The 72089-nt window shown below is 39.2% G+C and overlaps 2 protein-coding genes across 2 annotated transcripts; one reads left to right on the forward strand and one right to left on the reverse strand.

Moving 5' to 3' along the window:
* Positions 1 to 28046: 28046 nt before the first annotated feature.
* Positions 28047 to 44295, forward strand: LOC104110419 (chloride channel protein CLC-d). Its single transcript, XM_009619913.4, has 23 exons — positions 28047 to 28534; positions 28990 to 29062; positions 31150 to 31371; positions 31452 to 31498; positions 31582 to 31680; positions 31953 to 32027; positions 34436 to 34524; positions 34976 to 35116; positions 35215 to 35285; positions 35368 to 35447; positions 35565 to 35714; positions 36652 to 36711; positions 36806 to 36880; positions 37458 to 37609; positions 40342 to 40477; positions 40559 to 40690; positions 41094 to 41171; positions 41254 to 41309; positions 41433 to 41519; positions 41607 to 41763; positions 41998 to 42099; positions 42336 to 42382; positions 43939 to 44295. The coding sequence occupies exons 1-23, from the start codon at positions 28343 to 28345 to the stop codon at positions 44012 to 44014; spliced, it is 2397 nt and encodes a 798-aa protein (XP_009618208.1). The 5' UTR covers positions 28047 to 28342; the 3' UTR covers positions 44015 to 44295.
* Positions 44296 to 51430: 7135 nt separating this feature from the next.
* LOC104091578 (mavicyanin) lies at positions 51431 to 54680 on the reverse strand. Its single transcript, XM_009596946.4, has 2 exons — positions 54278 to 54680; positions 51431 to 51956 (listed from the first exon to the last, which is right to left on the reverse strand). Exons 1-2 carry the CDS (start codon positions 54459 to 54461, stop codon positions 51592 to 51594), a joined length of 549 nt encoding a protein of 182 aa, XP_009595241.1. The 5' UTR covers positions 54462 to 54680; the 3' UTR covers positions 51431 to 51591.
* Between the last annotated feature and the right edge of the window lie 17409 nt (positions 54681 to 72089).

Consider the following 72089-nt stretch of genomic DNA (forward strand, 5'->3'; position numbering starts at 1 on the left):
CATTATGAATTGACGTTTCTGAATAAGTTTGGCGTCGGATGATGTATATATATGAATATGTTCAAAAATGTGTTCCGGAATGTTCTTATCATATTGTGCTATTCTTCGGAAGAGTATTTCAAGTATGAGTATGTATTAAAATGTTGTGACTTCAAGTCAAATCCAAATGAAAGTGATCACATCAAATTGTATAAGAGATCTTATGTGCCTAAGACCCTAATTTGCTGAAGTATGTGTTTAAAGTCTTAATTTGAAAGGTCGTGTTGTTGATTACCCATGATAATGATTGAAAGTGGAATGGTGAGCATGAATTATGAAGTACGGCCAATGTGACAAGAATGTTATTGTGTTATGGTCAATGATGCCAATAAAATGAATGACTTGTAAAAGAATATGAACTGAGTGGTAAATACTTTTGATAATAAATGCTTTGGGAGTATCTTCTAACCACCGAGGAAGGGTAGGTCGAAATAACATAACTCTGAAACTACATGTGCCGGTGTAGGAGTGATTGAGGGGTAAATTCTCGTGTTAATGTGATGAGACTGTTTCCCCTCATATAGGATGAGATTGGTGTGTTAAGATATTTACTGTTAAATGGGATGAGATTATTGCTAGCAAGATGTGATGTGATGTCGACCCACACGGCATTGAGGTAAGACGGCTTAGCCTATCGGGCTGAGATCGGACACCATGTCACGCACATAGTGGTATTGTAAGTGTACGTCTCGGGGTGAGATGGATTAGCCGGTCGAGCTGAGATCGGACTCCGTGCTAAAACACGGTGGTGTATCAGTGCTAAGATCTCCCAGCTTAAATTACTAAAACTTACTTGAAATTTATCTTTCCCCTAACTTGACACCTTGATACTTATTGAGTCTCTTATTGATTTCATGTTTTATTCTCTGTTTACTGTTGCTCATTCTATTGAGAGGGTGTTTAATTTTACATACTAGTACTATTCCATATGTACTAACGTCCCTTTTGTCGGGTGACCCGCATCATTAATGGATGGAGGTGGTTTCATAACAGGTAGCATTGACCAGTGATAGCAGTATACCCTCTCCTCTGCTGATTTTGTGAGCCTCACTTCATCTCGGGGTCCTATGTCTTTTTATCCTTTGTACATAGCATTTTGAGGTATAGTCGGGGCCTTGTTGCCGACACTGTCATAGCACTATTTTTTTCTTGTTAGAAGCTCCGTAGACATAGTGTGGGTTGTATCTATTTTTGGTAAGGTTAAACTAAAAATGTTGTAATTGTATCATCTGTCCCACTTTACCTATGATTGTACTATGTTCTGTTTCAAAGACTTGTTAATGATGTGACTAATGGAAAAAGGGACTCATGTTTTTCACATAACTTCTTATTGACTTATTAATGAAATATTTCTTCTCTTTATTCATGGGTGAGTTAGGTACAAGGTATTTTAAAGGCTTTCTTGAGTATCTCGGTTGAGCGCCGGTCACGCTCCTCGAGGTCGGGGCGTGACAAGTAGAGATTTGCTCGGATTAAGGTAATTTGCACTTCTAAACTTGGCTATGAGGGTTCGAAACCCTGAATTATGTGTTATATGATTGGAGTTGAGGTGTGTGGGCGTGACGGGTGTGTGGGCGTGCACCGTAAGAACTGTGACCTAGTCGATTCCATGGAACTGTATAGTGGATTTATCTTGTTGATATCCATGTTTTCATCATGTGATAAGTAATTAAGTTGTCAATCATGCTAGAAATCATGTTTAGGCTATTGCTGGTACTGTTGAGACCCATAGTGGTCGTTTCCTTGCTGTTGACTTATTGATTACATTGGCATTTCGTACTCAGTCATAATTATTGATTGCATATCATTTCTCAGTCTTTGTTGCTATTTATTGATATGTCATATTATCATTTTGGGCTAGTTTCACGACATTATGAGCCCGAGAGAGAGAGAGAGAGAGAGAGAGAGAGAGAGAGACTGAAGAGATTGATGACTGAGTGAGGCCGAGGGCCTGATTGAGAGTGACAATTATGGGATCGGGTTGCACGTCGAAGCATGTTTATTGATTTATGCCTGGATCTAGCTTATTATAGTGCTTGGGTTGAAGGAGCCCCTCTGGAGTCTGTACACACCCTAGTGAGCGCAGTTGATTATTTTGAGGAATGGATCTTCCCTGGACATGGATCTTGTCTGAATCATTTATATTCGGGGATGGATCTTCCTCTAGGCTGGATTGGCCTTACACAGTACTGCGTGATTGACTGTCAGTCGAGGTGTGTGTGTGTGTATGTATGTATATATATATATATATATATATATACATACACATATATGGGATGGATCTTCCCTGGGCTGGATTAGTCATATACTACTGAGCAATAGAGTATTCTGAGAGTGTGAGTAAAGAAGACTTTCAGTGTGGTGCATTGCATATAGCATGTGCATTGGCATGTAGATGTAGAGAGGACATACTCCTCATATCATTCGGAATTTGATCTATTTTACTTAAATTGAGTTTAACTGTTGAACTTGGAAACATGCCTACATTCCTGTACTATTATTTCTATGTTGAACTGTACCTACTGAGTTCGTCACTACCTTTCAGTCCAAAGGTTTAGATTTGTTACTCATTGAGTTGGTTGTACTCACACTACACCTACACCTTGTGTGCAGATCTAGGTGCTTTCGGTCACGACGGTTGCCGAGTTATGGAGTTCGAATTCTCGGAGACTATCGAGGTAGCTGCTTGGCGTTTCGCAGACCTTATCTCTCCTTCCCTATCTTTCTACTTATTGTATTTAGTTTCAGACTATCGTAGACAGTATTTACCAGACTTGTGATGTATAGATTCTCACGTACTCTGTGACACCCCGATAGTTGGAAACTTCTGCGTTGTGTTTTGGATTTCTATCCCGTTTATGAGAACTTTTATCGTTTAAAACTGTTTTAATTCATTTTTTGTTAAAAGTTTAGGAAATATTTTAAAATGTCGACTTGCCTAGTACCACGATAGGCGCCATCACGACTGGTTAAGATTTTGGGTTGTGACAAGTTGGTACCAGAGGCTAGGTTATAGGTCTCGTGAGTCATGAGCAGGTTTAGTAGAGTCTTGTGGATCTGTAGAGAGACGTCTGTACTTATCTTCGAGAGGCTACCAAACCCTTAGGAAATTTCATATTCTTGTATTCTTGCCGTGCGAAATTGTTGACTTCGATAACTAAATTATTATATTTTATTCTCTCACAGATGTTGGGGACATATGCTACTGGACAGGATGGACAGCCACCAGTACCACCAGCTAGGGCTACGAGAGGCTGAGGTCGTGGTAGGGGCAGAGGTGTAACTCGTACAACATCTAGAGCAACACCTGCAGATCCACTAGTTGCTCCATCTCGGGAGCAGGTCCCAGTTGTGGTTAAGCCAGTGGGGCCAGCTCAGGCCCCAGCTGTGCCCATTATGATTTCAGGCCTCCACGAGGCGTTGGCCTAGATATTGACAATTTGAAATGGCCTTGCTCAGGTGGTTTCGGCTCAGGCTGCACCAGCCACTTCTCAAGTAAGGGGAGGTACTCATACCCCTGCCACCCGTACTCTAGAGTAGGTGATGCAGGGACTTCAGACATTGGGGGTACTACCAGCCCAGCCATTTGCAGCTGCTCAGGCCCAGGTGGTCCCCGTTATGACTGATGATGAGCAGAGGAGACTTGAGAGAATCTGGAGGCTTCAGCCTCCATCATTTAGCGGGGCCGAGTTAGAGAATGCCCAGAGTTTCTTGGATAAATGCTAGCGGATTCTTCGCACTGTGAGTATTTTGGAGACCAGTGGAGTCTCGTTCACTATTTTTAGTTTACTGGGGCTGCCTTCAGATGGTGGGAGGCTTATGAGAGGCGTAGGCCGGTCGGTGCAGCACCACTTACATGGCAGGAGTTCTCCGTTCTCTTCTTGGAGAAGTTCGTGCTGCAGTCTCACAGGGAGTAGCTGCGCAGACAGTTTGAGCATTTATGTCAGGGGGCATGTCTGTGATGCAGTACGAGATGAGATTTTTTGAGTTGGCTCGTCACACAGTTTGGATGGTTCCCACTGATAGGGAGAGGATTAGGAGGTTCATAGATGGCCTCACGTATCAGCTGCGGTTGCTTATGACTAGGGAGAATGCATCTGGTACTACCTTCGACGAGGTGGTCGATGTTGCTCGGCAGATAGAGATGGTCCGCAAATAGGAGCACGGAGAGAGGGAGACCAAGAGGCCTCGTAGCTCGGGTGGTTTCAATCGTGTCCCTTCTGGGGGCCAGTTCTACCACGACAGGGGAGGTTCTTATAGGCATGCCCAGATGACTCGTCCGGTTCATCGTGGTGCATCATCCAGCCATGGTCCATACAGTATTCACCAGGGTCAGTCATCTCTCAGTGCCCTTCCAACTCAGAGTTTGTCCCATGCTTCTTCAATTCAGGGTTCGTCTGCATCGAGTGCTTCTAGCGGGTATTCTGGTTCTTGGGGCCCGCCTCAGTACTTGCCGCTATATTCAGAGAGAGGTTGTTTTTAGTATGGAAATTTGGGTCACATAAAGAGATATTGTCCCCGCCTTTCGAGAGGTCCAGCTCAGCAGAGAAGTCAGACTACGACTTCAGCACCAATTACTTCACCACCCGCCCGGCCAGCTCGGGGTGGGGCTTAGTCAGCTAGGGTTCGCTCAAGAGGAGGAGGCTGATCAGGTGGAGGTCAAGCTCGATTCTATTCTATTCCTGCTAGACCAGATGTTTTTGCTTCAAATGTAATGATTACAGGTATTGTCTTAGTATGCCACAGGGATGCCTCTATATTATTTGACCTTGGTTCCACTTATTCGTATGTATTATCGTATTTTGCTCATTATCTAGATATGCACCGTGAGTCCTTAGTTTCATCTGTTCATGTATCTACGCCGGTGGGCGACACCATTGTTGTGGACCGTGTATATCGGTCGTGTGTAGTAACTATTGGGGGATTGGAGACTAGAGTTGATCTCCTGCTACTTAGTATGATTGACTTCGACGTGATCTTGGGTATGGATTGGTTGTTTCCATGTCATGTTGTTCTGGAATGTCACACTAAGACCGTGACGCTAGCGATGACGGGGTTTCCAAGGATCGAGTGGAGAGGTTCTCTAGACTATGTTCCCAACAGAGTGATTTCATACTTGAAGGCCCAGCGGATGGTTGGGAAGGGTTGTTTATCTTATTTGTCCTTTATGAGGGATGTTAGCACTGATACTCCCTCTATTGATTATGTTCTGGTGGTGTGAAATATTCCGGATATATTTTCTGCAGATCTACCAGGCATACCGCCCAATAGGGATATTGACTTTGGTATTGACTTGGTGTCGGGCACTCAGCCCATTACTATTCCATTGTATCGTACGGCACCAGCTGAGTTGGAGGAATTGGAGTGCACCAGTCCTATTTGTGAAGAAGAAGGATAGTACTATGTGGATGTGCATTGATTACAAGTAGTTGAACAAAGTTACAATCAAGAACAAGTATCCTTTGTCGCGCATTGATGATCTATTTGATCAGCTTCAGGGAGCGAGGGTGTTCTCCAAGATTGATTTGAGGTCTGGGTATCACCAGTTGAAGATTTGAGACTCGGATATTCTAAAGACAACATTCAAGACCCGTTATGGTCATTATGAGTTCCTCGTGATGTCTTTTGGGCTAACCAACGCCCCAGCAGCATTCATGCATCTGATGAATAGTGTATTTCAGCCTTATCTTGACTCGTTTGTCATAGTGTTCATTGATGACATCCTGGTGTACTCTCATACCCAGGAGGAGCATGCCCAGCATTTGAGGATTGTGTTGCAGCAGTTGAGGGAGGAGAAGCTTTATGTGAAGTTCTCCAAATGTGAGTTTTGGCTTAGTTCAGTGGCGTTCATGGGGCACGTGGTGTCTAGTGAGGGGATTCAGGTAGATCCGTAGAAGATAGAGGCAGTTCAGAGTTGGCCCAGACCGTCCTCAGCTACGGAGATTCGGAGCTTTCTCGGCTTGGCCGGTTATTATCGTCGCTTCGTGGAAGGTTTCTCATCTATTGCATCGCCATTGACCAAATTAACCCAGAAGGATGCTATTCTCATGTGGTCGGGTGAGTGTGAGGAGAGCTTTCAGCAGCTCAAGACTGCCTTGACCACAGCTCTAGTTCTAGTTTTACCTTCAGTTTTAGGCTCTTATACAATGTATTGTGATGCTTCTCGGATCGGTATTAGGTGTGTCTTGATGCAGGGAGGTAGAGTGGTTGCTTATGCTACGCGTTTTAGGGGTAGTAGGTTGTATAAGAATAATATTGAATATGGTGTATTAGTAATGCTGGAATTATTTCTTATCCACTGTTTAGTTTGGTGTATTAAAAATAACGTGCATTGCATATGGATATATACATGCTTATCCATATATAAAAATTTATGGTATTACTAATGTCATTATTTGTTATATATTAGTTATACATAGGATAATACAAAATAAGGTGTATAACTAATATATATATTAGTTATACATAAATTAAAAAATACTACCAAACAAGGGATTAATAATACTAAAGCTAATATATGTATTACTTTTCCCTAACACATCCTACTAAACACCCCTTGTAGTGTTGGTGCACTGATTTGGAAAAGGCTTTTATTTAATGGAGCAAGCACTCGAACGCATCCTTTTAGCTTTTTCTCGTATATTCATTCCTTTACGCTACCACACTCCTTTTTCCTCTGTTTTCTTTTTTCTTTTCCTTTTTTCTCTTTAGCTTTTGTTTTTCTTTTTCCTTCTTTTGGGGTTGTCTTTCTTACTTCTGGGATATATAAAAGTTAATGTGCTATCTTATTTGCTTTTGTTTTATTACTACTCCAATTCTCCAAAGTTGTGATGGCTCTGTTAATTACCTTGGGTATTTTCCATTAATTTCTTTAACTTGACACTTAAAAATATAAATAAAATTTATTAAACCATATATGAAATATTGTAAAATTAGCTTTATATAGTATGGACGAACTGATAAAACGTAACCATCTATTATCAGTTTTATGACCAGTTTAAATTAAAGGTAATAGTGCATTCGGAAAGGTAATAGTACATCCGATTATTAAAGATTTCAATAAAATAAGTTGGCTAGAAGCAATTTCAACTCTGATTATTAAAGATTTCAATAAAATAAGGAACTTGTTAATTCTTATATGAATGTTTTTGGGATTATTAATAAGGGGACTAAATCAAGGATGTTTAGGAAGTTCCGTTTAAAAAGTAGATAGTAATCACGTAGGTAAATATTAAAAGTGCACCAATTTTGAAACATGGAGGACTATGTGCTCTATATGAAGGGAAAAAAAAAGGATTGCTTTGAATCGAAATCCAAAGAGAAGGGATAATTTTGAGCTTTTTGTGATGACATGCCACGTCATCATGCCGCATGGGTACCATTTGGCATAAATTAAAGCCATGTGGAAGCTTACATAGGAGGAAGGCTAGCATTTGTGAGAAGATTCTAAAAAGGTATGGACATTTCCTTTGGAAGACCCAAGATCCCTATGGATTTGCTAGGAAAGTCCTTGGAATCTTCTAGGCTTGTTGTATACGGTCGAAATGGATTTCAGCCTTGGCATGTCTGGTACGGTTCGAAGGGTGGTGTATCGAAGTAAGATCCCGAAGGGGGGCACGAACTATCCTAGAGCCCGGGGAGGTCGGTCCGTGTCGAGATCGATATCATAATCAAACTCAAATAAGAATCAAACCATGGCGCGGGTAGATCTACTGTGCTGATAACCCAAAAACCAACCTACATCGATCTGGAATCCATCCAAGGGCTCGAACCAGGATCGGGCTCGAACCAAGATCACGAGTTTGAGCCGAAATCAAGTTCGAACCAAAATAGAGGATTCTAAGCAAGATCGAGCTCGCAGACAAAAGCCGTTGTAATCCCACTAGAGGAAATCTTGGCAGAAATTATAGAAAAGCTGATTTATCATGAGTCTCCCACTAAATGTTAATTTTATTATACTTGGAGCCAAACCCTTTCACTATAAAAGGGCTTGTTTATCATTCTTGTAGGGCATTTTTGGGAGGACTTAGACTATCAAAAACTGTATTATTTCCTCTATAAGCAAGAAGGATCTTTCTAGTTTCTGAGATTGATTCTATTTTGTTGAATCCTAAATTCCCTGTTCATAATTGATTCGTCTGGATTACATTTTCTCCAACTTATATTTATCCTTTTATTTATCCTAGCATTTTGTATTAAGTTATATCACATATCTTCGGAACTGCGTATAAATTCAACTAAGTCCATTTTTTGGGTAAACAGTTTGGCGCCCACCGTGGGGCCGAGGATAACAGTGGTCACTTATTTCCGAAGACGTCTTCAATTCAGGTTCGGCTACGAATAGCCACCGACCGAATGGCTTCACCGACCGATTACGAAGCTGGCCTTCAAGATGAAACCAACAACTTGGCACTACCCGAGATTCGAGCCGAAATACCACTAGTTGTCAATTCACAAATTGCTTTGGAAGCAAACCAGCGTTCCGAACCGGAAAGAAGCATTCAGGGCGGTGCTCGATCCATAGCCCAAGACACCCAAAACCCGGAGGAGATCGGGGCCAGCTTACGCATGATCCTCGAGATGTTGCAAGCCCAGCAATTAGCGATAGCTCGGCTACAGAGCCAAACTCAACCACAAAGCAGGCCGGTTTCCAATCCACTTCGAGAGGTCCGGCAAGGGTTACTTCGAGAGGTCACCCCCAGAACAGAGCCTGCCATAGTAAAAACTAACGGGCAGGAATCAGGGACTACTTCCGGAATTACTAAATTGCTCGAGGAACTCACAAAATGAGTCGAAGCCAACGACAAGAGGGTGGAAACATATAATGCCAGGGTCGATCAAATCACGGGGGCTCCACCAATGGTAAAAGGGCTTGATTCGAAAAAATTCGTACAAAAGCCTTTTCCATAGAGTGCGGCACCGAAGCCAATTCCCAAAAGGTTTAGCATGCCCGAAATTCCCAAATATAACGGTACGACCGATCCTAACGAACATGTCACCTCTTACACGTGTGCCATAAAAGGCAACGATTTGGAAGATGATGAGATCGAATCCGTGCTATTGAAAAAGTTCGGGGAAACCCTCTCGAAAGGAGCTATGATCTGGTACCACAATTTACCACCAAATTCCATCGATTCTTTTGCCATGTTAGCAGATTCGTTCATAAAAGCGCATGCTGGAGCCATAAAGGTTGCAACGAGAAAATCAGACCTTTTCAAAGTAAAGCAAAGGCAGGGAGAGATGCTGGGGGAATTCGTATCCCGATTTCAAATGGAACGCATGGAATTACCCCCAGTCACCGACGACTGGGCCATACAAGCTTTCACCCAAGGGTTGAGCGAGCTAAGTTTGACAGCATCACATCGGCTGAAGCAAAATTTGATCGAGTATCCGGCGGTAACTTGGGCAGATGTGCACAACCGATATCAATCAAAAATTAGGGTCGAGGATGATCAGTCAGGGACCCCGTACGGACCTGTTCATCATAATAGGGCAGTTATTAATCAAAAGCAGATCGACAGAGAGAAAAGGTCAAACAGAGACCGATATCGACCGTACGTCACCGATCGAGTAAACAATGGTTTAACACGCAGCGCAGTTCGGAACAGTCGAAGAATCGATCGGGGACAAAATTCTCGGGGGCTTATAAGTAAGAGCGACTTTGACAAATATGCCGAGCCTATAGAAGCACCTTGATTATCAGAATATAACTTCAGCGTTGGCGCATCCGCTCTCGTGTCGTCCATCGGACGCATCGAAGACACTAAATGGCCTCGACAAATGCAAACCAATCCCGCCCAAAGAAATCCTAATCAAACGTGTGAATATCATGGTACCCATGGCCACAGGACGGAAGATTGCAAGCAACTAAGAGAGGAAATAGCTCGCCTATTTAACAAAGGGCATCTTTGGGAGTTTCTGAGTGATAGGGCAAAGAGCCATTTTAGAAGTAGGGATTTCAGCAAGCGGAACGAGCAAGAAGAACCACAGCACGTTATCCACATGATCGTTAGCGGCACCGATCCCCCCCGGGGACCGATGCTTAAGCGCACTAAAACATCGATGGTGAGGGAAAAGCGATCTCGGACTCAAGATTACGCACCCATGGGGACTTTGTCCTTCGGTGATGAAGATGCAGAGGGGGTCATCCAACCTCACAACGATGCACTGGTAATATCCGTACTCGTAAATAAAACTAAAATTAAGCGTGTGTTAATCGATCCAGGTAGCTCGGCCAACATCATCCGATTGAAGGTAGTAGAGCAGCTCGGCCTGCAGAATCGGATCGTACGTGCAACTCTGGTCCTAAACAGGTTTAATATGGCATGCGAAACCACCAAAGGGGAGATAGCCTTACCAATAAACATGGCCGGAACTGTCCAGGAAACAAAGTTTCACGTGATCGAAGGCGATATGAGGTATAACGCCCTTTTCGGAAGGCCATGGATCCACAACATGAGAGTCGTGCCTTCGACCCTACACCAGGTTCTCAAATTTCCAGCGTCGGGAGATGTCAAAACGGTATACGGAGAGCAACCAGCTGCAAAAGAAATATTCGCTGTCGACGAAGCCAAACCAATGTCCTCACTTTCACCGATAAAAGGACTGGGCCCGTAAGGAGGACGGGACACCAAATAGCAATCACAGACAGCATCTTCAACCCAGCCAGACAACCAGAAAGTCGAAGAGGATGGGGACCAAGGGGTCCCTAGATCTTTCATAATTCCCGATGACTCCGATGCCACAAAATCGACGATCGAGGAGCTAGAGCAAGTCATATTAATCAAGTGTCGGCCCGAGCAAAAGGTATACTTGGGAACGGGGTTGAGCCCCGAACTCAGGAAGAAACTCGTTCAATTTCTTATCAATAACATCGATTATTTTGCCTGGTCCCATTTAGATATAACAGGGATACCGCCGGACATAACGACGCATCAGCTAATTTTGGACCATAGGTTCAGACCGGTGAAGCAAAAGAGGAAACCCTAGTCCGATAGAAAGAACGCCTTCATAAAGGACGAGGTAACCAAACTTCTCAAAATAGGGTCCATTCGGGAGGTAAAATATCCCGAATGGTTAGCCAACGTAGTTGTAGTCCCTAAAAAAGGGGACAAACTTAGAATGTGCGTGGACTATAAGGATTTGAACAAAGCATGCCCCAAAGATTCTTTTCTGTTGCCCAACATCAATCGCATGATCGATGCCACGGCCGGCCACGAGATCCTCACCTTTCTCGATGCCTATTCTGGGTATAATCAAATACAGATGGACCCGAAAGACCAGGAAAAAACCTCATTTGTCAGCAAATATGGAACGTATTGTTATAATGTGATGCCCTTCGGGCTAAAAAACGCAAGGGCCACTTACCAACGCCTAGTGAATAAAATGTTCGAAGAACAAATAGGAAAATCAATGGAGGTTTATATTGATGACATGTTAGTCAAGTCCCTGCACGCAGAGGACTATTTAATTCATTTGCAGGAAACGTTCGAGATTCTGAGGAAAAACAAAATGAAGCTCAACCCCGAAAAATGTGCCTTCGTGGTCGGTTTGGGCAAGTTCCTCGGCTTCATGGTATCACATCGGGGAATAGAGATTAACCCCGATAAAATCAGGGTTGTCGAAGACATCACCGTCATAGACAGCGTGAAGGTCGTGCAAAGACTAATGGGTCAGATCGACACCCTAAGCCGATTCATATCGAGATCATCCAATCGAAGTCATAAATTTTTTTCTCTACTCAAAAAGAAGAACGATTTTTCTTGGACCCCGGAGTGCCAACAAGTATTAGAAGGACTAAAATGATATCTATCAAGCGCACCACTGCTTCACACTCCAAAAATCGATGAGAAACTTTGTTTGTACTTGGCAGTATCGGAAGTCGCCGTAAGCGGTGTCCTAGTTAGAGAAAAGCAAGGTACACAATTTCTCGTTTATTATACAAGTCGAACCTTAGGAGAGGCGGAAACTAGATATCCGCTCCTAGAAAGGTTGGCACTTGCACTGATAAGCGCCTCAAGGAAGTTAAGGCCATATTTCCAATGTCACCCCATATGCGTATTGTCTACTTACCCACTTCATAATATTTTGCACAAACCCGAGTTATCAGGCCGACTGGCCAAATGGGCCGTCGAACTCAGTGAGTACGATATAGAATATCGACCATGCACGGCCATCAAGTCTCAAGTCCTAGCAGACTTCGTGGCCGATTTCACACCAGCCCTCGTACCCGAAGCTAAAAAAGAACTGTTGAAATCAGGTACATCATTGGGGGTATGGATCCTTTTTATGGATGGGGCTTCAAACGTAAGGGGGTCCGAGCTGTGCATAGTTTTGAAACCACCCACGTGTGGCATTATTAGACAATCTATTAAAACTATCAGGTTGAGTAACAACGAGGCCGAGTACGAAGCCATGATCACAGGTCTCGAGCTAGCTAAAAATTTAGGAGCAGAAATCATTGAAGCCAACTGCGACTCCTTGCTGGTGGTAAGTCAAGTAAACAAAACTTTCGAAGTTCGAGAAGGTAGAATGCAGAGGTATTTAGATAAATTGCTTATCACTTTGCACCATTTCAAACAATGAACTTTACGACATGTGCCACGGGAACAGAATAATGAGGCCGACGCATTGGCAAATTTGGGGTCATCGGTCGAGGTAGATGATACGGGCTCGGGGAATGTAGTTCAACTTTCGAGATCGGTAATGGAAGAAGGACACGCCGAAATAAATTCTACAAGCTTAACCTGGAATTGGAGAAACAAGTATATCGAATATTTGAAAAATGAAAAACTTTCATTGGACCCTAAAGATTCCAGAACCCTACGGACCAATGTTGCTCGATTCACTCTGGCTTCAGATGGAACACTGTATCGAAGAACGTTTGATGGACCATTGGCGGTATGCTTGGGTCCGGGGGATGTCGATTATGTCCTACGGGAAGTGCATGAGGGTACTTGCGGGAATCACTCTGGAGCCGACACATTAGCCCAAAAAATAATCAGAGCAGGGTATTATTGGATCGATATGGGCAAAGATACGAAGGAATTCGTTCGTAAATGTGATAAATGTCAAAGGTTCGTACCAATGATCCACCAGCCTAGAAAATAACTGCACTCGGTCCTATCCCTGTGGCCTTTCATTAAATGGGGAATGGATATCGCCGGCCCTCTGCCATCGACCCCAGGTAAAGCCAAATTCATTTTGTTTATGACTGACTATTTTTCTAAATGGGTTGAAGCACAGGCGTTCGAGAAAATAAGAGAGAAAGAAGATATAGACTTTATTTGGGATCATATCATATGCCGGTTCGGGATACCCGCCGAAATAGTATGTGACAATGGAAAGCAATTCATCGGCGGCAAAGTAACAAGATTCCTCGAAGACCACAAGATAAGAAGGATAATGTCGATGACGTACCACCCCAGTGGGAACGGGCAGGCCGAATCAACAAACAAAACCGTCATTCAAAACTTAAAGAAGAGATTGAACGATGCTAAAGGGAGATGGAGAGAAATCCTGCCCGAAGTTCTTTGGGCACACCGGACAACATCAAAATCCAGTACGGGGGCGACCCCGTTCTCCTTAGTATATGGATCCGAAGCATTGATACCAGTCGAGGTTGGTGAACCCAATGCCAGATTTCAATTCTCGGCAGAAGAATCAAATAACGAGGCTATGAACACAAGCCTCGAACTATCGGACGAAAGGCGAGAAACTGCCCTCGTCCGAATGGCCGCCCAAAAGCAGCGGATCGAAAAGTATTATAATCGAAGAACCAAGCTCTGCCATTTCAGGCCTGGGGACTTAGTGTTGAGAAAAAATACCATCAATACCCGAAATCCGAATGAAGGGAAGCTAGGACCAAATTGGGAAGGACCATATCAGGTACTCGAGGACATCAGAAAGGGGTCGTACAGGATCGTCGTTATAAACGGCAAACAGTTATCAAGCAACTGGAATGTATCATATCTAAAATGGTACTACTATTAAGGTACAACGTTTCCATATTCGTTTATATCTCAAAACTGACCCCCGCAGAAGTCCGAACAAGGGACGGATCTCTCATCAAAAAGCACGCGTTGCACTCTTTTTTCCTTGTACCGGTTTTATCCCAAATGGGTTTTTTCGGCAAGGTTTTTAAAGAGGCAACCACTGGTCGTGTAGCATTTATAATGATATCCGAGGCCCCGTACGAGAGTTACTTCACAGCAACATGGTCCCAATAGGAAAACTGTAAAGAGCCAAATGGTCGAAGCGAGCCATGCTCGTATAAATTGGCCCTAACCCGGGCGTGTAATAACATGCGAAGAATTAAGATATAATGTGACCATTAATCCTACGGGATGCATCAATTCGAGTTCGAATCATTCACTCGACCAGGCCTACGGGCTATTTTTCATTTCGAGTTCGAGTAAATACTCACTCGGCCAATTAAGCCTACGGGCTACATCAATTCGAGTTCAAATCATTCACTCGACCAGGCCTACGGGCTATTCCTCATTTCGAGTTCGAGCAAACACTCACTTGACCAAATAGCCTACGGGTTGCATCAATTCGAGTTCGAATCATTCACTCGACTAGGCCTACGGGCTATTTCTCATTTCGAGTTTGAGCAAACACTCACTCGGCTAATTAAGCCTACGGGCTGCATCAATTCGAGTTTGAATCATTCACTCGACCAGGCCTACGGGCTATTTCTCATTTCGAGTTCGAGCAAACACTCACTCGACCAAATAGCCTACGGGCTGCATCAATTTGAGTTCAAATCATTCACTCGACCAGGCCTACGGGCTATTTCTCATTTCGAGTTCGAGCAAACACTCACTCGACCAAAAAGCCTATGGGTTGCATCAATTCGAGTTTGAATCATTCACTCGACCAGACCTACGGGCTATTTTTCATTTCGAGTTCGAGCAAACACTCACTCGACCAAATAGCCTACGAGCTGCATTAATTCCAGTTCGATTCATTCACTCGATCAAGCCTATGGTCTATTTTTTAATTCGAGTTCGAGCAAACTCTCATTTCGACCAAATAGCCTACGGGCCACATCAATTCGAGCACAAGCAAACACTCACTTGACTGTCACGCCCACGGGCTATATTCTCTTCAAAATCGAATCATTGACAATTAATAAGTCTAAAGGGCTACATCGCCCCAAGTTTGAATAAATGCTTGCTGGGTTGCAGAGACCACGAGTTTCAAGTTTGATTAAGTGGTTTAATATATAGAGATATGCCTATACACAAAATTTATCTACATAGGTGGCTACCAAAAAAATATTAAAGGGGAGCGGTCTCTTCTTTATCAGGTTCCCCCCGTTCTCGGATTCGCTTTTACTCCCATTGTCGTCGTCATCATCATCGGAAACCAGAGCTTCAGCATCAGCTTTGAGTTCTTTTGCCCTTTTTATCTCTTCCGTAAGATCGAAGCCACGAGCATGAATCTCCTCTAGAATCTCTCTCCTGGATCGGTACTTAGCAAGTTCGGCGACCCAATGCTCCCGACCATTGGCAGATTCGGCTGCCTCTCTTGTCTGAACTTAGGCAGCTTCAGCATCAGCCCGATAGACGGCCACAAGAGCATCTGCATAAGTCTTTGCCATTTCAGCATCGGATTCGGCCTTGGCGAGTACTGAGGCCAACCGAGCCTCGGGCTCCTCAACTTTTCTTGCTTGAACCAAGCCTTTCTCCTTTATTTTCTGAAGTTGGGTTTCAGACGATGATAACTGGGCTCGAGTAGTCTCTTTTTCTGCAGCAAAGCGATCCATACCTTCTTTCCACTGCAAGGATTCCATCCTTATCACATTGACCTCCTCACGCAGCTTCCCTGTCATCTCGATTTTTTGCTGCAGCTGTGAGACCGAAATGTTAGCTACCGTTCTGGTATCGAACCCATAGGTTTTCAAAAGCATTATTACCTGCTCAGACAAATCATCCTGGTCTCGATAAGCCTTGGCCAGCTCGGCCCGGAGATCTTTTATTTCCTCATCTCTCTGCCCTAAGGAAAGTTTGAGAGAGTTCCTCTCATCGGTAGCACATTTCAGGTCGGCCGCGTATCGATGCAGCTCATTTTGGGAACGAGAACATTGTTCTCGATGGACCATCGCAGCCTATGAAGGAACAAGAAGTGAAGTTAACGAAAGACGAACATAAGGGCAATACTAACAAAAAGATTTTTAAAAAGACTCACCTGGTTCAAAGCCTGTCGCAAACCGTGAAAAAGATCTGATTCATCACCAGCATCGGCAACATCCTTGATGCCAGTAAACAGGTCACGAAACGGATTCTCTTGATCGTGAGGCCTATCTAGATCGAGGGCCCCCAGAGCTTGAGATTCCCGAATCACCCCTGTGGAAAAAGCGAGAAAGGTAGGCGAGTCCTCAATCGCTGCCGCCCCATGTGACTCGCTCGGAGCATTCTCCTCGGCTTGGAGGGATTCGAAGGGCTCTTCGATTGTAACCCCTGCCGGTTGATTCCGATGAGAGGCGTCTTCGACATCCGATAGTTTGGGGACTCTACCAGAACCTCTCTCCGGTATATTTTCAGTTCGATATGGAGCCCCATAGGGCATCATCGATCCAGCCGGCATTGAAGCATCAGTGGCTCTCTTCGTCCAGACCGCCAGCATGGACTCATTATCCTCTTCCTCTTATTCTTCATCCCTTAGGCGCAAAACGGATTCTACGGTCAGAGGAATAACATTCTTGTTCGACTTACGAGCCGTCCTCTTCTTCGATTTTGGAGATTCGGGCAACGAAGCTCTCTTCCTTTTATTTTCTTTCACTGGCTTTGGAACGAAGGTCGAGACATCCTCCACAGAGGTATCAAGACTGCGTCCTTACCCAAACTTGTATATGGAAAACCTTATAAAAAATATCAAGAAATGCCTTATCAGAGTCAGAGAAATGAGCTTACCGTGATTTTTGGCCTCCCACCGACCCTTAGACAAATCACGCCATGAGCGTTCGGCGTATGTGGAAGTCGAAACAAGATCCCGTACCCAATTCTTGAGATTGGGAATCACTCCGAGCATCCAGGGAACCGCTACATCACGAACAAAGGAGTGTCGATAAGAGAACAAATGAAAGAACAAAATAGAAGCAATAGCAAAATCATACTTACGTTTCAAATTCCACTCCTCGGGAAAGGGCATCTTTTCAGTCGGGATCAGGTCCGAAGTCCTTACTCGTACGAACCTGCTCATCCAACCCCGGTCCCTGTCCTCGTCAATACTCGAGAACAAAGCCTTGGTAGCCTGACGCTAGAGTTTTATTAACCCTTCCCGAAAAAGTTGGGGACGGTACAGCCGGATAAGATGATTGAGGGTGAACGACATCCTCTTGATTTTGCTCACGAAATATCGGATCAGGATAACGATCCGCCACAAAGAAGGATGGACCTGGCCTAAGGTTACCTAATACTGTCGACAGAAGTCGATAACGATGGAATCGAGGGGACCCAAAGTGAAAGGGTAAGTATATACGTTCAAAAACCCTTTCACGTGAGAAGTGATGTCTTCGTCAGGGGTAGGTATTATCACTTCTTTTTCCCCCAATTGCATTCCTTCTTTAACAGATCGAGGTGCTTCTCAGTAATCGAACACATGTACCTCGATACCGGCTCCCACCGACCAGGGACCGATGAACCTTTATCAACTTTTAAATATGAAGTAAGGACGCACACCTCAGGGACACACTCCTCTAGCCGTGGCTCCGCCGGTGTCTCATCGGCGACACAATGTGAAGATGAAGCTTTCTCTTTCTGAGGAACGGTTTGCGATGTTTTCGCCATTTTTGAATTCAAAAATATGGAATAGAAGAAAGTAATAGAGATTTGGTAGAATTGATGGGGTCTTTTCAGAAATAAATCACAGATTTTTGGTAGGCTGGAAAGTATAAAGAAGAAATTGAGAAGTTTTAGAAGATAGAAGATGCAAAAACAGTAAAAGATAAAGGTGAGAGTTATTTATAGGTTCAAAGCGACGACGGTTCGTTATCAGCAGTGGCCGATCACCGCCTGACATGCATTAAATGCCTTGAAAGACTAAACCGACAGGACAACTATCACGTGCGTCATGGTTGAACATGATGGAATCGACAAGATATAATCCGATCGAGACGTTGAAAATCATCTCATTTCTCGCCATATTTCTTTCTGAGAAATGAGGAGACTATCTGTATACGGTCGAAATGGATTTCAGCCTTGGCATGTCCGGTACAGTTCGAAGGGTGGTGTATCGAAGTAAGATCCCGAAGGGGGGCACGAACTATCCTAGAGCCCGGGGAGGCCGTTCCGTGTCGAGATCGATATCATAATCAAACTCAAACAAGAATCGAACAATGGCGCGGGTAGATCTACCGTGCTGATAACCCAAAAACCAACCTATATCGACCTAGAATCCATCCAAGGGCTCGAACCAGGATGGGGCTCGAACCAAGATCACGAGTTCGAGCCGAAATCAAGTTCGAACCAAAATCGAGGATTCTAAGCAAGATCGAGCTCGCAGACAAAAGCTGATGTAATCCCACTAGAGGGAATCTTGGCAGAAATTATGGAAAAGCTGATTTATCATGAGTCTCCCACTAAATGTTTATTTTATTATACTTGGAGCCAAACTCTTTCCCTATAAAAGGGCTTGTTTATCATTCTTGTAGGGAATTTTTGGGAGGACTTAGACTATCAAAAACTGTATTATTTCCTCTATAAGCAAGAAGGATCTTTCTAGTTTCTGAGATTGATTCTATTTTGTTGAATCCTAAATTCACTGTTCATAATTGATTCGTCTAGATTACATTTTCATCAACTTATATTCATCCTTTTATTTATCCTAGCATTCTGTATTAAGTTATACCACATATCTTTGGAACTGCGTATAAATTCAACTATATCCATTTTTCGGGTAAACACTTGTAGAGAATTCTAGAGAAAGCCTTTATCTTCTAAATATTAAGGACTTGTGTAACAATTAATATTTACATACTAGCCCCTAGGAGACTAGTTTATAAAGGGGGCTATTCATTTGTAATTCACCAAGCAAACAATTCAAGTTCTCTCTAATACAAAGCTCCTTTAACAATTCTCTTGTGTTCTTTCTATCATTCTCTTAGCGATCTTGAGTGTAGTAAGGTTGACTTGTCATAACAAGAACGTGAGCAAGTTGCGTAAGATCGTGAGAGAGTTATCAAGTTTCGTACGTGTACTTAGTTAACAACTAAGGGCGTGACAACGTGGTATCAGAGCAAAGGTTGCAACTAAGGAAATGGCGAACGACGGAGAAATTAACGCTGCCAACACCCAAGCCAACGTCATCCAGGATGTTGCTGGTAAGAGCGATCGTAACAAAAAGAAAAATGCCACCAACAAGAGTCAGGAGGTGTCACCCGAGGTTGTGTCAAACGAAGGGCTTACATCCCAAGAACCATCTGCCATTGAGGCGAGCGAGGATGAAGTGGAGGTCCTGCCCGAGGACGTCTCGCTCGGTAAAGAGTAGGTGATAAAGATGAATGTAGGGATGGATGCCGTGGAGATCTTTGGCCAATGCTTAGGGAAGGTGGAAGGCACTCTTAGCGTTCTTGAGGGGCACACTCTTGAAGAGATTGAGAGTATCCGAAACAACTTGGAGGGACGTACACCGTGATGGAACTAAGGCAAACCATCACTGCCTTAGAGTGTAGACTCATGGAGGCTTTGAGTACTATCGATGTTATGAAGGTAAAGATAGAGTCACTCGAAGAGCATGTCAATGCTGGCGTGACCGAGGCAACCAACAATGTTGTAGTCATGAGAGAGGCCAAGATCGAGGCTCCCAAAACCCGGTGTTCAAAGGTGTTCGTGATGCACAAGAAGTAGAAAACTTCCTTTGGAACTTGGAGAACTACTTCAAGCATGGTAGAGTGAGGGACGATGATGCCATGATCAACACTGCAGTGTTGTACCTCTCAGAGACTGCCATGCTATGGTGGAGAAGGAAGATGGTCGACATGGATAAAGATCTATGTACTATTAGCACGTGGGATCAGTTCAAAGCAGTTTGAGCGACAGTTCTTTCCAAACAATGTCTTGTATGAGGCAAGGTGAAAGCTTAGGAAGTTGAAGCAAACAAGGAGCATACGTGTCTATGTCAAGGAGTTCACTACCCTAATGCTTCAAATGCCCAACCTAACTAATGATGACTTGTTGTTCCACTTCATGGACGGGTTACAAAATTGGGCTAAGTAGGAGTTGCAACACCGACAAGTCGCAGATATAGACCAAGCCATAGTGAATGTTGAATCATTGATGGATTTTAGGCATGACAAGCATGACAAAGGCAAAGGCAAAAAATCAAAGGTTAAAAATGTCAAAGGTGGGGGAGACCGTGGCAAAGGCAATGAGATACAACAACAACAATAATACTACAAGACTCAAGATTCCAAAAAATCGAGTGGCCATTAGGGCTACGCCGAGAAGAAGGGATGTTACATATGCAAAGGGCCGCACAACTTCAGGAATTATCCCAACCTAAAGAGCCTCAACGCCATGGTCCGTGAACGAAAGGAGCAACCGCAATGAGAGAGTTTGGGAACCGCACAGTTGGGTATGATAGGATTATGTGGTGCTGTCACGAAGCAAGCTATCCAACCTACCGAGAATAGAAATCAGTACATTGATCTCACCATCAACAACAAGCTTACTCGTACAATGGTCGATACTAGAGCAACTCATAATTTCATGACTGAGGCTGCCGTAAAGAGACTAGAATTGAAGCTTGCTCCAACCAACTCTCGCGTTAAGACTGTAAATGTCGAGGTACAGAATGCTCGTGGGGTAGCTAATGGAGTTGGTGTCAAATTGGGAACTTGGAAAGGTATGACAAACTTTACCGTAACCGCTATGGATATCTTTGACATCATATTGGGACAAGAGTTCTTTAGACATTGTCATACTTTGATCGACCCCTACCTCCAACATCTCTTGGTTATGGAGCGAGAAGGAGCTTACATAGTACCTACAATGACTATGCCACACAGATAGAGCCAAGCATAACTCTCAGCTATGCAGGTTGTCAAGGGGAGGAGCCGACGTTCGCGGCAACCATCGTAAGTATGGAGGAAGACAAGAGTTTTCAAGAGACAATGCCGCCTTGCATAGAGAAGTTGTTTGAGGAAAACAAAGATGTCATGCCCGAGGAGTTGTCTAAGCACTTGCTGCCTAGGCGAGAGGTGGATCACAAGATGGATTTAGAATTAGGGGCTAAGCCTCCCGCATTTGCCTCATATCGTATGGCGCCGCCCGAGCTAGAGGAGCTCAGGAAACAATTGAAAGAGCTGCTAGATGTTGGTCACATTTGCCCATTAAAGGCACCTTTCGGTGCACCAATATTATTCCAGAAGAAGAAGGATGGATCGTTGCACTTGTGCATAGACTACCGAGCACTTAATAAGGTCACAGTGAAGAATAAGTACCCGATCTCACTCATTGCTGACTTGTTCGATAGACTTGGGCAAACTAAGTACTTTACCAAGGTGGATCTTCGCAAGAGGTACTACCAGGTTCGCATTGCATAAGGGGATGAGCCGATGTGTGACAAAATATGGATCCTTTGAGTGGTTGGTGATGACCTTCGGCTTAACCAATGCACCGACCACATTTTGCACCCTTATGAACAAGATTTTACATCCCTACCTTGATCAGTTCGTGGTAGTCTACCTAGACGACATGGTCATTGATAGCAACACCTTGGAGGAGAACATGGAGCACTTAAGGAAGGTTTTCCAAGTCTTGCGGGAGAATGAGCTATACATCAAGATGGAGAAATGCGAGTTTGCACAATAAAAGGTGCACTTCTTAGTCCATGTCATTAGCAATGGCGAGCTACGCATGGACGAGGCTAAGGTACGTGCTATCCAGGAGTGGGAGACACCTATAAAGGTAACTGAGTTGAGATCCTTCCTTAGCCTTGTTAACTACTATCGTCGGTTCATCAGTGGCTACTCAGCAAAGGCCGCACCATTAACTGAGTTGCTAAAGAAAAACAAGCCATGGGTTTGGATGGAGCATTGTTAAAGTGCGTTTAAAGACCTCAAGGCAGCTATAACAGAGGAGCCAGTCTTGGCATTACCTGACTTTGCCAAGACATTTGAGGTGCATACATATTCCTCAGATTTTACCATTGGGGGCGTCTTGATGCAGGATAAGCATCCCATATCATTTGAGAGCCGCAATTTAAATGAGAAGGAGTGACATTACCCGGTGCAAGAAAAGATGATGACTGCCATTATGCATTGCCTCCGTACATGGCGACATTATTTGCTCGGGTCGAGGTTCGTGGTCAAGACCGACAATGTAGCTACTAGTTACTTTCAGTCGCAGAAGAAGCTCACACCAAAACAGTCTAGGTGGCATGATTTCTTGGCCGAATTTGATTATGTGCTGGAGTATAAGCTGAGCAAAGGTAACGTTGTAGCCGATGCCTTGACCTAGAAAGCCGAGCTTGCTGCAATCACTTCAACAAGATGGGACATTCGTGAGGCTATAAAAGAAGGCATGCAGCATGATCCAGCAGCCAAACAACTTATCAAGTTAGCCAACCAGGGCAATACGAGATGTTTTTGGGTCGAAGACAGTATACTGCTTACCACAGGTCGGCGGGTCTATGTGTCCAAGTTTGGAGACATTAGACGGCGCATCATAAAGGAGAGTCATGACACAATGTGGGTTGGCCATCCAGACCAACGTCGCACTAGGGCCTTGGTTGAGTCAGTCTACTATTGACCACACATGCGAGATGACATAGAGTGTTATGTGCAAACTTGTCTTGTCTATCAACAAGACAAGGTTGAGAAAAAAAAACCGGAGGACTTTTGGAGCCACTACCAGTTGCAAAACGTCCATGGGAGAGCACGAATATGGGCTTTATCACTTGCCTACCGAAGTCCGACTGTTATGGTACTATTATGGTGGTCGTGGATAGATTTTCCAAATTTGCCACCTCCATGCCCGCCTCACCAGGTTGCATTGCCAAGGAACCCGCCAAACTATTCTTTATGAAAATGGTGAAATATTGGAGCTTACCAAAGCATATTATCAGTGATCGAGACCCTCGTTTTACTGGAAAATTTTGGAGAGAGTTATTCGACATACTTGGTACGGAACTGCACATTTTCACTAGCTTCCACCCACAGACGGATGGACAAATGGAACGGGTCAATGCCTTACTAGAATGCTACTTGAGGCATTATGTAAGAGCGTATCAAAAAGATTGGGCAAGTCTCCTAGACATTGCCCAATTCTCTTATAACTTGCAGTGGAGTGAGTCCACGGGGCTGACACCATTTGAGCTAGCCATAGGCCAACAACCACAAACTCCACATTCATTACCAGTCGCGTTCGAGGGAAAGAGTTTGGGGGCTTATCATATGGCCAAAGGATGTGAGGATCAGCTTGACACTGCTAAGTCCTACTTGCATAGGGCAGCTAAGAAGATGAAAAAGTTTGCGGACCGTAAGCGGCGGTGTACGGACTATAGAGTTGGGGACATGGTCATGGTGAAGTTTAATCCAAGACAGTTCAAGGCACTACGGGGCATATATCAGAATCTGATTCGCAAGTATGAGGGGCCATTTAAGATCATCGCCAAGGTAGGCAAGATCTCATACAAGCTTGACATGGCATAATATCTTAAGATCTACCTTGTCTTCCATGTCAGCATGCTTAAGCCATATCATGAAGAAAAGGATGATCCGAGTAGGGGCCAATCAAGTCGAGCGCCTATGACTATCACCTCCTCGCATGATAGGGAGATTGAGGCTATCATGGATTACCAGGCCAGGCGAAAATAAGGGCAAAAAGCCACCGCTATGTTCCTCGTCCATTGGAAGGGACAATCACCGGAGGAGGCCACATGGGAACGATATGAAGACTTATGGAAATTCAAAGATAAGATCCGAGAGTTTATGCAGCAGCATTGCGCCGCGGTTGTCGCAACATTAGGTGGGGGAGAGTGTGATGACCCGTCATGTCATCATGCAACATAGGTGCCATTTGGCATAAATTAAAGCCGTGTGGAAGCATACATAGGAGGAAGACTAACATTTGTGAGAAGATTCTAGAAAAGTATGGACATTTTCTTTGAAAGACCCAAGATCCCTATGGATTTGTTAGGAAAGTCCTTGGAATCTTCTAGGCTTGTAGAGAATTCTAGAGAAAGCCTTTATCTTTTAAATATTAAGGACTTGTGTAACAATTAATATATACACACTAGCCCCTAGGAGACTAGTATATAAAGAAGGCTATTCATTTGTAATTCACCAAGCAAACAATTCAAGTTCTCTCTAATACAATGCTCCTTTAACAATTCTCTTGTGTTCTTTCTACCATTTTCTTAGCGATCTTGAGTGTAGTAAGGTTGACTTGGCATACCAAGAACGTGAGCAAGTTGTGCAAGATCGTGAACGAGTTGTCAAGTGTCGCACGTGTACTTAGTTAACAACTAAGGGTGTGTCATTTTTATCTATCCATGCTTTTTTCTTTTTCTTTGCTATAGCTGTATCACCTTTGTCATTTTCTTATATTTTCCTTTGGTCAGCAGGCTTCCTCTTTTCCTTTTTCTTATTTCCTTTTCATCTTTTCCTTTTTCTTCTTCTATTTTACTTCTTATGATAGTGACCTTGGAAAAAAGCAAAAGAAAAAAAAGAAAAGAAAAAAAGGAGGCCACCGAGAAAAGAACTCCAAACACTGAAAAATTCTTAAAATTAGACACAACTTTAACCAATTTGAGTTTCCATCTTTTAAGTTCAAAAAGCTTTAATCTTTTTGGAAACTTTGACTTGAGATCAAATTGACAATCTATTTCTAATTTCTTTAGTTTATTAGATTCAAAATTTTGTGATTTTTGATGTTCTATACGATTTTAAAATTGTTGTTTTTAAATCATAATAAGCATATTGTACCCATTAAATAACTTGAATTTAGTAAGATTTATTTTTCAAGAAATTCGATTATAATCATAATGTAATTGTTTGAATTTAATCGTATTTTGTTCCGGACAATCAAAAGCATTTGCAAACTTAATATTTCTCATATGAAGATACAATACTAATTATCTGAATAGATTATTCTATTTACTAAATAAAATACACGCACGCAATCGCTCCATTTTGAAACAAAAATGTGGCACAAATATGGGGTTAATTTCACCCATGGTCATCCAACTTATCATTTATTTCACAAAAGTTACTTATCTATTTTTCATCACTTAAAAGTCACTTAACTTTACATTTGTATCTTAAAAGTCATTCTAGTTCAAAACCTATAAAATATCCAATAAAAAATATGACATGGTATTACATTTAATTAAAAAATTTAACAATAATACCACATAAGCTTAAATAGACCATATCTAAGTTAGACCCATTTCTTCCTCAACCCGATTTCGGTCGATTTTTTGAATATTAGTTTTAATTTATTTTATATGAAAAACCGACCGATTTCGGTCGGTTTTTAAATAAATAAATTTTGCGGGATTCTAAAATAATTTCCCGCATTTTTGTGAAAATAGATTCTTATTAGCTTGTTGTTCTTGTCTGTAAGTGGTACATTTATATGTTATGTGAGATTGAGGTCTGTCGGTTTTCCAAACTATTTTAATTTTTAATTTTTTTTTACGAAACCGACCGACTTAGGTCGGTTTTTTTGGCGCAAATATGCAGGAAACTATTTTAGAATCCCTCAAGATTTATGTTTTAAGAAACCGACTGAAATCAGTCAGTTTTTCATATAAAATAAATTAAAACTAATATTCAAAAAATCGACCGAAATCGGGCTGAGGAAGAAATGGGTCTAGCTTAGATATGGTCTATTTAAGCTTATGTGGCATTATTTTTAGATTTTTTAATTAAATATATCGCTATGTCATATTTTTTATTGGATATTTTATAGGTTTTGAAGTAGAATGACTTTTAAGTTGCAAACGTAAACTTGAGTGACTTTTAAGTGATGAAAAATAGATAAATGACTTTTGTGAAATAAATGATAAGTTGGATCACCTCCGGTGAAATTAACCCCACAAATATGTTCCTTTTAGGATGAATTTTTCACCTGGAGCGCGCTATGTGATAGAATACCTACATATGAGAAAGTTTTCAGGTTTGGCTATAATTTAGAAGCAAAGTGCTATTGTTGCCCTTCACCTTCAGCAAAACATGCTTCTGTGAGGGCCTTCCTAATTTTAGTTCGGGGTGTTCATGATTCGGTTTTGGTAGGTTTTTCCCTAAAAAAAAATCAAATCAAGTAAGTTGATTTTTCAAATATTGGAACCAAACCAAATCAAACCAATTAAGTCGGTTTTTTATCGATTTGGTTTTTGTCGGTTTTTCGATTTTTTCGATTATTTATCATTTTTTTTCTTAAATATGAGACACACTACCAAATGCATATTCCGGTGACCACATTTTCAACGTAACACTATCAAATCAATTGCTCTTTGAGAAATTTATCATTTACCAAGATATATTGATGATAATTGAATCAAATAGTGATGAATAATTTAAGTACTCAATTAAAAATTGATTATTTTTAACATGAAATAAATTTTTGTACTTAGCAAAAAAAAACTATCAATCAAACTAGAATGTAAAGGCAAAGAACTAGATTAATATAATAGCAAAGAACTAGACTAAAAATACAAATGACTAATATGTATCATAAAATTTTATAAACTTTATATATATATATATATATATATATATATGTGTGTGTGTGTGTGTGTGTGTGTGTGTAATAATATGATGTAGTGGATAAGCTCTCCGTGTTGGGATAGGCATTCGGATTTTCACAGCTATTCTAAGAGCAAATAACTACTTTTATAGTCGGTTTGGTTTAGTTTTTTTCCGGTTATTTTTTGATTAAAACCAAACCAAATTTGATCGATTTTTAAAATTCAAAACCAAAACCAAACCACACCCAAAAAGTATCGATTTTTTTGGTCGATTTGGTTTGATTTTTCGGATTTTTATGAACACCCCTATCTAGAAGAAACTAATTTACAGTTAATAATGCCAGTTTTTGATAATCTTATGAGTTAGGCAGTTAAGACAAACGTGTATTTAATGTCAGTTTGTGGTGTTATGTACATGTCAATAGTTAAGAAGGTTTCCTCCATTCTCTGGTTCAAAATATATTGAGCAATTGTGCATTTAGGTTGGATGATGCCACAAAGGATGTGGTGTAGTGTATGAAATTGTTATTCCCTTAACTAGAGGTCTCGGGTTCATCCTGGGTATGAAAAAATTCTTGATAGGGAGCGTTTCCCCTCAAATGGGACCTTACGGAGGCACAAATACGAATATAGCCGAGCTTCAATGTAGGTACCGAACACAAGATGAGAAACAAAAAAAAAATTGAATTATACCACTTTATACTATATAATCAAGGCTAAGGTTTATGTCCTCCTCCCCATAATTGTTAGTTTTGGAATGGGCATGTTGGAGTCATGCCTAACTCCTCCATTTGGATGGTGGACTTTTGAACCAAAAAAAATAATAAAATAAAGAGCGAAATTGTATCCGCTAAACTTCGTACATTTCTTGCTAAAGTGCTTATGAGTGTTAAGAAATGTTAATGGGGTGTAATTTTTTAATAAAATAAAATCTTTGTTAAATTAATTTAAATTAACTTAAAAAAGGATTGAACTAAATCGATAATATTTTCTTACTCATGCCATTTGGTTAATATGAGGTACATATCAAAACAATGTGGCGCTAAGACCTTCAAATATGTTTTCAATTTTGATCCTTTAAGTTTGTAAAAAATAAATATTTTTTGCCAAGTTAAATATTTAACAAACTATATCGGTTAACGTTGATGAAAGTTATAAAGAAAAAAAAGATATTATTCAAATAGAATATTCAAATTATTTACTGTGAGAACATGACTTCAACTATTTCTAATATCCTTTTGCATAATTTTAATTTTCTTCAAACAACTCCCATTTCCTTAAAATATATTCTTTTTACCCAAGAAGAAAAGTAAACTTGTGGTGGACTCACCGGACTAGCAGAATCCACAGAGAAATACACATCAATTCTCGAATCTTAAGTCATATATACAAACCCATCTCTCACTTATTCTGGAAGAAAATAAATTCTCATCACCCTACCGTGACATTGACACTTAAATTTCTTAATCAGCAGAACACAGAAAAAAATACTCAATCTTGATCCCAATTTTCTCAAAATTTCTAATTTTGGGCTTATTCATCAAAAGGGGTTCGAATTTTTGAGGTTTTGGGGTTCATTAAACTTATAAATACATATATAGATATGTTATCAGATCATTTTCAAAACGGGGTGGAGACGGCGAAGCTGATGTGGTCACGGATTCCGGCGACTGCAGAGGAGGAGGAGGAGACAGACGGCGGCGAGGTGGGTCCATCTTCAACAAAGGGCAATGGAAGCACTGTGGAAAGTCTTGATTATGAAGTTGTTGAAAATTATGCTTACAGGGAAGAACAGGTACTGGATCCTTTTGGTAAAGCTCAATTCTTAATCCTTTTTGTTTAACTAGCTATATATTACTTATTAAAAAGGATTCAAGTTATATGCACCGTAAGTATAAAGTATTTTTTAGCTATCACTATTTTGTAGCCTGTTATAGCAGGTTAGTTACTTTTAGTGTTACCAAGTTACCAGTAATGCTTATCTTAGAGATTTACCTTTTATTACCTTTTGAATTACGTCAGTTAGTGCATAGAACTTAAACACTTAAAAAGAAGTACTAGCACTGTATTAGGAAAATGTGATACTATCTGAATAGACAATTACATAAAAGCTCAGTTCTTGCTCTAAATATACTTGCTTTGTAATGGTATTATATATATATATCAGAAAAGAGATATAAAATGGTTAGTTGATTTATATTAGGAAAATAAGATATCTGAAGTTTTGATTGATGTGTGTTATATGGACAGGCTAAAAGAGGAAAGCTTTATATGGGATATGCTGTTGTGGTGAAATGGTTCTTGGCGTTACTAATTGGAATTGGTGAGATTCAGTGTCAGCTTAATCTATGGTCATTTCTCTTTATACCCTATAGGAACAGATTTTCTATGGTATGTTCTTATCCCTGGTACCCCATTTGCCTCTAAGCGATAATTTTGGAGTTAGGTGAATGTTTTTGCTTCACATGGAAATGCTGGAAGGATGGATATTTATGATAACAATTTTCCTCGCTGTGAGTAGTTCTAATAGGATTGTATTGGCGAGAGCACCTTTTTGCTGTTTTTTCCCTCTATTTGGAAAGAGAGCATCAATATCTTATGCCCGTTGCCAGAAAAAAGCTCATTTTTTCCGCCACGGGATAAGACGTATGGAGGATCATAATATTGGCATGAGATGAGTTTAAATGGAGTAACATGGTCAGTGAGGATTCATATAGCTGACCCCAACTTCTTTGCGACGGAGGCGTAGTAGTAGTAGTAGTAGTAGTAGTTGTTGTTGTTGTTGTTGTTGTATAAGACATTTGGAGGATCTTATTTTACCTGATTCTAGATTGCATCTAAGCAGTTCCTTCTAATGGTTGGGTCCTTAATAGTTATGCGATATTATAAAAATCAATGGATGGAGATTAGAGTCGAGAAGAACAAATACATTTCCAGAATCACATGTGTCATTTGAACTATTTTGATTTGTTGTTGACTCCTATACGTTGCATGTAAATAGCTTGACATATAATTGATGACCTACTTAGCTGTAACATTATAGGAGGAAGCAGATGTTCTTTCTTATACTTGCTTATATCCTCAGCAATAGAGAACTGGCAATCTTGAAAATGCATCTTGTATCAATCTTTGCATGCCCTGAATAGAATGGAACATATAAATGGAGAAGGAGGATTCATATAGCTGAATCGAACTAATTTGGATTGTGGAGTTAGTCTTTTCCCGGTTGACGTTATTAGATATAAATCTGAAGCTAGGAAAATCTTTTCCCTTGTTTTCTGTTTCTGTTTTGGGAGCTTCAACTAGCTCTTTCATTCTAGGATAAGGTATCATTATATAGATAAGATCTTTTAACACTAAGAAACTGAAAAATTAAAGTTTCTTCTTTTGCTCTGATTTGCCTCTACTCGGTCATAAATAAATCCCAAAAAATCATAGTCTTTCATGTTATTGTAAAGGAATATCTTAATAATCAATTAATTACTGTACCAGGGTCCAGGGCTAGCTTATTGTCTCGTGTTTAAAGACGGACACTGAATTTTTCTGATGTTTGCAACTACTTGTAAATAGCGTGGATAATTATTGTGATAGTCCGAAGAATCTCAGAAAAAAATGATTGTATACAAGCCGTTAAGGTAATAACTTGATTTCAGTGAATGAGATTAAATTGATTAAGCCCATTTAGGCGGTTCCATTTGGTGAATAGTGCTTCATAATTTAGTAACTATTGAACAGGTACTTTTGACCAGAAAAATTTGTCAACTTTTTCTCAGAAAATTTTAGAAGTCCAAATGTAGTGTGCATTATCCTTGACTTAGGAATTTTGTTGTAAAACTCTGAAACTATATGAGAATCATTTTTAAGCATGTAGGAGCTTTAGAAAATGAACTTGTCAGTCCCCCTTTTGCCAAATTATATATATTCTGGCTTAACTTGGAGCTTTATCACAGTTTAGTATCTCAGAAGTAATGGTTTTCTCTCTCTCTCTCTCTCTCTCTTTCTCTCTCTCTCTCTCTCTCTGAGTAGGAAAAGTGTTTGGTGAACCATGAGTTTAAGTCATAATCATGAGAAAATCTAGTGACTTGTATTTTAGAGGGTTGCACACATTTTCAATGGAAATCAGGAGGAATTGGATGTGAATTGTTCATATTCCGCCCTCCTTCTTGGTCGAATTCAATTTGCTAAATTTGTTTGCTCATTTTATCATACAATACCTTCTTGTTGGGTTCCAGTTTATATGTTTAAACAGTGAAATGGTTGAGTTGTGAGAATTAATAACACAACGCGGAGAGCAAAACATTATTTCCATTTTGCTCTAGCAATCTTATTCTGTTTAATATATGCGTTTCAAATAGCTTTAGGCCTTATGATTGCTTTCTCATGAACTGAGTCATGTTCATTGTCTCCCAGGCACAGGACTTGCTGCTGTTTTCATAAATCTTTCTGTTGAAAATTTTGCGGGATGGAAGTTCTCATTGACATTTCAAATTATTCAGAAGTCATATTTTGCTGGATGTCTGGTGTATATTTTGATCAACTTAGTTCTAGTATTATCTTCTGTATATATTATCACTCACTTCGCACCAGCAGCGTCAGGATCAGGGATTCCTGAAATAAAGGGTTATCTAAACGGTATGCTTGTACTTTCTGATATTGGTTGTTGAATCTCTGGTGGATTCTTCTAGGTTGCTCATTTTGGCCTGTATATGTAGGAATTGACACACATGGTATCCTTCTTTTCAGAACTTTGATTGGAAAGGTATGATTGCACATCTAAGCTTTGTTGTGGATCCTGTCACTCTAAATCAGATAATTTGTTGTTATTCTTATTCGGTCTTTTAGATTTTTGGAAGCATAGGTTCAGTGGGAGGTGGTCTTGCCCTTGGCAAAGAAGGGCCGCTTGTACATATTGGTGCCTGTATTGCTTCTTTGCTTGGACAAGTGAGTATACAGTATCTAACTTTACTCGTATTTTTTTTTTCTATGACTGCATTTAACTTTTTGATTTTTAAGAATCCAAATTTTATCTTATATTCTTTTTAGTTTTGGAAACACAATATCTATTGCTGACTCAGTGTTCTGTTTCTTTTTACCTGTCGTTTGAGTTAAAGATGTGATACTTGCTCTGTATTGGCGGTCATCTGAAATATGTTCAGTGTGTACCTCCAAATGTTATGCTTGCTGAATGCTCATGTATTTTTCTGTAATTACAGGGCGGATCCACAAAATATCACCTGCGGTCAAGGTGGCTCCAAGTTTTTAGCAGTGAACGGGATCGTCGTGATTTGGTGAGTGACTAATGCCCTTTATGTTAATTGAGATAGAATACCTCTTCCCATTTCTACCTGGAGGAATATTGTCTACCAGTTACCATCTCAAAAGACAAAATATCGTCTACCAGTTTTCCCCAAGGAGCTCTTTGGATATTTTCCAGCTTTTTAGGTCCTATACTTTTTTAGTTTCTAAGAAGTGCCAAGTGCCATTGAGGGTCTCCAATACTTGCTCAATTTTTGTAGTTTGACTGTTTGAGGCCCAGTGTTCTAAAAAGCGGAAAGCGCAAAAAAGCGACAAGGTTCCAGGGGATTGAAGCAAAAAGGGAAACTGAGACTCACGCATCTTTGAAGTGAACTGCACAATTCACAACATTTAAAAAATACCAAACATATATGGATTAATTAGTACTACAATGATCAAAATGAAATTAACTAATTTCAATATCTGATGTACAATAATGCCAATATTAATCCAACTTCTCAAAGTTGGGATTTGAAGAACCGGCTGCGTCCTATTGTGATTGCTTTGCGTGTCATTGATTGAAGCTCATACTTCTATGAAACGCATGGCTTCATAAATGAAGCAATAACCCCTCACTTCGCATCGCTTCATCGCTTTAAGTGGAAACAACAGCTTTTAATAACACTACTTCGAGCATTGTTTTTACTCTTCCCTGGTTGGTCATTTTTCTTTCATTTAAATGTTGAGGCACTGGAGCTGTATTGCTTGTCTTGACAGTTGAATAAGTGGAACCGAGAGATTTGAACCGCTGGTTAATAGCTTTTTGCTAGTGCAGCATCTCCCTTTTTATGCTACTTTTTTACCATTTAAAAAGAATTCTAGAAAATGATGTCTTTACAATTGTCCTAAGAAGAGTGTGGAGAGTGGTTCTTGCTCATAGAAACTTTTCTGCATCCGGTGTATGAGAAAGTTTTATTAATTTAACTCTTGTTGCCAAATTAAACAATTTAAAAAGTTATTTTTCTGTGGTAGTAAATAATTTTAAAAAGTTATTTTTCGGGTTATAATTTAACATTCCTTTTTATGGGTTGTGGTTAACATTCATCTCATTTTTCTTTATATGTTTTCCTTAATATTTGAAATTTCCTTAGATATTCGGTTAGCTTAACCATGGAAAAATTGAATGTAAAAGGATTACACGTGTCATGCATTTAGCTACACTAGGTGCAAATAGTGTTTTTTCTAAATCATGTTTATTACAAGTGGTTCATGTAGAGTATAGTGGATATAGAAGTTGGAGAAGTTAACATATTACAAATGACATGAGATGCATCATGTGCAATTCGATGTGTGTATTATGGTCCACTGGTAATTCAACCTGAGTAAAGGGAGTCAATAAAGTAGTACATGTGCAATGGTGGTACTTCCTAAATTGTGGGACTCTTGGTTCTAGAAGCAAAATAGTATGCAGTGTAGTAATAAGTCTAATAACGGGAAGACAGTTGGAAAAATCACGCAGTGGAGTATTTAGAGTTAAAAAATAACCTAGATACAATATTTTGCTGCTAAAACAATTCAGAGGTGGATTATCACCTTCTTGTGTGTAAATAAAGTTGGGATTTTGCACAATTATCCTTTGTTTTAAGCTTCCAGATTTATATACTTATAAAAAGTAAGGACATGTCTTTATTATGAGTATAACAGCTCTTTTTTCATTTTTCTTGGTTGTTGCAATAATAATTATGCAATTTAATTTTGGATCCTGATTATATGCATTGACAATGTAAATAATTTTACACATCATTGTGGTTTAACTTGTTGTATCAGGTTGCTTACCGTCTTTTCCAGCTTTCAACCTACATGACTGAAATCAATTTTTTATTAACCTGATAGTGTAAAAACTAAACCAATGTTATTTAGTGGTTCCCTCTTGTACATGACATGCTCTTCTTTAATTATTTGAAGTTGGTAAGAATCTACAAGAATCTTGCTACGATCTCTGAACTTGTAAATATAAAATCAATCCATATGATTGTGATAAGGATCTGTGCGAGTGAGCGCCTATACTTTCAGAGTGAGGTCTCAGGTTTGTTTCTAGGTTCCTTGCTTGTGTTTGTGTTTTTTGAGGTGCGCACAATCTGGCCCAGACGCCACGGGTATCAAAAAAAGAAAAAAGATGAGGATATGTAAGTCTGTAAAAATGATATCAATTTCTCCACTTCTGTGTCACACCCTATTTAAACACTCTCTAGACCCCTCCAAGCTTGATGCAGTAATCAACTGAACAATCTAAATCTTTATTTCCTTATTTTTCTACATAAGGTGTCAGCTTCTTGATGAATCTTAGGAAATGCTTTAATAATTTGGAGATGAAAGCTAAGATCTGGTCCTTACAATTCTTATAATGAAAGGGGGTTTTCTCTGCCCTAAGAAATGCTTCCTCCTTTATCTGTTGACTCAGGTGACTTGTGGATGTGCAGCCGGAGTTGCTGCTGCTTTTAGAGCTCCAGTAGGTGGGGTACTATTTGCGCTTGAAGAGGTCACTTCTTGGTAATTCTCATATCTACACTGAGTTTCTTTCATGCACATCTGATGCAATAGATGAAATATTCTCCTTAATGAACAATTTTTACTTGTGTATACTGTATTTCTGACACTGCTAATGAGCAGTATCTAAACCATTAATGTTAAGCTGTTTGCTTTTGTGATTAATTGTCATATAAGCTGGTGGACTGGTTTTTGAATAAGTGCTGTTGGCTTTTGTGATTAATTGTCATATAAGCTGGTGGAGTGGTTTTTGAATAAGTGCTCTTGGCTTTTCACCTTGTACATTTTCTGAATGTGCTGCACTGTACTAGGAGCTATAATTTGTTTGAATTATTTTTTCCTGTCAATCATAGCAATACAATGTTTTTACTTCCACTTGACTAGTTGTTAGCATGTTCGGCATTGTGAAAAAATAAATGCTGTCTGATCATTGTTGTTTCATCATTGACCAAAGGTGGAGGAGTCAACTGATGTGGCGGGTCTTCTTTACCTCTGCTATTGTAGCCGTTGTTGTCCGTACAGCAATGGGATGGTGTAAAGATGGAAACTGTGGTCATTTTGGCGCTGGAGGCTTCATTATATGGGACATCTCAGGGTTAGCTTCTGAACTCATTTAGGTCTTCTATACTAACTTCATTTAGCTCTTTTGCATTATATCCTCATTACTTTTTTGACATCTTACAATTCTCTCAGTGGTCAAGAGGACTATTCTTTTGAGGAGTTGTTGCCTATGGCAGTTATTGGAGTTATAGGAGGTCTTCTTGGTATGTAAGACTAACATTAAGATGTTGAGATACCGGAAGAAAATGTTTGGTAAGTTAATTTGTCATGCTTTTACTTTTGCAGGAGCGTTGTTCAATCAGCTTACTCTCTATATAACACACTGGCGTAGAAATTATTTGCACAAGAAAGGAAATCGTGTTAAAGTACGTTTACTTATTAAGATCAGGAATTTCTTGCAGTTGTGTATTCTCATCTTTAAAGATGAGTATACCTTAATTTACTAAGCTCGATGAACTAATTTTGTGGTTTCCCACTCTCAGATTATTGAAGCTTGTATCATCTCTGTGATAACGTCAGTCATTTCATTTGGATTGCCTCTTTTTAGAAGATGTACTCCGTGCCCTGAAGCCGATGCTAACTCTGGCATTGAATGTCCGCAAGCACCGGGAATGTTTGGCAATTATGTTAATGTAAGATCCTCTATGACTTATAACTTCTCTTTTATTATATCTTTATTAAAGAATTCAGTCCCTTTTGCTTTGGTTCTCATAAATTTTGATCACTTTTCTAAGCTTGTCACTGTCTATGGTGCATGTGGTTGTCCTTTCTAAATCCTATGCACAACTCTTTAATGCATATAAAGCATGTCAATTGGCTCTTAACGGGTAGGAAGCTGTGACATCTGGAGAAGTACAGTCAACAGTTCCGTATATGTTTGGCATTGCAGGCACCTTAGTTTCTTACATGAAAGATTTCAGGCTTAGCATTTTATGGACTTAATGAGCTTGTTTTGTAGTGCTTGTGGATACCTGACTATCTTGCTTCTTAACTAATATGTTCTTCTTCTGGATCATTATTGATACTTAAATTCTTTGTCAACACAGGCTGGGTCTTGCTTGGGTGCTCGTATATACAAGTTACTTGTAAAAAGTAGAGAGTAAAATTGTGTTTTGTCTCTGCGACATGGTTCCACAATTCTATTGTCCTCTTTGTTTCAAGTCTATGTTCTTTTAGATAGGTGAAGCATTTATTCCTACCTCCAAGAGAACGGTTCTTGAATCTGTTTAGTGTTTGGACATAATTTGGTTTGAATTTTGAAAAAAAAAAGAGTATTTGATGTTGAAGTTGAAAAAGTGTATCTGCAAAATATTTGCTCTAAGCAATTGAATGTGCATACAAATCTGTTATGCATACCCCATCCAGGACTAGCAGTTGATTTACGACTGTGGTATGATTAATTATGTGCCGACATTTCTAGTCAAATTCCAGGCTTTGCTGAATTATCTGGAAATGTTTCATTTATCTTTGTGGTATTGGGTTGTGTTGATATTTGCTTCTTTGTTTTTCTTGATATCCAATTTGGCTTTTCTTTGTTGTTGGTGATGCTTTATTTTTGTGAATTTGCAGTTTTACTGTCAGAACAACAAAGAGTACAATGACCTCGCAACCATATTCTTCAACACTCAGGTCTTTAAACAATTTTTGAACCTGCTCTCATTTTAGATAATGCTGTCAAGTTTCCTTTTCGCTGATGGAGCTTTTGTATCATACATATCTGCAGGATGACGCTATAAGAAATTTATTCAGTGCCAAGACAGCTCACGAATTCAGTGCTCAAAGCCTACTGACATTTTTGGTATTGAATAATTGTTATTTTTCTCCCTAGTCCCTTCCCGTTCGTGATCATGCAAGATGATAGCTTCATGAATTTTAGGTGTCGTCCAAACTTTTCCATTTGGATGAAGTGTTACTGCTAATTTTTAGGAAAATCATGTGCTTGAAAATTTAGCAAAATATGATATCAGTATTGAAATCCCTATAGAACTGCTGTTTCTGAAAGTTAACATTGTAAAAGAATTTTGTAATGTTGTCTTGAGTTTAATTCGAAGTATCGGGATGTGAGTTTCTTGTGGGGTGGGATATGATTCTCCATCTGCACTGGAACTTTGCTATTCTTGTGCTCAGGTTGTGTGTTGAGTGAAACGTGATTGAGGCAGGAATCACTTTGTTTAGCGTGCATTTCTGAAATTTTTCTTTTTGTATATTCAAATTTTATGCTTCTCTGCCAACACAGCTTGAGTTCTTGTGCTTAAGAGCACTCTTTTTCTGGTGCCAATTATTCAGTTTAGGGAAGAAAGTTATAGCAAAACCTCTTATGTCTTGGTGGGTTACAATTATGCAGGAAACTAATGGTTGGTTTATTGGTCTGTCAGGTTATGTTTTACACCTTGGCAGTGGTGACCTTTGGAACTGCAGTTCCAGCAGGTCAGTTTGTGCCAGGTATCATGATAGGATCAACTTATGGACGTCTTGTTGGCATGTTTGTGGTTAGCTTTTACAGGAAGCTGAATATTGAAGAGGGGACGTAAGTATTTCTTTCTTGTTTACTCCTTCATTTTAGCCATAAACATTATCGATTTATCCTCAGGTGAAAACTTCGACATAGGCTTATACCGGAGCACAATTCTTCTTCTTCTTTACCCTTTTTTTGGTTGAAAAAGTAACATCTTCCTACTTCTGATTTCCTCCGAGTATTTAAGTGCATGGTCACTAGAAACTATATTGAATCTCCTTTTTCACTTCTTTTGTAAGGTGAGCTATCACAGTTGACGGAAGCAGATGGTGTTCAAGGAACGGAGCAAGTGTGCTTCTTGATTCTTTAATAGAGAAAATTTAATCGAGAGGAACCATTTTTGGAAGCCCTATAATCATTTCGCTTTGTCTTTTGCGTGGGGTTTGGGGTGGGGTGGGGTGGGTGGAGATGCGAGAGAAGGGAGGCAACTACTAGGCCTCCCCTCTAGTTTGACAAAATTAGGCCTAGTTTTAGAAATCGTTATGAGAAACTCCATTGCAATTTTACCTCCCTCTGTAACAACAACATACCTGGTGCGATCCCACAAGTGGGGTCTGGGGAGGGTAGAGCGTATGCATACCTTACCTTGTGTGAGGTAGAGAGGTTTCTGATAGACCCTCGGCTAAAGAAAAGCGTTTTCAAAGTAGGTTTGAAAAATACAAGAGTAAAGACGCTATGATGAAAATACTGCAGAAAAGAAAAGTATTGGTAGCCAAAATAGTAAGATAACCAAATACCCGAGGGGAATAAGAAAATACAACAATAGTAATAGAATTGGCGAATAAGATTATAATAATAATAATAATAATAATAATAATAATAGGGAGCAGAGGGAAAAGAGGGAACCAATAAAGGAGAAGAGGGAGCAAATAATGTGCTCTAAACTACAACCATGGCGTCCCTTAGTAAAAGGAGAAATCATTCGACTACCTACTAACCTTCTACCCTAATCCTTGACTTCCATGCTCTCCTACCTAGGGTCATGTCTCCGGTCAGCTGAAGATTTGCCATGTCCGCTCTAATCACCTCTCCGCAATTCTTTTCTACATCTCCTTAGACCTATCATTGTCAACCTCTCGCTCCTCCTCACTGGGGTATTTGTTTTCCTCTTCACCTGCCCTCGCTTCCTTCATCTTGTCCACCACAGAGATCACTCGTACCTTGCCCCTTATATCTTCGTTCCTAATCTTATCTCTCCTTACCTGCACATCCATCTAAGCATTCTCATTTCCGTTACTTTCATCTTCTGAACGTGTGAGTTCTTGGCTAGCAACATTCTGCCCCATACAATATAGTTGGTCTAACAACGACTCTGTAGAACTTACCTTTTAATAGCCTGTTTGGCCAAGCTGCAAAAATAAGCTTATTTTGAGAAGTACTTTTTCTCAAAAGTGCTTTTTTCAAAAGCACTTTTGGTGAGAAGCAGTGTTTGGCTAATTTATTTGAAAAGCACTTCTGAGCAGCAATTAGTGTTTGGCCAAGCTTTTAAAAACTGTTTCTAAGTGTATTTTTCTCAAATGTGCTTTTCAAAAAGATGCTTTTGGAGAGGAGCTACTTTTTTCTGCTTCTCCAAAACTGCTTCTGCTTCTACACAAAAGCACTTTTTTTCCTCTAAAAGCTTGGCTAATCACTTCAACTTTTGAAAAAAGCATTTTTTTTTTTTTGGCTTGGAGAAGCTTGGTAAACAGGCTATAAGTCTAGGTGGCACCTTCTTATCACATAGGATACTAGATGCAAACTTCCATTTCATCCACCCTGTTCCAATACGATGTGTGACATCTTCATCAATCTCCCCATTTTCTTGGATTATTGACCCAAGATACTTGAAGCTTCCTCTCTTGGAGATGACTTGTGTATCAATCCGCACTTCCACATCTGCCTCATGCAGTGCGTCGCTAAATTTGCACTCCAAGTACTCTGTTTAAATCATGTTCAACCTGCAACCTTTAGACTTTAGGGTCTGTTTCCAAACCACTAGTCTAGCGTTAACTCCACCGCGTGTCTTAATGTTGTTAACAAAAATGGAAGTGATTATGCACTGCATCAACTTGACTTGACTAATCCTGTGGATGATCGATGGCAAGATAATATCTTTTTAGTTACAATGGTGGGGTGTTGTGCACTCTTTGTCGCAACTAATGTTTGAGATGCTGTAGTCTATGGTGTTGTCCATTTACTTTTGCATTGTTGTGCAATCTCTAATCAATAAGCAAATTTAGGGTGATATCCTATTGTACCTTTTTGCTTGCTTGCTTGAGAGAGAAAGAGAGTCAACGATTTCTAAAATTTGGGGGATCTCTAGTCAATAAGCAAATCAATGGTTATGCTGATTCTTCAACATTGTCAGTTTAGACTGGCTCGTGTAATTGATGGCAATTAGGCTAAAGTGCCCGATGTAAGTGGTTTGATCTTTCCACCAACTTGATGTCGCTGGATCTGCAAGTCTTGAAATGATTGATTGCATTTTATCAGAATTATTTTAAAAAAATATTATGGATTGAAATAAATTATTTACCTTATCCCCAAAAAAGGGAGGAACACATAAAGGTGTTTAAAAGCTATAATCTTACCTTATCAAAAATAGTTTTTATAAAAAGCCTAGGGTTTAAAATTTTTGAGCTATTCCACTCTTTAGGTTTAGGTTTGATATGCAGATATTTTCACATGATAATCTTGCACTGGACTATCTCTTTTCTTCTCAATCATCTCTAAAGTCTCCTAAACATTTTTTGTTGAAATTTTAGGTATGCTCTTCTGGGTGCTGCATCTTTTCTTGGAGGTTCTATGCGCATGACTGTATCTCTCTGTGTCATTATGGTCGAGATTACAAATAACTTAAAGCTATTACCTCTAATAATGCTGGTTCTTCTCATCTCAAAGGTGAGTTTTGATGCTGGACAGCTTACAATACTCTCCAGCTGTCTTTCCATTGACATAGGACTAAGGGTCACCCATGTGTAGGCTGTTGGTGATGCTTTTAATGAAGGATTATATGAAGAGCAGGCTAGATTAAGGGCAATCCCATTACTTGAATCTAGACCAAAGTATCAAATGCGTTATGTGACAGCAAAGGAGGCATGTGGGAATCAAAAGGTAAGAGTTTCTTCAGTGCCGTTGTCATGTTCCGGTCCAACTAGCAGATGCTTGTTTCCTTGTTTGTGTGGAAGGTCATCTTTTTCCGGAATTGAACCAAAAACGGTTGTTGGTTTCTTCACCCTTTTCTAGTTGAAGTTATTGAGCTAGGCACTGTTGTTTGATTTGGATGGCTGAAGTCTTACTTCCTTTCTTGTTATTTTATTTCTGCTAAATACAAGTGTAGAAGCAGCTCTGTATCCATGATACTTCAATAATGACCTCTACATTCATGCTGCTGGGAACACCATCTGATTTAACCATGACTAATAATCTGAATGCTTAATACTCTTCTGGCTCACACCTGTGCAGTGGCTGTTCAAATTTTGGCTCACTAATCGCCCCTAATTCCTGCATCTTTTAGGTTGTATACTTCCCTCGGGTAGTGAAGGTTGCAGATGCAGTTTCTATATTGAGGAGCAATAACCACAATGGTTTCCCTGTAAGTTAAGCTTTGTCCCTCTGCAGTGTTTAATGGAAGCTATCTGCTTGTTCGATCATTCTTCTTACTCGTTGAATTTTAGGTTGTTGATAACGCAAGAAGCGGGGAGACACTTGTTATTGGACTTATACTAAGAAGGTGAGAGATAGCGATGATTTTTTCTATTATTAATGCATTATTTGAAGTTACAAAGATTTCTGTGCCAAGATCATAATCAGTAGACTTGAGCAATATATTTATTCTATCTTGTTGATTATGCAGTCATTTACTGGTGCTTCTACAATCAAAAGTTGATTTTCAGCATAGCCCTTTACCCTGTGATTCAAGAGGTGATCTCTTGCCAATCAGGTAACTCAGTTGAACTATTACCAAGGATTGCTTACTGGTGCTTCTTTGCCCACTACATGTAAATTTTACAGATTCTGTATTTCACAGGCACAACCTTAGTGAATTTGTGAAGCCCGTTTCTAGTAAAGGGATATCTCTCCATGATATCCATTTCACCCCAGATGATCTGGAGATGTACATTGATCTTGCCCCATTTTTAAACCCGTCTCCCTACGTGGTCCCAGAAGACATGTCATTAACCAAGGTAATGTAGTCACTTATTCTAATTTTTGCTTCTTCTAATGCTTTTTCTTTATTAATTTTCAAGGCATTATTTTGCTAACTGTCGCATGGAATTGGAGACAACATGGCAAAATTAGGTTTAGTTATTTTGAGCCTGAAGGTGTAAGACGAGTTTATTTCACTCATGACTGGGACTAAGTTTAGCCATTGTGAACTTCAAATGATCAAAATGTTTGACATTCTGTTAATGGTACAGGTTTATAATCTTTTTCGTCAACTAGGACTGAGGCACTTACTTGTTGTTCCACGTCCTGCTCGTGTTATTGGCATGATCACTCGAAAAGATCTGATACTTGAGGTACTTTAGCTAGACCTATCTTCATATATACTTAAAAGTGGTTATTTTTTCAGTTCAAACCACGGAGCGGGGTATTAACGTGGAGAGGATAGAGGGGCAGATCCATACTACCCCGAGTTTCAACCCTGTGGGCTAACAGGGGTTGGACCAGCTAACTGAGGATTTCTCGGTTAATTTAAAAAAAAGTGGTTACGGTATTTTTAATTGATGTTAATAGTCCAGACTTTATAATGCAGGATAATGATGATCCGGCGGCCTTGGAGCTCCAATCCACTAGTGTAAGGTCTCTTTCTTTACTCATACTGATGGACATCTCTTCTGTTTTGATTATTATGGATGTGCACCTGATTTTTTCCCAGTTATCCTGTTACAGCTACAACTCAAGTACCTAAAATGTCTAAGCATACTAGTGGATGCAAATAGGTCTTCCATAAAGTAAAGCTGGTTCATAACACAGCACAAAATATGTCTGATGTGTGAGAATATACAGATTTCTGATAGTGCAGAATACCTGAACTTAAATTTTACTCTCCCAAGAGAGTTGGGAAATCAAAATCAAAACAAGTTTCGTTGCCCTTATGTGTTCACCAGTAGAGGGAGGAGTCCCATTTAACCAACAGATTTATTTATTTGAAGTGGTAAAGCCTCGTATCTCCATAAGAGAAGACTGAGGATCAAATCCTTTAGTCTATCTCTAGATTATGGGTCTTTAGTTTAGAGGTAAAGTGACTAGGTTAAGTTAAATGTGAGCTGGACAAACTGAGTTAGGTATGATAACATCATAACCCAACCCAACTGATCCTATTGCTGATAAAATGGGCCAGTTTTGAGATTAGCCCAACATGACAACCTGCCTAACTCATCTAGTATATATTTTTGTGAACAATCACCAGATTTTACTTCAATTGTTTCTTTCATTTGAAGTTACTGATACAATATAAATATTATAATAGGTGCATACTTGTTTTCCTTCAAGTAACTTTAGTAGGTTTTGAATAGATTTGTCTAGAACCAAGAAGGAAAAAATAATAGCAAATATTAAAAGAGAGGGAAAGAGGAAAAAGAAAAACAATGAAATTAGCACCAGAAGCCCAACCCAAAAAACACTTATTCATTTGGGTTTACTTGACCAAAAGACCAGAGGGAAAACTTACGAATGTTACATACTTCCTTTAAAGAAGAAGACTAGTATTTCTCAGGAAAGAAAGGCTGGCAGCTAGCCACCAACCCGAAAACGATCTATAGTATTTCCAGATTAACTGAGTTGCGAGTGATTCAAGCCTCTTTTTTTTTTTTTTTGATTTTCCTTTGCCAACTTATATTGCGGTATGGTCATTAATGGCTCAGCTCTCTTACCCGTATTAACCTATTTCACTCGCCCAAATTGTCAAATTCTTGCTGGGTTAGCAGATTGCATTAGAAGGGAGTTCACATATTTCATCTTGTACATTTATTATTCTGGTCGGCTTTGGTGGATGTCGCATGTACAGTTATCTTGCAGCATATGCAAGTCATTTTACTTCTGGTTATCAGATTGGTGAACTATATTACATTCTCATACTTGTAAGAAGTTGTCGTAGTAGCTCCGCACAGACCATGCCTGTTGCATAGCCTGTGAATTTTTGTGCTCAATTCTTAAAACTTAGTGCATCTAACAATATATTATCGTGCGTCATTACTGAAGAAATGGGAATAAGGTATCAATCAACCTATGCAAAGTCTAAATCTGCCAGAATTGTTTTTGGATAGAGTTATTGTTCCATCAATGGATTAATAGTAGTTTGTAGTGTTACTCCTCTAAGCTCAAGCAATTTACGCGACTTCTTTTTGGTTACTCAGAGGTACACAAGCTAACAATAGAAGGATCAAGAGGAACGTAGATGCTGGACAACCACTTCTTGATGGTCTTCTTTAAAATGGAATACCAATGGTAGTGCTGCTGTTTCTGCAGTAAAGTGGAGTTTCCAACTTCGGCTCTCAAGATTTTGGTTGCAGTAGATCTGATTCTATCTTAAATCTGATCTGTTATTAGATTCTAGGAAATGTATAGTGTATTCATTTCCCCTTGAGTCGTGGGGTTATAGCAACAGATCAATTTTTTGTACTTCTTGCAATTGTGTATGAGAAATTAATTGAAAAGTTGTGCTCCCTTTCACTGAATAATTAGAGAAATAGTTCACTGATACTCTCACATAATCTTCGATTCCAGTGGGTCTCTAGCAGTTCTTGCAGTTGTGCATTTGGTTGGTTTTTATTTATTTCTGACATATAGGAAAAGGATAATATTTATTTCTTGTTTACCTTATTTTATTTAAAAAAATGTTATGAATTGCTTTTAATTTTCAACTGAAATTAGCATTAAAAGGAAATACCCAAAGGAGCGTTACGTTAATTAACCTTGTGGGCTTAAGTGCTATTAAAAGTCAAATGCTATTGAATTGGGACAGCCTCATTGGGGAAACATATGTTTGTACGTTGCAACTTATACTCTCTATTCGAAGTGAGGGCTCAAGCTGGATTATCACCTTTCTTTTTGCATCTTTTTTTTTTTTTTTTTTTATCCCTCCCAAATTAAGAGGGTCCATAGTGTTTTCACATTTTTCCCTCTAGCGTGACTCGAATTCAAGATTTAACGGTCGTGGGTGGAGGTGCATTACCAATTGAGCAAACTTCATTTGTTCAAACTAAAGAACAAGTTATAGTAGTTGCATCTTTACTCACCAGATTATCCTCTTAGTTCCAACTAAAGAAATTTGAAGGGATTAATTTTGATTTCTTTCTCGAGTAAAAGTTATAGTAGAAGTGTTCAAGAGTTATGCTTTGACTACATAGAATACTTTTTAATTTTTTTTATAATCTTTTAATTCTAAGACATATACATTGTCATGGGCGGCTTTCCAACCATGCCCCATGACCCCTTGGACGCGCCCCGTGGCGTCCTGGCCAGTCTCCCAACGCCCGTCGCCACGGTTGGTCCCGTGGTCTCGGCAGCTCCAAGTGACAAGCGCGCATGTGCCTTTGTCGCCCCACCGATAGCCATCGCCAACGCCCATCCACAGGCAGATGCCAACAATGCCGCGCGCGCAGACCCTGATGCTAAAGACAAAGTTGCTGCCAACGGACTTGTTGCTGCTTTGTAGAAGACTAAGTCCTTTTCATTGTAAATATAGAGTAGTTTTGCTGCATTTTCTTTAAGTGTGATTTTTCAGCTTTCATAGGTCTAGTCATGTAACTTTGGTTTATTTTTTTAAGCATTATTAAGGGGGACCAAGCAATCAAAACTTTCAAGCAAGCAAACAATTCTCTGTACTGGTGTCTCTCCCCCCCCCACCGTCTTGTTTTCTATAATAGCTTTCATTCAATGCAATCAAGCTTTCTTTCATTCTCAATTCTCTTTTCTGCTCTCTTTCAATTGCTCATGACATTGGTTTTCTCGTACGGCACTGACAATCTAGTCTAGCGTACGGAGGGGGACCTCAGTTGGCGGACAACAACCGTACTGACATCGGTTGCTTAGCCTTACGTCGCCCTTCCAAGGAACTTCAGGAAGACGCCGCGTAACAGTTGGTATCAGAGCCTAGGCTCGACATCGGACGAGGGATTACGTTGCAATCACCACCATTTCTGACCATGGTGAATTACGGGGATCGCATCGCGACCCTTGAGGGAACAGTTGACTCATTACGACCCATTGTGGAAATGGTGCCCGATCTAAAGACTAGCGTAATGCAAAGGTTGGACGACCTAGACCGCAGACTCATCCAGGCCGAAGTTGACATAGAAAACATCAGTCGCGACTCTGAAGGAGACCGACAAACAGCAGCCATAGAGGCAGCTGGAATTTTTGGTAAATTTGAGGTCCTCCAGTAGGAGCGTGCCGAGGATTTAGCCAACAGGGAACAAGAGGCAGACAGGGTGACTGCCATGCAACAAACCATAGACAACTTGACAGGCCAGCTAAATGTTGTCAATGCTGCTTTACAAGGCCTACTTCGAGGAGGCGGAAACCAGTTTGGGGGTGGTGTGAACCTCGCCCCTATGGCACAAAAGCTGAAGATTCCTGAGCCAAAGCCATACAGTGGAGCTCGGAATGCCAAAGAAGTGGAAAATTTCATTTTCGACATCGAGCAATACTTCGATGCCGTGGGAGGCCTAGAAGAAGCTAAGAAGGTAGCAACTGCTGCCATGTATCTTCAGGGTGATGCCAAACTCTGGTGGCGGGTGAAGTACGAAGCCATCAAGGCTGGTGAAGATGCCCTCGAGACATGGGCGGAACTGAAGGCAGCCATACGCCTACAGTTCTTCCCCGAAAATGTTGAGTACAATGCCAGGAGAAAGTTGCGGGAGCTCCGCCAGACCAAATCAGTGCGAGATTACGTGCGGGAATTCTCCGCGCTCATGCTGAACATCCGTGACATGGGGGACAAAGACAAACTCTTCACCTTCCTGGAAGGGTTGAAACCTTATGCCCGGATGGAGTTGCAGAGACAAAGGGTAGACACGTTGCCTAAGGCAATCCAAGCAGCAGAGTGCCTTGGGGATTACCAAGTGGAAGCCCGGAAGGATAGGCCTCAACAGCCTGTCCGAGGAGGATACAAAGGGGGCCAACCAAACACTAGTGGCCCTAGCAGAAGTGGAGGAGACCGGAGTGCACCCAAACCCAAGGCTCCCTCTTCCGGCAGTACTAGTGTTGCATCTAACAACAATGATCGGGGGAGGAAGCCCCCCTCAGGATGTCGTCATTGCGGCGGACCACATTGGAATAATGAATGCCCACATGCACAGATGAACGCCCATCAAGCTTTTGAGGATGGGACGGATGACGACGCCGATGATGCGGACCAGACCGAGCCAGTAGGTGCATTCAATGCAATTGTTGGCTCCATTTCTGAGCCCTTAGCGGGAACCAGTGCCGGTATCCGCAAGAAGAAGGACCCCTGTCCAATTGCCAGGAAAGGAAATAAGAAGGCGAATTTGAGGACTCCTCCTCATCAAGAGAGGACCTTAATGTTCGTTGACATGAAGGTAAATGGCAAGCCCATTCGAGCAATGATAGACACGGGTGCCACCCACAACTACTTAGCCTCGACTCAGGTGGAGCGTCTTGGACTAGTTGTAGGAAAGGGCAAAGGTCGTGTGAAGGCTATCAACTCACCACCTCAACCAGTAGGTGGAATAGCCAAAGAAGTACCAGTGAAGCTTGGCCCTTATGAAGGAAAGTTCAACCTGCGCGTATTGATCATAGATGACTTTGAGTTAATAGTGGGGTTGGAATTCCTGAGACAGACCAACACCGTGCCCGCACCGTATGCAGACATGCTACTGATGATGGGAGCAAATGGGGCCAAGCCCTGCATTATTCCGTGTATTCCCATGAAGATGGCAGCCGAGAACATCTCGGCCTTGCAGTTGAAGAAGGGGGTAAAGAGACATGAACCCACGTTCCTGGCTACCCTCTACATGGAAGATATAGAATGCTCCTCGGGTCCCATTCCTGCACCCGTGAAGGAGTTGCTTCTGGAATTTGAAGACATCATGCCACAAGACATGCCAAAGCGCCTTCCGCCTAGGCGAACTGTGGACCATGAGATTGAGTTGGTGCCGGGTGCGAAGCCACCTGCCCGGGCGCCGTACAGAATGTCACAACCCAAACTCTCCGAGCTTCGGAGACAATTGACGGAAATGCTAGACACAGGGATCATTGTGCCCTCCAAGTCCCCATACGGGTCCCCTGTGCTATTCCAAAAGAAACATGATGGTAGTTTACGACTCTGTGTGGATTACCGGGATCTAAACAAAATCACCGTGAAAAACAAGTATCCTATTCCGCTAATGGCAGACTTGTTTGATAGACTGGGCGGTGCGACGATATTCACCAAAATAGACCTGAGGACAGGTTATTGGCAAGTTCGGATTGCCGATGGTGATGAGCACAAGACGACCTGTGTGACAAGATATGGGTCGTACGACTTCCTGGTTATGCCCTTTGGCCTGACTAACGCGCCAGCCACATTTTGCACCTTGATGAACCAAGTCTTCCGAGAATACATTGACGAATTCGTCGTGGTTTATTTGGATGACATTGTGGTATATAGCCAGACACTAGAAGAACACCTGGAGCATTTGCGGAAGGTCCTAGCCCGATTGCGGGAGCACGAACTATATGCGAAGCTATCCAAGTGCTCCTTTGCTCAGAAACAAATTGACTTCCTCGGACATGTCATCGAGGAAGGGAGGATCAAGATGGACCAGCAGAAGATTCAGGCCATTACAGAATGGCCGCCTCCTAAGGATATACATGCCTTGAGGTCGTTCCTTGGCCTATGCAACTTCTATCGGCGGTTTGTGAAAAGTTACTCCCTCATTGCAGTGCCGCTGACAGAACTTCTCAAGAAGGCCACCCCGTGGGATTGGGGCCCCAAGCGGGCAAAGGCCTTCGACGCATTGAAGATGGCTATGTCCAGTAGCCCAGTCTTGGCCCTCCCTGACTTGGCCAAGCCATTCGAAGTGCAAACGGATGCCTCCGACTATGCACTTGGTGGAGTATTGCTACAAGAAGGGCATCCCGTAGCGTACGAGAGCCGGAAACTGAAGGATGCAGAGCGACGCTATGCCGCCCATGAGAAAGAATTATTGGCTGTCGTTCATTGCTTACGCCTTTGGAGGCATTATCTACTGGGAGCCCCATTCGTGGTCAAGACAGACAATACAGCCGTTAGCCATTTCATGACCCAGCCAAAGCTGAATGGACGACAGGCTAGGTGGCAGGAACTCCTAGCGGAATTTCACTTCAACCTGGAGTACCGAAGTGGAAAGACCAATCATGTTGCTGATGCACTCAGTCGGAGAGCTGATCTAGCATCGATGTGTGTACTCGCCGCCCTAAAGGGAAGCGAAGTAACCACCACCATAAAAGACCAGATACAGGATCTACTCATCAAGGATCCTGCTGCACAGTATTTGGTTGATTTGGTAGGACAGGGCAAGACTCGCCAGTTCTACACCGAAGATGGGTTCCTGAAGGTGAAAGGGAACCGACTTTATGTTCCTAAAGGAGGAGATCTGCGACGGACTCTTCTTGCAGAATGCCACGATACTTTGTGGGCCGGTCATCCCGGCGAGGAACGCACCATGGCATTACTTCGCCGTGCATATTATTGGCCTCAAATGGTCGATGACGTCGCTCAGTATGTGAAGACTTGTCTAGTATGCCAGAAAGACAAGTTAGAACGCTTGACGCAGGCAGGGCTCTTGGAACCACTAGCTGTCCCAGAAAGACCTTGGGAAAGCGTTTCCCTGGACTTCATCACCGGATTGCCCAAGGTCGGAGATCTCACAACTATCTTGGTTGTGGTGGATCGGTTTTCCAAGTATGCTACCTTTATAGCAGCCCCACAATATATATCAGCAGAAGATACAACTCGACTATTCTTGTCTCATGTGGTCAAATATTGGGGCTTACCTAAAGACATTGTTAGTGATCGCGACTCACGCTTCACTAGCAATTTTTGGACCCAACTCTTTAAGTGCCTCGGGTCAAAATTGAGTCATAGCTCAAGTTTTCATCCGCAATCTGATGGCCAGACGGAGCGATTCAATGGCATGCTAGAGGAATATCTCCGGCACTTTGTGACCGGATCGCAGAAGAATTGGGTGAAGCTTCTGGATGCTGCTCAACTGTGTTTCAATTCACAAAAGAGCTCAAGTACCAACAAAAGCGCTTTTGAAATTGTTACCGGACAGCAACCGCTACTCCCACACACAGTGAACGCACCAAACATGTCAAAATCTCCTCGGGCTGCTAGCTTCTCAAAAGAATGGAAGCAAAATTTGGAGATAGTGCGGAGCTATCTTGTCAAAGCCCAAAAGCGGATGAAGAGGCATGCTGATCAGAATCGCCGCTTTGTGGAATACCAGGTGGGAGACAAAGTGATGGTCAAAATCCCAAAGCGGTACTTGTTTGCAGGGGTCCATGACCCTCGCCTATTGCAAAAATATATTGGACCCTTGTCCATTGAAAGGCGCATTGGGAAAGTTGCATACCGGGTGGATACCCCAGCTTGGTGGAAAATCCATCCTGTTTTCCATGTCAGTCTCCTGAAACCTTTTCGGGAAGATGTGGAGGATCCTTCACGAAGCCAACTCACAATACCAAGTATTCGAGGCCCCAATTCAACCGGAAAAAGGCGTGCTGAAGCTATTCTTGATGATCGAGTGATTCACGCCTCAAGAAAAGATCACCAGGAGTTCTTGGTGAAATGGCAGGGATGTGATGCAGAGGAGAATACTTGGGAGAGGGGAACAAACCTCAAAGCCTACAAGAGCCTGATTGATGATTACCTTGCAAGGAAGGCGCCGAGGACGTCGCCAACTCAGGTGGGGGAGAATGTCATGGGCGGCTTTCCAACCATGCCCCATGACCCCTTGGACGCGCCCCGTGGCGTCCTGGCCAGCCTCCCAACGCCCGTCGCCACGGTCAGCCCCGTGGTCTCGGCAGCTCCAAGTGACAAGCGCGCATGTGCCTCTGTCGCCCCACCGATAGCCATCGCCAACACCCAGCCACAGGCAAAAGCCAACAGCGCCGCGCGCGCAGACAATGCCGCGCGCGCAGACCCTGATGCTAAAGACAAAGTTGCTGCCAACGGACTTGTTGCTGCTTTGTAGAAGACTAAGTCCTTTTCATTGTAAATATAGAGTAGTTTTGCTGCATTTTCTTTAAGTGTGATTTTCCAGCTTTCATAGATCTAGTCATGTAACTTTGGTTTATTTTTTTAAGCATTATTAAGGGGGACCAAGCAATCAAAACTTTCAAGCAAGCAAACAATTCTCTGTACTGGTGTCTCTCCCCCCGACACCGTCTTGTTTTCTGTAATAGCTTTCATTCAATGCAATCAAGCTTTCTTTCATTCTCAATTCTCTTTTCTGCTCTCTTTCAATTGCTCATGACATTGGTTTTCCCGTACGACACTGACAATCTAGTCTAGCGTACGGAGGGGACCTCAGTTGGCGAACAACAACCGTACTGACATCGGTTGCTTAGCCTTACGTCGCCCTTCCAAGGAACTTCAGAAAGGCGCCGCGTAACATGTATGTGTGTGTGTTGTGTGCAATGTATATATTGGAGCAGAAGTTGCAAATGCGTTCATTTAACATCAATAGTCAAGAGATGGTTAAATACTTGATTTGAGCATAAAAACAAATGAAGATTTTATCCTTTTCACTATAACACGTCAAAGTTCAAACGTTGCTATATTATAAGGTTATGTTTCTGAACCATGTCAACCCCTCACATTTTCGCTGTTATGTAAAATTTATGATATAACACGAAACGAAAAGTACAATCTTGTACAAACTTTATATCACCACATGACAAAACTGGCATAAACTGTGTTGCAATTATTACATTTTTGGAAACAAGAGATACCTAATGTTTTCAACTTGGGTCATTGACATATGACATAACCGTGCATGTAGAAACCTAAAAAGACTGCCTTAAGCAAAATTAAAAAGAAGAACTAAAGAAACAGCCATAACAATACCAATTTTATTAGGAAGCCAATAAGAGGCATGACTAGGAGAAGGAGCAGGCACTGATGTTACAGCAGGGAGGGGACTGGAAGTAGGAGATGGATTTGGAGACGCCGATGATGAGGTACGAAGAACGTTGATGTCGACTTTTTGGCCTGCTTGGCAATGACCAGGTACACCACAGAGGAAAAAATGGTGGCCATGAGTTGTAATGGTAATGGAGTCATTCCCTGTTGTGTGTGTTGCAATAGGTGAAGATGCATTGCAGGACTGGTACTCAGCATGTGTCACTTGCATCACATTGTGGAATTGTGGGTTGTACTTGAATACTGTCACAAACTCGAGATTGTTAGGAGTAAAAAATAAAAGGATTTAACTTATATACATTGTGACCGAACAATAAGAAGAATCTCGCAATCAATCACAGCTCTGAGTTTGTCTATCTTAATTAATGACTAGGCTATTCAAGTTATATGAGTTTATTTTATAGGTGTTAGACTTCCACAATTTCCAACTTAAGTTACTCCAACAGATCAATTAAGATGTTAGAATATATGTGTATATATATGTAAACATATTTATACAAAGATACTATCAGGTTATTGAAAAGACGACTGTCTATACCAAGCACTGATCAACATGCTACAAGAAGTTAAACTACAATGATATCGGTAATTGCTTGAAGCTTAGTAGTATAACTTAATTAAAAGGTTTGATTTGATGGTCAATATGTAATCAAAGTAAGGCTGAAGAAACTGTTGACAATCTCATGGAATAAATAACATGTCTAAGCCGCTTGTCTCTCCTGGTGATTCTTACCAACAGATCAACTTCAAAAGTATGTTTATCTATCATAATTGGATTGTAGCCCATTCTTACTCAATTTCCAAGTTAGTAATCTACACTTACTATAGACAGTTACCTTTAATTAGTTTTTAAGTAGCTTGATGATACAATTTTGTTTATAAAAGTTAGAGAACGATTGTTTTTTTTTTTGGAAGATTTTCAGGGAAATCCGCAGCCGTTATCCTTCGAGATGCGCACTCACTGTGTCATAGCTCGCAAACCACAAGGAAATGTAAACCACACTAGACAAGTCCGGTGCAACAAGCTCTGACTGAGGAGGCTGCTAGTGAGGGGAACCGATCTTATGTCTCCCATGTGTAAAACCAATCACCCAACCAACTCAGACGACTATTGGGCTTAGAGAGCGATTGTTTGATCAGTGGAAATGAACAAAAATAGCGAGCCATGGATAAAACAATGAGAATGTGGTGCAGGGGTGTTGGAAGTTAGTGGTTGGGACTTGGCCAGTAGTGGGGGCATTCAAATTTCAATCATGAAAGCGTGACACTGATCACTCAAATCAATTCAATAGCAACCCAAATTAAGTAGAAAAGTTATCAAATGTGGCCACTAGTAATTTTAGCCCTTGGACACTTAATATAGTACTAGTAAGTAGTTTTCTGAATTATGGGCAGCCAGGAAATTTAAATAGTTGAAGAAAATAGTATTGCACCACAGTTTTCACCACATTAGGTACCACAAGTCCTACTTCTTGAAAGGCTTGGCCAAGAGAAAGATAGAGTACATATTGGTGGGGACCTTCAATTTACTCTTATTCAAAGTTAAATTGACTATTTGTCTGACAAAACTAATGTGTAAATAATTAATTATTATGTCAATTGAAGGAAAAATTCAGGATTTAAAAATTAATACACCAGAAAAATAGGTACTCTCTCCGTTTCAATTTAGGTGAACTCATTTGACTGGACACGGAGTTTAAGAAAATAAAGAAGACTTTTGAACTTGTGGTATAAAATGAGGCACATATAATTTGTGTGGCTATAAATCATTAGATAAAGATAAATTATTTCCAAATAAGGAAATGAATCATTCTTTTTGACACGGACCAAGAAAAAAATAAGTTGGCATACAATGAAACAGAAAATGGAGGGTATAAGTTTACGGCGGGGGAGGGGGTCACAAAAATCCCCAGGCCAATAGTGTGAAAGAATAAACTAAATATTTTCCTGCAACTATAAAGAAAAGGGCTTATTTTGTGCAGTGCATGTGTGCCTAAAAGCTAGTATAAAAAATTGAGGCTACAACAGAGTAAAAGGCTATTTTTGTGCAGTGCAAGTGTGCCCATAAGCCAAAAGTGTACTTATTTTTATATAGTTTAATGTGGATAGTGGCAAACTGGGGGGACTGATACCAGTTATTAGAGTTCCCTAAAGTTAGAACAAACAACTGTTTCAATTTTCTTCCAAGAATTTTACATCTCCCTTCTATTGAACCAAATATCTGAATTTCAACTACACAAGAAAATAAACCTAGAAAATGGAGCTTTATGAATCATCCTCCATTCTTTTGGTATGAACAACATGTTTGCAAAAATATTTTACACATGAAAACATTGGAACTTGAAATGGACTCTTTTAGAACCTCCAAGAATGTAATTTTTTACAAAGGATCACAAATTTTTGGAAAAATTGAGCAAAAGTTAGATATTTTCTCCTCATAATACAAAAGATAAAAATTGGAGTATGGGAATCACCATAAAATACCAAGAATTATGAAATCAAAGAGATTTGTTTTTATGTATGTATATGAACGTGAAAGAAAAAGGGAAGAGGAAAGGACATACCAATTGTATCACCAACTTGAAAGGTTTTATTAGCAGCCCATAGCTTGTAATCAACATTACCAATAGTTGTCCAACCAGCTGAGTCTCCAACCTTATAGTTAACTCCAAGAGAGAGCTGCAGAAAAGAAGCTAAAATTAAGAAAACCAAAGCCATTTTCGGTCTGTTGTCAAGAACAAAAGCCATGGATATGTACTGAGAATTTAACTATTTGGTTTTTAGAGGAGGGGTTTTTTGTCTGCTTTTGAGTTTCACAAGAGAAGACAACTGAAGAGTCTCATTCTGCTTCAGCAGTTATATATATCTTTAGGCGAAACCAAATGGAATTTTTGAGAATTACATTTCTGCTGCTTGTGATAATGATGGACTTCTTTAATTAAAGCGCCACTACTAGGAGGCACGCCTCATGCCTTGTTACCCCCCCCCCCCCCTCCAAACCCCCCTAGGTCCCAAACCAATAAAAATAAAAAAATAAAAAAGAGAAAATGGTCCTGAGCGGAAAAGACATGCTTTTTCGCATAGGAAAACTTTAAAAAAAAAAAGTCAAAATCAAGAAATTGTATTTCCAAAGGAAAAGGAATTCAATTATGTATATAAAAAGTAGACTTTTATAGTAGTTATAGTAATTTTAGAATATTTCTTGAAAGCAAAGTTGATGCCCTGAGAATTTCTTTTATCAAAAGGAAACTTAGCTAGCTTTTGGCCATAAATTTCCAAAATTATCCTAAAAAATCTGATTTTGGTGAAGTTTGGTTTGAAGATGAAAATGTGTTTGGACATATGTTTTGAGTGAAATTTGATTTGGAAAAACATGAAACATGACTTATACCCACAAATTTTAAAAACTATCACAAATACCCAACAATACCATTATCAATAACATTCATTATATTATCGCAAACCATATTTCTGAACATAAATAAATTTGATACAAAATTATCATTTTTATAATGAACTACATGATACACTATTAGATGACCGAGAAGACGAAGCAACATCGTTACAAAATAATAAATGGTGGGCTTTTTTATAAAATACAAAAGTTTGGGGTAATTTTAAAAAAATATAATAGTGATATTTTGGCCCAAAATCAGCTATTGAGCTGGTTTTGGGATTTGGCCAAAATGTAGGCAAAATCTATGGCCAAACATGTGTTTGCCAAATAAAATTCAAGTTTATTTTGACAAAATCTATGACCAAACGGGTCCTTAAATTTAGTATAGCTGGCATTTGGCAGAAGTATCAAAAGAAAGTGATTGACTGAATTTAGAACACTGCGGTTGGAAGACTTGAAAGGAAAGTATGTTTGGGTATTGGTGGGTAGTTTGAGTCATACCACACAGGATCTCTTTCACACAAATTAAAGTATGTTGCTTTTAGTTTAGAGGTCAGATTTAATTTGTTTGTTTGGTGTGATCTACAGATTTACTTATAGGGGTAATGATGTCTAGATGAAGAGTAAGCCTTCAAGTTTGGTCTAAGTACAAGATACAGAGCTACTATATGGAACTACTATACTTTAATTGTAAGCACTTCATAAAATGATATTAGTGGTGGCCATAATGCAGTCCGAATCAAAAAATTCGTCCGAATCGAGAATTTTGATTTATCGGTTTCGATTATTCGATTAATTCGGTCGATTGCAGTTTTATATTTTTTAAAACATTGGTGTTCGATGCGGTTTACGATTTTACTTCCTCGATTAGTCGATTAACCGAATAACCGAAGTTTGGGTATGGGAATTTGAGATATTGGGTTCTGGGCTTCTGGCTAGTGATTTCTAAAGACTAAACATATGCCATGACTAAGCATTAGGGAAGTGTGGTGGTTTCGGTTCTCTTTTGGGATTCGCTAATCAGGTAAATTTGTATCAATAAATATATTTTTGTGCTTTAGTAACCATGCATTTTTAGGATGCATAGTATTATAGTGAATAATCGATTTAGTTTGATTATGATATTAGCTAGTGTAGACAATAAAATTGCGTCGAGAAAATTAAAATCAAGACCGAAAGATATTGCAACAATTGTAGTATTTGATTTCAAATAATTTGAGTGTACAATCTATATGAATCCTCTGATTCTTTTTTCCAATAGTAAATAAATTCAAGGACCCTTGAGTTTGATCTTGAATATGTAGTTGTTGTCACGAACGATAATCTTTAATTCAACTAGCACGAACTTTGATTTGAACTCGTACTCTTTGAATCTTGATTTGTTCTTCGTTCTTGAGCCTGGACTTGATTGTTTGAACTTGAACTTGTGGAAGAATTTGAAGTGTTTGATCCACGAGCTCTTTCTTGCTTCTTGTTATAATTTCTAGTGTCTTTTCTAAGTTATGAAGACCCCTATTAATAGTTGTGGGAGGGAAGAGTCATGGTAAGAACAAACTCTTTCCGACCAATCAGATTGAACAGTGACTAGGTCGTATTTGATTGGCCAGAACATGTCACTTGCACATGTGGCGCGATTTCATTGACCTTTTAATTTGACTTGACATGCCTTGTCATTTTGACACGTGACATGATCCCATTGACTCTTCTGTTTGACTTGGCGTGCCACGTCATTTGACATGTGTCACCAAACTGGACCTCTAGAAAGATGTCATATTGGGCCTAATGAAGTGGGCACATCAATAGCCCAACTAAATGGACTAACGCAATGAATTAAGACTTATTTATTTAATCCATATATATTGAATTTATATAATTAATTCAATTATATTAGCCCATAATATTTACTTGGACCAATATATTTTGAATTTAAAATATAGTCCAAATTATTTTATGAATCTAATTTTAATAAAATTTATATGCCTACGGTTAGCATTTGCACTTTACCTCTTTGTTTCTTTGATGTTGCTGCTTCATTTTTGTGAGGTAAAACAGTCTCTTTTTATGACACAAATAGTTTGATGCTCAATGACGTTTGGGATACATGTCGCCAACTACAAGTTTTTCAGCTTATTTTAAGCTAACTTTTAAAGAAATTAAATGTAAAACTCAATTTTTAGTTAGAAAAAAGCCAAATATGGCAGCCCCGACCGAACAAAATCGAAAATTAACCGAACCGTAATTAATTTGTAAAACCGAACCAACCGAATTTATATTGGTTCATTTATCAGTACACCAAAATAATAACCGAAAATCGAACCAAACTTCTTGCAAACCGCACCGCACCGATCGAAGCCCATCCTGACATAAAATGCGAGCAAATTAATCCGAAAACTATTTAGTAGACTTACACTTGTGTTGAGGTTTTATTTTTTTAAGATGTAATATTCTTAAAATGAAGGTGAATGGGAAATGGAGGGAAAATGAAATTTTGAGTAAAATTTTAAGTTTCCCCCTCTTAACAATGAGACATTGTCCCATATTGGAAGTGGAAGACATTTTTGGTGGGTATATATATAATTGCTCTTCTTGTAGCTCTTAAAGAGTTAAGAAGAAAGCAAGCCTCGCGCCGTCGTCGTCGTCGCTCGCTCGGCTCGGCTTCGGCTACGGCTACGGCTTCGGCTTCGGCTTCAGAACTTCCATACGTTTTTCTGAGTATATACTCCTTCGTTCTGCATTGTTTTTTAACTTCAAACAAAGCAATTGTATGTGTGATTTGCTACCGAACTTTGTGTTCGCTGAAACACTGGGGTTTGAAGTACCGCTACACCAGTGTGTAATTCGTTCTATCCTGGGAGGAAATAATCCATTACCTTGGGTACTAGGAGGGGATTAAATTCCTTAAGGAAACACTGTGAATTCAGTGGGCTCGAATTTATAACTGTTTCATTACGTTAACTTATATTTTGCAGAATTAGAATTATTATTTACAAATACAGCATTATTGACGGGAAACAACAATCTTAAGGAATTTAATATTTATTTCTGTATTTGTAGTATTCTAATTATTCTGCAAACTAAAACCTTTGTGGTTTGTGTACTCCCGTTTTGGAGAGTTAAGCCTTCGTGGCGTTTTGTTGGATATTAAAATCTACGTGATTTTTACTCCAGTTTGAAAACGTGTATTAAACGTTTGTTTGTGTCATTCTTTTACAGAAAAGATGATGACTGAAAACGAAAACCAAGCTGTTCCGATGGCGACTGCCAACGCAACGACAAGCCGAACACCGGCGTTGGCACCGGCAGAAAAACCCGGAAAATTTTCCGGGATTGATTTCAAGCGCTGGCAGCAGAAGATGTTCTTCTACTTGACTACGTTATGTCTACAGAAGTTCATCAAGGAAGATGTTCCTGATCTGCCGGATAAAACTCCAGATAATGAACGCTTTCTCGTGATTGAAGCGTGGAAGCATTCTGATTTTTTATGTAAGAATTATATTCTTAGCGGACTGGATGATAATCTGTATAATGTATACAGTAGCATGGAGACATCCAAAGAATTGTGGAATGCGCTTGAAAAGAAATATAAGACTGAAGATGCCGGGATGAAGAAATTCGTTGCCGCAAAATTTCTGGACTACAAAATGATAGATAGCAAGTCTGTTATTACTCAAGTCCAGGAATTGCAAGTGATTATTCATGATCTACTTGCTGAAGGTCTTGTAATCAACGAAGCATTCCAAGTAGCAGCAATGATTGAGAAGTTGCCTCCATTGTGGAAGGACTTCAAAAATTATTTGAAACACAAACGAAAGGAAATGTCCCTTGAAGATCTCATTGTTCGGTTGAGAATCGAAGAGGACAATAAAGCTGCTGAAAGGAGAGGCCGTGGAAATTCAACAATAATGAGAGCAAATATTGTTGAAGCTAACAAGAAGAGGAAGAAGGCTTCTGGTCCGAAATACAACCCAAGTAAGAAGCGGTTCAGTGGAAACTGCTACAACTGTGGGAAAACTGGACACAAGTCTACGGAGTATCGTGCTCCGAAGAAAGACAAGAAAAGGGGTCAAGCAAACATGGTAGTAAACCATGATGATGTTGATAACTTATGTGCCATGCTCTCTGAATGTAACTTGATGGGAAATCCTAAACTGTGGTGGTTTGATTCAGGAGCCACTCGCCATGTTTGTGCAGTTAGAGAGGCTTTTGCTACCTATGCTCTTGCTGAACCCGGAGAGACAGTTTATATGGGAAATGCTTCAACAACAAAAGTTGAAGGATATGGGAAGGTATTTCTAAAAATGACTTCTGGCAAGGTCATGACTTTGAACAATGTCCTTCATGTTCCCGAAATGAGAAAGAATTTAGTCTCTACTGGACTTCTTGTTACGCACGGTTTTAAGTGCGTTTTTGTATCCAACAAGGTTGTAATTAGTAAGAATGGAATATTTGTGGGAAAAGGTTACCTCACCGAGGGCCTTTTCAACCTAAATGTAATGGTTGTTGAAAATAATAATAATATTTCAGCTTCTTCTTACTTACTTGAGTCAAATGATTTATGGCATGTACGTTTGGGTCATGTCAATTATAAAACCTTGCGGAAAATGATTAACTTGGAAGTACTGCCCAAGTTTGAATGCGAAAAATTAAGATGTCAAATATGTGTGGAATCTAAGTATGTTAAACATCCTTATAAGTCAGTTGAAAGGAATTCAAATCCTTTAGACTTAATTCACACAGATATTTGTGACATGAAGTCAATACCATCTCGCGGTGGAAAGAAGTATTTCATAACTTTTATTGACGATGGTACTCGATATTGCTATGTTTACTTACTGAATAGTAAAGATGAAGCAATAGACGCATTCAGGCAATACAAAAATGAAGTTGAAACGCAACTTAACAAGAAAGTAAAAATGATAAGAAGTGATAGGGGTGGTGAATATGAATCTCCTTTTGAAGAAATATGTTTAGAATATGGAATTATTCATCAAACAACAGCCCCTTACACGCCCCAATCTAATGGGATTGCGGAAAGAAAGAATCGCACATTAAAGGAGATGATGAATGCGTTGTTGATAAGTTCTGGTTTGCCACAGAACTTGTGGGGGGAAGCCATTCTTACGGCTAATCGAATATTAAATCGAGTGCCCCATAGCAAAACACAATCCATTCCATATGAACAATGGAAAGGAAGGAAGCCCAACTTGAATTATTTTAAAGTGTGGGGGTGTTTGGCAAAAGTGCAAGTTCCTAAACCCAAAAGGGTAAAGATAGGACCGAAAACCGTTGATTGTGTTTTCATAGGATATGCGACAAATAGTAAAGCATATCGATTTCTGGTTCATAAATCAGAAAATCCCGACATTCATAATAATACGGTTATAGAATCAGATAATGCTGAGTTCTTTGAAAATATATATCCGTATAAAAAGGAATGTGAGTCGTTTGGTGAAGGATCTAAACGATCTCGGGAAGAAACAAAAGAAAGTACATATAATCAGGAGGATCCAAGACGCAGTAAACGTCAAAGGACGTCTACTTCATTTGGACCAGATTTTGTGACTTTCTTATTGGAGAATGAGCCTCAAACATTTAAAGAAGCTATGACTTCTTCGGAATCATTGTTTTGGAAAGAGGCAGTCAATAGTGAAATAGAATCCATATTGAATAACCATACATGGGAATTGGTTGATCTTCCTCCTGGAAATAAACCTTTGGGTTCTAAATGGATTTTTAAGAGAAAAATCAAAGATGATGGCACTATTGATAAATTCAAGGCAAGACTCGTAGTCAAAGGGTATAGACAACGAGAAGGTCTAGACTACTTTGATACATACTCTCCAGTTACAAGAATTACGTCCATACGGATGTTAGTAGCATTAGCTGCAGTGTATGGTCTTGAAATTCATCAAATGGATGTTAAGACGGCCTTCTTAAATGGAGAGTTGGAGGAAGAAATTTACATGGAACAACCTGAAGGGTTTGTGGTTCCAGGTAAAGAAAAGAAGGTATGTAGACTTGTTAAGTCTCTTTACGGACTAAAACAAGCACCCAAACAATGGCATGCGAAATTTGACCAAACAATGTTGTCAAATGGTTTTAAGATAAATGAATGTGATAAATGTGTGTACATTAAAAATGTTCCAAATCACATAGTCATTGTTTGCCTATATGTGGACGATATGCTGATAATGAGTAATGACATTGCCAACATAAATGCTACTAAGCGTATGCTCAATAGCAAGTTTGATATGAAAGACTTGGGAGTTGCTGATTTAATTCTGGGAATTAAGATCCATAAGACTCCTCAAGGTCTGGCATTGTCACAATCTCATTATATTAAGACAGTACTTGAAAAATTCAAGCACTTGGGCTTTAAAGTTGCAAAGACTCCAATTGACGTGAATCTTGCATTAGCAAAGAACAAAGGCCAAAGCATATCACAATTGGATTATGCTCGTGTGTTGGGATGCTTAATGTATATCATGAATTGTACACGACCAGATATAGCTTGTGCTATAAGTAAACTGAGTCGATATACGAGCAATCCAGGCCAATCTCATTGGATGGCAATGAAACGAGTTTTGGGATATTTAGAACATACCCAGAACTTTGAATTGCACTACAGTAATTTCCCTGCGGTGATTGAGGGATACTGTGATGCAAATTGGATCACCGGTTCAACTGATTCTAAGTCCACGAGTGGATATGTATTCACTATTGGTGGAGGAGCGGTATCTTGGAAGTCGTCCAAACAAACATGCATTGCCCGCTCTACAATGGAGGCTGAATTCATAGCCTTAGATAAAGCCGGTGAAGAAGCTGAATGGCTCCGGAATTTCTTGGAAGACATTCCATTTTGGCCCAAACCGTTGGCACCAATATGCATACATTGTGATAGTCAAGCGGCAATTGGAAGGGCTGGGAACGTCATGTATAACGGTAAATCTCGTCATATACGACGAAGACATAAAACCGTTAGGCAATTACTCTCTAGAGGAATTATCACGATTGACTATGTAAAGTCAAGTGATAATGTGTCAGATCCACTTACAAAAGGCCTAACTAGAGAGGTAGTTGAGAAATCATCAAGGGAATGGGGCTATGGCCGAGAACAAGTCATTGTGGCGGTAACTCTACCTAGAAGACTGGAGATCCCAAGATCTAGGTTCAAGGAGATCAAACAAAGTCATTAATGACGGTTCAACATTGTCAAATAAAATTTTAGTCCATTCTCGTGATGAGACAATGTTCAGTACCAAGGATAAAGCATTAAGGCTTTTTAATGATTTCTAAATTTGATACGGGGTATATCAAATAGTGTATCTACAGGATGACACGTTTAGGAATCACCTATTTAAGTGTGAAGTGTGAGCCGCTTCAAGGAGAACTTTGTAAGGCCAGTTCTCTACGCACTTATGAAACCAGGCGGTGTTCATGGCTGAAACGAACACAACAATGAGAACCAAAGACGGTTAAGGGTTGATTGTGTGACTTATGGTTGTCTAGGTATACACCAAAGATCGACGGTTCAAAGATATCAAATCTACCGATTGACCGAGTATATCCGACATAAGTTTACTACGGAAAGTTCAAAGGGAAACCTACTTATCCAGATGCAATTAATCCTTGCTTGTAAATCACACAGTTTTTTCATGCATACTTCCGTGATATAGCCATTCCCCATTCATGTGGGGGATTGTTGAGGTTTTATTTTTTAAGATGTAATATTCTTAAAATGAGGGTGAATGGGAAATGGAGGGAAAATAAAATTTTGAGTAAAATTTTAAGTTTTCCCCTCTTAACAATGAGACATTGTCCCATATTGGAAGTGGAAGACATTTTTGGTGGGTATATATATAATTGCTCTTCTTGTAGCTCTTAAAGAGTTAAGAAGAAAGCAAGCCTCGCGCCGTCGTCGTCGTCGCTCGCTCGGCTCGGCTACGGCTACGGCTTCGGCTTCGGCTTCGGCTTCGGCTTCGGCTTCGGCTTCGGCTTCGGATTTGGATTTGGATTTGGATTTGGTCAAATGATCGATTGATTGATTAATTTTTTGGACCAAATTTATTTGTTAATAGTAAATATTAACGTAAGATTATCCGTATTTGTAACGGATATTTTCCAATCCGTGTATTGAGAATTTGGCAGCCGGATAATGGTCTTCCCACCATGAAGTGCTTGCTCCACAAAGATGAAGTGCTTGCTCCACAAATATGTAATGCTTGCTCCACCATGAAGGGTGGACGTTTGGTCTTGCACTCCTTCTTGGCTGCTATATATATGAGCAGCAAATGGTGAAGAAAGACACCAAAAACTCAACATACAATTCGCTCAACAAATTGGCTATACTTTGCACTCCTTCCTCTCAGAACTTTCATACGTTTTTCTGAGTATATACTCTTTCGTTCTGCATTATTTTTTAACTTCAAACAAAGCAATTGTATGTGTGATTTGCTACCGAACTTTGTGTTCGCTGAAACACTGGGGTTTGAAGTATCGCTACACCAGTGTGTAATTCGTTCTATCCTGGGAGGAAATAATCCATTACCTTGGGTACTAGGAGGGGATTAAATTCCTTAAGGAAACACTGTGAATTCAGTGGGCTCGAATTTATAACTGTTTCATTACGTTAACTTATATTTTGCAGAATTAGAATTATTATTTACAAATACAGCATTATTGACGGGGAATAACAACTTGTTGGTGAGAAATAAGAGCCATTTAAAGAAGTAGCCGAGATTTATACATGCAAATTGTCTCCAATACCATCGTTATAAAAAAAGAATTAGTAGACCTACATGTGTATAATTCAGATCTCCACCCTTTTCTTAAGAGAGTGAGAGGGGTGGGGTGGATGATAGGGAGAGGACACAGTCAAAATATACTTCATGTGGAATTGCTTCCATCACTGTCATTGAGCTATCCAGCTTGTCGGCTAGTTAGTAGTCCACATTTATTACCACTTAACTTTGTTTTCAAGGTGTAAAATAACATAAATTATCTCAAAGACTGAAGAAATTAAATAAAGACAACACAATCTAACGCAACAATTCAAGATTATATTCTTACCAACCATTCAGATATATTTCTCTCTACCTCAAGTCTTCCCTCGAAAAAGCGCTACAGTCTTGATATTTTCAACGGTCAATGTCATTGAAAGACAAAATATAGTGGGAGACGGGCTACTACAACAACAACCCAATCACTAGTGGGGTCGGTAGAGAATAGTATATACGCAAACCTTACTATCCCTATCCTAGGGTAGAGAGGTTATTTTCGATAGGCCCTCGACTCCCTCCCTCCAAGAACTCTCTTTCTTGCTCTTGGGATGACTCGAACTCACAAGCTCTTAGTTGGAATTGGAGGGTGCTCACCACTAGAACAACCACTCTTGTCAACGGGAGAGAGGCTACGTGTGTAAAAATATTGAATTAGTCGCTTATTCAACTGCCTATCAGTGGGCATCAAGCTCACACATAATGTGTTCGCTAATTCAATTTGGGGCGTTCAGTCATTTCAAATTGAATATGAGAATTTCGGTTTGAATTTTCGATTTTCGAATTTAGGAAATAACAATCTAAATTCAATTCAAATAAGTTCCAATTAAATTATATTTGTTAAGTTCGGATTTGGATTAATTGATTTGGATATTATAGATTTTCTGTTTTGAACGTATAAGTTGAGATGTTTTTACTTTTTACAAAAATAAATATTCAAATGAAGTACTCATGTTAAATTGTCTGAAAAGTTCCTTATTCTTGCCGTAATCATCCAAATAAAATATTCACGCAATGAAATTATTATTAAAAAAAATACAACAAAGACATTAATACGATCGATAATAAGTAACAATAGTAAAATCATATCTAAATAGAAAGTATTTCTGATAGTAACTCAGTAATTAATATTGAATATATGATATAATATCTAATGGGTAGAGTATTGAACTTATTGCTATTGACATATGGATAATGGACTAAATATAAAGTATAAAAAATTTGGAAGTACCAAATCCAACATCTAATCCGAAATTCAAAAAATTTAAAATTAAATTCAAAATTCAATCCGTAATCCGAAAATCCAAACCAAAAATTTAAAAAACTCGAATTTTTGTTTTGCCCAAACTATACCCACCCCTAAATTCAACAACCTAGAAAACGTTAACCAACCAGTCAAAAGTCCTATTATTAATTCATCGTTTTGAAGATGTTGTCTAAGTAACTCAAAAATACTAACATATTATTCACTTTAGTTTAAGTCGGCACAATTTTCATCAAAATGTCTCGTACTATTAAGATAACTTTATACCTTATATATAATCTTTCAATTTTTCCAATTATCAATACGAGACTTTATTCGCACACTCAATAGTAGATACTGCTAGACTTGCTGCTTGTAATTTTAGCATATAAAGGAAATTAATCTCCTCTTCCCGTATCTCATATTTATGGGCCTTATTGAAAAACAAAAAATAGAAATAAATGTAACGAGTTATCCACACTCAAATTTCTGAACAAAGAAGTCAAAACTTATAAATGGGCCAGAAAAGGACCAAGCTGCCCTACTAATTGGAGTATAAGATCTAAGAGAAAATAGGATAGAAATTAAAAAATAGTCAGATTTACACGTGGTAATTGAAAAATAGCACAATTTCAAAAGTAATTGAAATTTTTATCACTTTTTATGTAAAGATAAATATGAACGAAAATACTGTTCAAAATTCAAAAAATATTCCAGCATAATATACTGGAGTTCGAATTTTTTACATGTGAACTTCCAGCATAATATATTGGAGTTCCAGCATAATATACTAGAGTTCCAGCATATTATGTTGGAAGTTCCAGCATATTATGTTGGAAGTTCATACACAAGTACTCTAATCTCCAGAATATTATGCTAGAGCTTTCCGTGTGCTAGAGTTCCAGCATAATATGCTGGAAGTTCATACACAGGTGTACAATCTCCAGTATATTATGCTTGAACTTTCCGTGTTGCAACAAAATAGTGGCTATTTTTTAATGACTTTGCAAACGCTGACTATTTTTCAATTACCTGTCCGAAAACTAGCTAGCCCGTACTATTTTCGTGAGAAAATAACACTTAGAAGCCCTTTTAAAAATTTAATGACCAAAATGCTTCCTTTTTTGAAAAAACAAAACATGCTCATTTTGAAGATTTTTAAAATCGGGCTGCCCCCTCCTTTCTATGTCTAGAGCCCTAGGCTTCACTAAAGGCCTTTCTCCTTATTTTCTTTGTTTTTTCTTCACGTTTTTTTTTGTCTTTTTTTCTCACTTTTTTCACATTTTGTTATTATTTTTCACTTTATTTTTTTCTTTCTGATTCAATTATGCACACTTATTCATTTTTCTTATTTTATTTTCCTTTTTAATAGTTATTTTCTCTTTTTATTTTTATTTATTTTTTAATCTTTCTAGTAGTTCTCACTTTTTTTTACTTTTTTTTTTATCTTGATTTTTTATTTTTTGGTGTATTTTTTTATCTTTCTTTATTTTATTCTTTCCACTAAAACCTCTCCGCCCAAAATATTTAGTTACTTTTTTTCCTCTTTTGTTATTATTTTTCCTCTTAATTTTTTCTTTTCTTTTGTTGTAAAATTCTTACGCAAAGAGCTGTTATCACTTTATTTCACTTTTATTTTTATTTATTTATTTAAATAAATAACCGAGTCTTAAAATTTGTATTAGGATATTTTCTACACAATCAGTAGCCGATTATGATTACCGAGAGTTACCATGCTTTTTTTTTATTATTTTAATTTTTATTTAATATTTGCACATAATAAGTTTTTTCCTTACAATTTTCTAAGAAAATTTAGATTTTATTTTTTAAAGTAAAATATGTTCGTTCAAAATATCTGTTACTTTTTTCCTTATAATTATTATTTTTATCTTAGTTTTTCTATTATTTTTTCAGTAAAATTTCTCCATTAAATTTTTTATTACTTTATTTCACTTTTATTTTTATTTTTATTTTTGTTCTTTCTAGATAAATAACCTATTCCTAAAATTATTATTGGAATACTTTCTATATAATCATTAATCGATTACAGTTATCAATAGTTACGATGTCCTCTTTTTGATTTTTTTTTTAATTTTATATTTGTAGATGATTTTTTCCATAATTTTTAAAGAAATTAAGGCTTTTTTAAATAAAAAATGTCACTCTTTTTACCCTTTTTTGTTTTTTCTAGTTAAATTCGGTAAATTCTAAACTTTGATATACTATGCTAATTATGGTATACCAATGTGTAGTATACTAAGAATATTAAGAGTACCAATGGATTAGTGTAATAGTGTTACTCATAGATACTTTTTTGGAATAAAGTTCAAGGAAAATATTGGTTTTTATCTATTTCAGTTTCTTTTCTTTCATTTCAGTTTATTTTTTAGTTAATGTGATGAGGTGCTAATATATTCTACAATTTTTACTATAAGAAAGAAGGCATTTGTCAACAACAATTTGTTTTATAAATCACGTGTTGTTGCTAAAAATAGTTTTCACAACAACAAGCACGTTGTTGCAATAAACGCCGATGGAAAAAGTATTCGCAACAACTAACAATATTGTTGCAAAAGCTAACTTAACGCAACAAAAATATTGTTGCCTTAAATTATATTTTGTTGGTAAAAAATCGTGTAAATGTGGCTTATGAGAACATTTAACAACAAAAATTATTATTGCAAAAAATGAGCTTATTTACCTACAATATTTGTTGTGGTGAAAACATTAGCGGGAAAGGTAGTTATTGATCTATTATCAAGATTTTTAGCAACAATTGCTATTGTGATCATGAATTACCTTTTGCCAATAATAATTTCACAAATATATATATAAAATAATAAATTATACATATATATATAAACATCAATACATAAAATTGGTACACAAGTATGTACTAAAATGTATGCTTTTACTTACAAAAAGAACAAAAGCATCATATACCAAGGTCATTAAATTCTAATTTAATTAATCCCAAAAAATAAATCTTCTTCCAACAACTCGTTGCACCGTATGAATCATATTTCCAGCAATGATGATTTAAGCATGTCCATCCTACAAAAGAAGATAAATCTATTACATTTTGATAAAAGAAAATTATAAAGTACAAAATTACAATTAACAACGAAAAAAGAGGGAATCACATATGCCTATTATCCACTTACTAAACATTACAACTATTTCATCACTGAAAATTTTACGTATTACAGAATTGTTGAATAGAAACATTCAGCTAAACAAAAACTGAACATAAATTGCAAAATTATCAGAATAAGAGAACTACTCCAAATAGAATTGAATAAATTGAGTTGTAAATATTTCAAAAATTCCACATCAAAGCTGAATACTTCCCCAAACAAAGTTGTTGCACTAGAACCTACTAAATACTCCCAAAGATACAATACAATAGTCAAAAACCAAATACTATACAAAGATTCAAGTAAATAGACTCATTTGTGCATACATCCAAGATATTTACTTTTTCTTGAAAGATAAAGTTGCTTAAGATGACTTATAGGACTTACCTCATCCTCTTCTTCCAAAATATAGCACTATAAGGTCAATAAATATAAATAGTTGCAAGAATGTGAAGGTCGTAAAACAAAGTAGAGGAAATAAAAAATACAATTCACTATATAACATTGGTTTCATCAATTTCAATCTCCTCCATAATTTTTTTCCAATTCATTGACAAAATCAAGAATACTCAAATAGCTTGATGAAATAAGGAGACTCTGAGTAGTATACTCGAAATAATTTAGCATTACTAGCTATATAGACAATGTCCATGATATAGACTATAGCACAAAAAATGTTGTAGATTGAACAGAGTTACTTTTTCAAAAATGAATAGACTGAATTGGATGTGCGTTTGGAATTACACAGCGGGTCCAACTCTACTAGAAACATATACAACAGTCATATCATAATCATAACTATAGGCTGCAAAAACATACCGGACAATTATAATGGAAAAAAGAGAAGCATTCAGTAATGGATAGTGGTAGAACATAAATGATAGCCTTCCTCCTTGTGTTTCCTCCTAGGTTGCCTAACATAAAGAAGGATAAAGGTAGGACATGATTTGAAATGTTTAATTAATATTCCTATGTGATTAGAGAACAATCTACCCAAGCTTCAACAGAAAGTACCAAGTTCTTTATATATGAAATGTGGGAAGAGTAATTTATTTCTTTTTGCTAACTTAGAATCTTTTTTCTCAAAATAAGTCGTAGTGAATACAATGAGTGTAACGACCCGGCCAGTCATTTTGAGAATTAGCGTTCCGTTCGACGGCTTAAGATTTTGAGTAGTTTCGTGTTATGTATTATGACTTACGTGTGTGGTCAAGTTCGGTTTTCGGATAATTCGGGATTGATCTGGAAGGATGATTCTTGTTTAAGAATCTTAAGTGAAAATAGTTAACTGAAATTTGACTTTTATATAGATGACTCGGGAATGATATTTTGATGATTTCAATAGCTATGTATGGTGATTTTGGACTTAGACGTGTGTCCGAATTTGGATTTGGAGGTCCGTAGGTTGATTTGATGTATATTGGCGAAAATTGAAAAGTTGAAGATTTGAAAGGTTGAGAGGTTTGACCGGGAGTTGACTTTATAGATATCGGGCTCGGATTACAATTCTGAGAGTTGGAATAGCTATGTTATGTCATTTGGGACTTGCATGCAAAATTTAAGGTTATTTCGAGTTGATTTGATGTGATTCGGCGCAAGTTGTATAAGTTGAAAGTTCATAAGTTCGATTTGAGGTGCGATTCGTAGTTTGATGTTGTTTGAGGTGATTTGAGGTCTCGAGTATGTTAGCATTATGTTATGAAACTTGTTGGTAAGTTCGGACAGGGTCTCGGGTCCCCCAGTTGTGTTTCGGACGAGTTTCAGATAATATGGATCATGTTGGGTAAAGCTTGTTTGGGCAGAGATCTGGTGTGGTCGTATCTCCGGACCACTGGGCGTAGGTGCGGCGATCGCAGGTGCGGAAGGGAAAGCGTCGAAGAGAAATGATAGGGAGTTGAGGTTTTATGCATCCGCGATGTCATTCCCGCAGATACGTCTACGCAGGTGCGAGCGTGAGCTAGGTTGGAAGTCTCCGCAAATGTGGAATTTTTGTCGTAAAAGCGGCTATGCATATGCGTTTTGTTGTTCGTAAATGCGACATCGCATATTCAGTGTCTTTGACGCAGGTGCGGTCAACTGAGATTTTTTTTGTTTGCACATCTGTGATGAATATTCCGCAAATACGGCTTTGCATATGCGACAGTGAGTCCGCAAACCGGAAGTGCTGGGCAAAATGTTTAAATTTTGAGGGTTTGGATATTTTTATCATATCTTGAGTTGTAAACCTCAGTGTTGGGTGATTTTGGAGGGGTTCTTCATAATTTGTATTAAGGTAAGTGTTCTTTATCCGGATTTTATTATATTTCATGATTCCATCTTTATTTTAACATTAAATTAGTGATTTGAATGGGAGAAAGTGAGAATTTTTGTATAAACTTTAAAAAATTTAAAATTAGGATTTGAAGGCGGATTTGATGTCAGAATTGGATAATTTTAGTATGGTTGGACTCGTATCGAAATGAGTGTTTGGATTTTTAAAATTTTGTCGGGTTCCGAGGTGCGAGCTCGGGGTTGACCTTTTGGGTTGAATTTTTAGTTTTCATTAATGATCAAAGCGTTATTATCCGAAATCTTTTCCTATGATTTTTATTTATGATATTAAGATATTTTGGCTAGATTTGAGCCGTCTGGAGGTTGTTTAACATGAGAAGGTCTTTTTAGAGTATCAATTTAGTTTCTTTGAGATAAGTATCTTGCCTAACTTTGTGTGGGAGAACTACCCCTTAGGATTTGAGTCGTTTATACTATTTGTGTCATGTGAAAGTCGTGTACGTGAGCTGACGAGTACGTACCTGGGATTATATGTGGAAATTGACTGGCTTAGACTCTTAGGCCTCTTTCATGTATTTATTTGGAATTTGTTAGCACATGTTGTATCTTTTATTCGTCGTGTATGCTATCACATGCTTTATTTGAAGTTATCGTTATATGTCACATTCTTTACTTGTCGAGCTTACTCTTATATGGTTTATTTGAAGTTGTTATCGCTTTTACCATTATGTGATTTCTTTTATTATTGAGTTACTTTTAGTGAAATTGTTGTACATGATATCCTTTTAGTCGCCAGGTTATTCTCATGCATTTTGACATAGTTGCTAGTTTGTGCCATCTCTTTCATTGTTAGCCTAATTCATACACTAGAATCCGAAGTTTTCTATTTCATGGAAGTACTTTCACTATCGAGATTATCCTTAAATAATTAATTAGAATTGAGGTTATCGAAAGACAATAATCTATTTAAATTAAAGTTGTGTTTAAATAGGATGTTGTTACTTGTGAGTTACTTTCCCGTCCGTTTAGTTATTATTGAGATTTTATACACATTGTGTTGAGCTGTGGGCTATTTGTTATGGAAATATTAATATTGTTGAATCTTTGGAAAGGTTGTGGCCTATAGGCACTTGTCTTACGAGTTGATACATCGTGTTTTTGTGATGTTAGAATTTGTGAATTATTGCGTGGTTTGGTTGTTGTTATGTGGAGTATAAGGTTGACATTTCACCATTGTTGTTATGCGGGGCATAAGGGTGGCATCTCAATATTGTTGGATGTACGGAGTGATAAGGGTGGCTATAGTGTTATTGTCCGGGCGGAGTGATAAGGGTGGCTATTTTTACGGTGTGATACAGGTGGCTATCGGAGAGATAAGGGTGGCTAACGATATTGTCAGGGCGAAGTGATACAGGTGGCTATGAGAGGGATAAGGGTGGAAATATAAAGGATGATGTGTGATGGCTTGGGGATATTGTGTTGGTGATTTTCGTGTGATTGTGTGCTTTTACTTGTGTATGAATACTTTACTTGATGACACACTTCACTTAG

The sequence above is a fragment of the Nicotiana tomentosiformis genome, chromosome 9, assembly GCF_000390325.3.
Source record: "Nicotiana tomentosiformis chromosome 9, ASM39032v3, whole genome shotgun sequence".
Taxonomy (NCBI): Eukaryota; Viridiplantae; Streptophyta; class Magnoliopsida; order Solanales; family Solanaceae; genus Nicotiana; species Nicotiana tomentosiformis.

Coding starts and splice junctions, on each gene's coding strand:
- LOC104110419 (XM_009619913.4), top strand. CDS start 28,343: ATGTTATCAGATCATTTTCAAAACGGGGTGGAGACGGCGAAGCTGATG. Junction 35,448..35,564: donor AGAAAGGAAATCGTGTTAAA/GTACGTTTACTT, acceptor TCCCACTCTCAG/ATTATTGAAGCTTGTATCAT. Junction 42,100..42,335: donor GAAAAGATCTGATACTTGAG/GTACTTTAGCTA, acceptor TTTATAATGCAG/GATAATGATGATCCGGCGGC.
- LOC104091578 (XM_009596946.4), bottom strand. CDS start 54,461: ATGGCTTTTGTTCTTGACAACAGACCGAAAATGGCTTTGGTTTTCTTA. Junction 51,957..54,277: donor TCAAGTTGGTGATACAATTG/GTATGTCCTTTC, acceptor AGTTTGTGACAG/TATTCAAGTACAACCCACAA.